A 72,089-nucleotide genomic window follows, 5' to 3' on the forward strand; every position below is an offset into this window, starting at 1 on the left:
CTTGACGTCCACAGAGGATGGTTGTAAACAAGGTGTCAACACATTTCCTCCTGATGCTAATATGAAGGCCTTGTTAACACAGTGTGATGACACTTGAATTGTCATGAAGCCGCATTACTCATTTTCAGCAGAGGACAGATACATCAAGATTGTAGACAGGATGAAAGTAGAGCTATATCTGCTTATAATCATGCATGACCAGCTGCTCTGAAGCAGTAACAACTTTATGTGCGGAATCAGTGCATAGAAGTGATGAAGGTGTATAGCAGTCCACAATTGGAGCACATTTAAATATTGAGCACAGGCTAAACAGCCCGAAGAATTGTAGGTCTTGATATTATAACAGGGAAATGGCTGATAGTGTTTTACTTATTCATATAGAACTGTTATTAAGTATTTACATGGTATTGTACAAAGACAATAGGACTGGAAGAGTACATTTAAATGAAATGAAATGTCCCAGATAACTTGTCCCACAAAATGTACCTCAAACTTTTGTTGCATATGCTTAGTCTGAAAAACACAGATGAGAGATAAAACAGTCTTCAAAAACTTTGGCAGAAACTTCATGCACAAAAACAGAAAGGTAAAGTTTTAACAAATGATCGCTGGTTTGTGAACACAGGGCTAATGAACAAACTGGCAGCTTTACTGAAGAAAATACTTCCAGCTAAATATATACTGTGATACCAAACTCCCAGGCTAGACTACTGAAAACCTCTCATTAGTTTAAAAAATGTACAGTTTTATCAAGACCGTATGCTAAGAACTGCTTTATCCTACAAAAAGGATTGCTAAATTTGTTCTAATCTTGGAGACTTAATTCTGTGAGGAACTGCTACCTTTTCAGCTGGAAGACATTTCATTATGTCATCCATATAGTGCTGGAAGCAGTGCCATTTTCTAGTGTCACAAGCAACCTCCAAGCCAACAGCAGAGCTATATTTGGAAATGTTTTTGATTTGCATACTCTATTTTATGTCACCCATGAAGCACAAGAAGGAAGGTACCCCTGTCCTAAACAAAAATAAATCAACCTTTTCCTTCAAACTGCTGTTTGAAATTTCCTGGTTCAGTATACTTGCAGAGCCAGACTGGACATAGTATGGTCTGTTCACTACAAGAGAAGTTACCTGGTTTTAGCCTATTGAATCTCTGGAGATATAACCGCAAAAAATCTACCTTAAATGAGAAAAAAAAAGGCACTGGTGAGGTGCCTATGATTCTTCCTTGATAAGGGAAGACAAATAAAAGATTACTTTATACTGGGAACCAAACTTTAAGATGGCTAACGTTGGCAGAGAGGCTACTGCTCCTGATAACTAAAACTCCAGCTCCCCCAGCTCTGTATTGGGAAGATACAGGATATATTCCATGCAAAATTTTGCATTATTGTTCAGCAATCCAGAAGCAATCAAATTAAAATTATTTCACATAGAAGAATCTGGAGAGAACCTGGTTCTCAGCAGATGGTGTCCACAATAGCCTGTAACTGTGACATTCCTAGAAAGTGGCTGCATAAAGTCACAAGGCTTAATTTTGCCTATACCCAACTTTTTATAGAGGCACCAAACATTTTTGCTTTATACAACTAATTATAATTATTATTCAAACAGGCTCTTTCCAATGACAAACACACTACTACCATGCTCCAGTCAGTCATGTTGGTTCTTGGAGTGGTGCCACTTTGTGCTGATTGACCTTGACAGACTTTCACACCAGAAGATCCAAGGAGAAAGAAATCCCAGAGTTTTTTGAGAAAAAACTCTGGCTTGAGATTTGAGAGCTGAGGCCTAAAGCTGGACCATCATTGCTGTATATGTATCTGTGATAGCTTAATCAGGCAGATTTTATTTTTGTATAGCTAGCTCTTAGTTATTGAACAAATTTACTAATACATAAAATGGAAGAGATTTCCCTGGTAGTCACTACTATCATTAGTGTGCCCTCATGATCCTCCTGATTTTGAAGTGCAATATTCTGATGTCTACCCTATGGTTCTCTAATTTTAGGGCCACACTGTATCTACCTCATCCATGGATGATATACAAGTGTGCTGGGTCAAAGCACTAGGACTATCCCAACACTAAGCAGAACTTCTTGTCTTCCTACCCAACCCAAACAGACAAAACGACAGAAGTGCAGAACAGATTTTTACCTGAATACCAACCATCAGAGCTCATCACCATGTGCATTGGAGGAGAACCTGCTATGTGCCTAGAAGGTAACAGCACCAGTCAAGCAACACCTATATACCTTTGGATAACAAGGATGGTTGCCTTGGTGTACCCCATTTTGAGGTTCCTATCCAGATACATCTTGTATCAGAAAGTCTGGTGTGTGTACTGTCATGAAACAAGGCCTTTCAAGCTGTGCACCTCAAGACTGAAACTCCCAGCTATATTTTGGTCTTTATCCAAGGAGTACATCCCCAGACACTTTCTATGCCCATCTGCCAGAATGCTGCTAGGACACCTTGAGGGCTGGACAGCCCTGCCCTACTCCCCTGCCAAGCCTGGTGAGGCCTGGCCAGGCTCACACAGAAACACTCAGACCCTCTAAGAACAAGCATGAGATTCCCTCAGGAGACCTCGGGATCTTTTTCTCATGAGACGAGTACCCCTCTTGGTGTGTTAGCATGCATTGTGCTCCGTTCCTGCTCTCAGCCTCACCCCAAGATGTGACAAGCTCTGGTGAGAAGCCAAACAGATGCTGCTGCCTGTCTGGATCTGCAGGTCTGCTGATGCCTGTCCCATCGATAGGAAGAGAAAAAGCCTGAGAAATCAGGATACTGTGTTGTTTTTCTTTATTTTCCAGTAAATGCCTGAATAGCCAATACCACATTATTAATTTGTAACTACCTGCTCTGAAATTAATTTGTAATTTTGGTAATATGCACATTTGTTTCTCTTCTTCACATATCTTATTTCAATTCACGTTTCCCCAGTACACCTGTGGATACTCGCAAGCCTAACTCCCACTGATGTTAACCTCTCTCCTGGATGTGAAAAGACATCTCAATAAGGTCATAAATAATAATTATAGCCTCTGTGAGGTTCTTTCTCACTGCCATGGTTGTGTGAAGTCATGTGAAGTGGCCTTAGTGTACCTTGTCTGGTTCCATTCATGTTCACGACTACTGGCAAGCAATGATGGTGTGTTAATCTATTTTTCACCTGTGAAGCGCTTGGGTTTGAATTTTACCCTTCTTTTATTCAGCATTAAAAAATGCTTCTGGAAGCATGGAGGGTAAATATTCACTATTTTTGTTGCTGCTGCCCCTTTTGATTGTTCTTAGTTTGTATAAGCCTACAGAAAATGTTTTTCACGTATCCTGGTATTTCTATTTACCTAAATCTCCCTCAATGTTATACAGAGATTTTTCCAAAAGCAATGGAAAAAATCCACAAAAACATAGTATCTACTTAAATGCATTCTGATTTATATCTGGTGGCCCCTGTGCTGTTTGGAAAGATTTGTTTTCTGCTCATTGGCTGGAATTTTTTCCACATACATCATCCAATTACATACTAATATCATGTACATCACATATTTTATGCCTTTACTCTCAACAGATTTGTAGTGTGACTGTAATATATTAAATATCATATAAAATAGATATTAAACAGACACTTTATTTTGTACAAACAAGGACTTTATTTCACTATTGAGGTAAATTGATTTAAAGAAAAATACATCTAAACTCTTAATTTGGACAATATAGAATTTATGTATTTTTCACTGTTCAGTCCTGAGCATCAAACAAGTGAGTTTAATCACTTTTTAATTTACCATTGCACTGTCAAAAGTATTTTGGAATCATTCAGAAATAAAAAAATATTTCCATACTGGTCACTTGTTACCTGAGCACAACTCGCTTAATCCAAAAGAATACAGAGGAATTTCAGAAGATCCAATTCTATTAACATAGTTACACTGGGCTTGGGTTTGCTTTGCCTTGTATTTTCTGTAGCTGTTTTGGTCTCTGAGAGAGGCTGCGAAGTGCTTCTCCTCTCACCTGAGAGTTTTTTAATGTAGTGTCTAAAACATCCAATGCTGCTGTCATTAGAAAGAGTAGTATAGTATCCTTGCCAGAGTAAAATGGAACAGGATCAAACCTGAAAAATGTGAGACACAGAATTGAATCAGTTAGTTCTAAGTTTCAGGGGAAACACCTTGTACACATGCAAAATATAATGAGCACTTTTGCTATAACTCTATCCAAATAAAATTATCTTTTCCAGCTACATGATGCTACATGTAAGGCCAAGGTAAGTTAGCGTTGATATCAGGGTGAAATTAGCTACAATATCATCCATTTCTTTTGAAATTGAAGTAAGAGTTACAAAAGTAAATGAGGTTATGCTCAGAAATAAATGGCTAATAGCTCTGGGAGGCAAGATTTGTGTCTCTATTGTTATTTTCTGAGTTACGTATTTATTTTTTGCTGTGGATGGTGAAATATAATCTAGCAGTCAGGCAAATTTAATGAGGTTTTTTGGGTTGGTGCTTTTTGCATTTTTTTGCATGTGTCATTTTTCTCAAGAATCAAAACAACCTGATTTTTGCAATTGAGGGGTAGAATGTCAGGTTGTTCTACACAGTACCAATCACAATACAAATTGCAGGCAGCAAGAAAAATCTGACCTGTGTGATCTAGGAGTGAGGACTGTTAATGTCCATTCTGAAAAAATACATATATTTTGCAACATTTTATTAATTTATCTTTAAATAATTATTATTTTTATTGAATGTACACATCACAAATCTTACTTTCTATCTACTGACCACACGCAAATGATATGTAACATGAATGCAGGGGAAGACTAAGCCTTTGATAATCTAGGCGGGGAGTTGAAATTTGGTAACAGAGGGCACTCAAATCAGACACAAAATGCTTCAGACAAGACCTAATTTCTGGAAGTTGAAGCTAGACAAATTCAGACCAGAAATAAAATCAAAGTGTAATAACGGGGATAGTCACTGAAGTTCAACACACAGGGCTTATGATGAATTCTCCACCATTGGAAATTGTTTTTTTTAAAATATATGCTCTATTTCAAGTACTGATGTAAGGTCTAAAGCAGAATTTTTCTTTAGTCAGTCCTAAGGCTTGTATTACAGAGGACTTCAGACCAGATGATCACCGTAGAGCCATCTGAACTTAAAATCTATGAATCTGCATGTTGAAACAGCTTTGAAATCACTGTTGCTGATGGGCACTTGTCCCAGGTAGATGCTGAGAGTTCTGGGGTAACTTACATTTTGACCCATTTCCTAGATTTAGAGCTTCTGCTATAGAACACTCTCATGACCCACTTTTGCAATTGTCTCCATTTCTGACAATAGCTGCATTTTCTCATATCGTTTTCTTTTGCTTGCAGTTGAGATGCTGTTGTGCAAGGTAAACTTTGAAGAGGCAGTCTAGATTCAGAAGCTGATCCTCAGCTGTCTAACAAGAAAAATGCCTGTGGGCTGAAAATAGAACGGTTGATCTAGATCTGGCTGATAGTTTGGTTACACTAAGGATGTCTCAGCCAATCTTCAAATACAGAACAAGGACAAGATTGATAAAAGAGCATTGATTAGGAAAGCTTGCAAGGTAAAAGAAATGGTAACAGAGAGGAGATCAGAGTCACCAGGTAGCACAGTCCTGACTAATTCTTGTCTACAGCTATAACTGCTCCCCTTCACCATCTTCTTAGATGTGTTGGGTTTGTATCTTTTGGACAGATGGGCTAGAGAGACAAAACCCACAGGAGAATCTGAATTACCAAATGGAGCTGTCAACTTTGTGTGTCACTTGTGTGTGACTGGAGATTCGTGGAGATCCAAATAATTCATTTCCTTCACGTCAAAAGTGAGAATGAGTCTCACTGACCTATTCTCACAGCTTGTAGTGTTTAGGATATCAACCCATTCTTCTGCAGTCAAGGTCATAATTTCTTTTTGAAGAAGTTGTTTGTGCCTGCCAGTTTCTTTCATATTGCATATGAAAAAGGTACCCCATATGTTGTGAAAAAGTCTGTGGGAACCAACAAAGATTCCTTGGTATTACTAAACGGAATAAGAAACCTTAACTGTAGTAAGCAGTCTATTTACCCATAAAGAGATCCGTCTTCCCAAAGCTCTACTCCACAAGCATGTCCATCTATCCCTTCAGTCCACACCTCCTCATCCACACTGTGCACTGACCTGATACTGACAGGCCATGGCAAATACTGAATTTCCTAGTTTCCCTCTCAATCTCAATACATCCTTCCCCTTACCACATCCTTTCCCTCCTCCTGGCTTCCAGCACTGTCTATAACAGCATCAAATCCTGCAAAGCCTCAGGGGGGCAATCACAGCCAGAGGGGGCAAAGTCACAGACAGCTGAGGGTGGGAGGAAAGGTTAAGGCTTGTCATGGATGTGCACTGCTGAGAAGGGAGCTCCATGGAGGCTTGCAGCACTCATGTCATTCTTGACCAGGGCCCTGCTGAAATTATCGTGGGTCTCAAAGGACTTTAAAGTGTTAAAGATACAAGCTAAGTTTTTTGCAAGCACATTGCTATTAACCAATGGTTAAGAAGTGGATATCAAATCACTGATTTGAGATTTTAAAGATGCAGATTTTAGAAAGGTAATTTTGTTGATCTTGTGAAATATCACTGGGAATGACAGCAAAGTCATGTTTCCTATTTAGAGCTGGATGAAGAACACATTTGTTTAAACATTTACCAGGACTGTGCTGGTCCTGAGCATTCCCATTTGGGGCACAGAGAATTCCATGTTTGCCATAATGTCTGGTACTTATGAGTCAGTCTCATACCAGGTCCTTCTTCTGCTATGAAAAAAACAATGTCAGGATGTTCCATCTACTTCCCTGGGATCTGTATCAAAATGGAAATTACCCTCAAAATCACTTCAGGAGAAGAAAATGGCAGTCTTGACATTTTATGAGCCATATGGGAAAGAAGTGCTTAAGCATAGTGCTTCTGTTTCTTTCTCTCAATTGAAGATGACAGTAGTCTGGTCGTTTTTCAAGTTTCTACATGAAGGTTTGCTTATATCTAGGTGAAAAATAAACCAAACACAAAACCCAACCAACCCTTCTATGACATGTCTGACCTAAGCTGACAAGCCTACTGCATGGGTGATTTATATTTAGAGCAAAGCCCAGAGGTGTCTAAAGCAATCTACTTTCAAAAGTAAAAGTTGTTATATTCTAAATCTGCTCTTAAAGAAAACTGGAGCTCAGTGTTATTTTCTGGTTAAAATATAACAATACTCAGAAGAAAGGACAATGTTTGAGAACAACCATGATGTCCAGAGCTGATTGAGGCACCTGATTTCAGGATGCTTTATGCTTATAGATGAATGGCCAAAGTAGTTCTGTTTTAATCAGTGAGTTGTAAGATTGGTGTTTATGCAACTGATAGACATTCTTACACAAGTTACTGGCAAGTGCATTGATTGTAGATGGCTGGCTTTTGGGGAATTATCTCTGCCTTCTTCCATGTGATGCTCATGGCAAAGGTGCAGCATTGGGTGCTGTTTTGTAAGTCGATATCTTCCTCACAGCTGCTGGAACCACAGCACGTCCCTAGGGCATGTTCTCTGCCTCAGTCCCTGTCTTTTGCAGCTACTGTCATTTCAAAGACTTCACATCACAGTGCTTGGGGAAGATGGGAGATGAAAAGGACTCCTTGTGGGAGATTTCATTGCTAGAGGTTAGCTTTTGGGTTTGTTTCCCAAGCAAATGTTTCTTCTCAACTGGAGGTGTGTTCAAAGATTGTCAGGTTTCATGGCTGAGATATTCTGTTGATCCTCCGGTTATCCTCTCATGTAGATTTTGGGGGATTTTGCTCCACAGTAGCAAAGAAATTGTTCATATTTTCATGAGGATAGGTCAGAATAAATTGAGGAAGTTTATTTCTCCATGCTAATCTGCATAGCTAACCTCTAAACATTTATGGCTTTCTCTGAAAAGAGCATGAAGCAGGCAGGTGTCATGCCTGATGTTGATGGTCACTGTGAATGGCCTTCGTGTCAAACAAGCTCCTCTCCACTGCTATTAGCTCCCTAGAAGTGAGCATGTGGGATCTGTTATATTCAACTGATATTGTTACAGCACACCTAATGCTATAGATAATGAAATACTTACTCAGAAGCCTTATCTTCTCAAGGGATCAACATGTTTTGGTAATTTATTTTTCCATTAAAAAAAAAAAAAGTACATATATGAAGCAATGATTTTCCTCTGTGAATACTTGTTTGCACTCTAGGTTTTAGTCTGAAAAGAGAAAGATCTTTTGAACGGAATGCCATGGGAAAACTAGGAAATGGACCAAAAGATTTTTTCTTACAGGATTTGGGAAAAGCTGCGGCGCAATGTGGAATTTCTACTTTAAGTCTTGTAAGAAGCAACTACAAATTTGGCTAAAAGCCAAAAGAGAAAAATTATTTTTTAAAAAAAGTTTTAAAAGCTCAACCCAGCTATCCTTAGAAGTGTGCTCCGTTCTTATCAACTCTTGTGCCTCCGGTCCTCTGGTTTGCTTCCTCTGGTTCTGGCATTTTGCCAACAGAGACTTTAATCTCTAAAATTTTTATTAAAAATAAAAAGTTAGTGGCACAGATTTATACTGAATTACTTCATTAAAAAGCCAGAGAGGAGCATTTGCTTTGAAAAAAATGTTTTAACTTTCTTTTTGGATATATATTACCTCTCTGTTCAGTGGCACTCCCCAGGTACTGAAGATGTCTTAGTTAGACCTGTGTTATAACCTCACATCACACACAGACTGTGTTACCTCTCAAAAATAGACCATTTAGTACTATTCTTGAAACTGCAGTTTAGGTGCAGTTGCCAGTCTGGCACCTCATTAAAACTTCCAGAAGGAGAAGACACACATTCCCTTCCATGACATCTTTTTGCTGCCTGAATGAATCTTTATGCATCCAGTGATTAAGGAATTCATCCCTTTGACCATGCCATTTCGAGGTGCCATTGGGTTCAGAAGCACTGAATTTTTGTCAACTTGCAATACAGCATTTCTCAGGAATGTGGAGACCATGACGCTATATAGGTTATCTCACAGTGACAAGAAGTTTGGTGTCCCTTACTGAGCAATTTAAGTGCAAGGTGAAAATCTTATCCAGAAAGCTGACTGTGAAGATGTCATTGCAACCACGGACACCTGGCTGTCAGTCCTTCATGACAATAAAAAGCATAACAGTGGAAGAGGAGGACCTCCCCATATGGGAAGAACTCATCTCTCCAACTGCAGATTGGATAAATCTATCAAGTTGGGAGGGAGAGAAGGAAGGACCTAGAAATAAATGGAAAATGGGATAGAATAAAATATGGATTTAGCAAAAATTGATTGACTTTAAACTAATGAGCTTTCAAGAAGTCAGTTCCTTAGAAAATTTCATTTTTTAAAATTTACCTGTCAGGGCCCCAGTTCCCTCATCAATAGGCTGCCACTAGCTGGATGCCCATTCCCCTGTGCTTCCTTGTGCTGCAGCTACTCTCGTGGATAAGTGCCCCAGACACAAATTATGCAGTCATAGGGGTAGGACTATCACATAGCCCTCAGGAAAGAAACTGAGGAAACAGTGAGTTGTTTCTATTCAGGGAAGTCCCCTGGAACTTTGCTCAGCACCCTTAAGTTCACTGATCCTGCCCAGTCCATCCTCTCACACTTGCAGCTCTCCTTTCTCCGAGCTGATGCCCTGCAGATAGCAGGACTTCAGTCTTCATGCACTCGATTCCTGGAAGGGAGCAGCCCTGTGATGGCACAGTTTGTCAGGAGATGGACAGCCCCAGCCAGAAAGTGTGGCAGTACAGGGCTGTGTCCATCTGCAGCCTCCCCACTGACTGAAAGACAATGTAGGAGGGCAAAGACAAGAAGAAGTAGGAAACAAAAAGTTGGTGTAAAACAGGAGAGCACAAGTGGAAGCAGCACTGAATAGAGAGACAGAAAAAGACAAAGGTCACACTACCAGGAACTTAATGCCAGAAAATAAAAGATGATTGCGTTTTACTTCTTTGCTTCATCCTCCCTACTCTTTCTATGTGGCTTTCCATAACGTTTTTCATGTTATCCTTCCTACTCTATATTGTCTTCCTTTCCTGCCTCTTTGGTATTTACTGCTGGTTTTTCAGTGTGTTTTTTGTTTACAGTAATAGATCATTAGCCTTTACATAGTGAAGTTAAACTCTGTTTGAAAATACTAATCTGATTCCAAATACTGACAAAATCTTTCTACACTGCATGACTGGGGAGACAGAATATGACTGTGCTGTATGCAACATTCACAAAACACTTTTAAAGTCTAACCTCCAAGCAATAGTCTTTTTCTTCTTTAATTTCTCTTCTGTAACTCACTGTCTCTTTGGCCCGGTGAGTCATAAATTCCTGTTTCCAGATTCAGCAGCTTGTAGTTTGTGGCATACCTTCAGAGGCTGAAGGTTGAATGTACTGAACTTTCCCAAAGGAGTGCTTTTGCCATTAGTTTATTGTACAGAAGGGGACTCTGCGATGACATTGACTCTTTTTCTTGAAAGAATATGCAGACGACATCTCCAGAAGATGTTCTTGAGCTGGCCAGCTTGTGCAGGGTGAAATGTCTGGGGTATTCCAGTCACCTGTGGTTTCTGTCTGTCTGCTTTGACACCACTTTGCAGCACACTTTTCCAAGCACTGGAATGAGCATTGGCACCTATCTTTCCTGCCACATGTGGTTTCATTTTATGAGCTAGGCATTTATTAGACCTAGCCCCAAATGTTTAACATTACCTATTTCACGCACAACCAAATCCGTTTCTAGGGAGTTACCTGTAGGTAGCAACCTCTGCCTTTCTGCAAATTAAAATTAAAATCACAGCTAAGCAAATAATTTGTTCTATAATTTAAAGCCTGGATCCTAATCACAGGTGGAACTGTGCATGAGTGGTCCTTTTGAAATCGCTGGCATTAATTTTACTAATAAAGTAGCACACACACTGAAGTGTTCCCTTGGGCCTCCTTTTTTTTTTTCTCTATTTGTAGAACATCTGCAGGAATTCTCCTTTGTTTACTTAATTTTCCAAATTATACAATGATTTTAAGTTGCAATTTTCTGAATTGATTGTGAACTGTTTGTGTGTTAATGTGCACATTTATTCCTTTGGAAGGAGATTACAACTGATGATAGTGTATTAAAGCATCTATTTCATTTTCACATCATGTATTTGCTATTTTTCTTCTCCTCCTCTTCACATCTGAATACACACATCCACCAAGCATTCACACAGCAATCTAAATGAGAGGCTGGGCAGCTTAGGGTACTTCCACACCAAAAGACCAGTAGTAAGGTACTGCCAAGGGGGCATTGGGGACATCACTCTTAACTTTCCCTGCCCAGTATAAATACATGCCTGCACATCCCTTCTTGTTACTCAAATATCAGTCTGACCATGCCCACTTAAAATACTTTTTACACTCCTGAGATAAATGGAGAAGGGTAAGGAGGCTCATTACTGAAGAAAAACTACTGTGTATGTTGTACATACTATCCTTAGGAAAGATGGCCAGGGGCTCCTCTTACATTTGCATTCAACAGATGTAGTCTGTTTCCCATGTAGGGCTCACACCCTGTGAAATGGGGAGCTGAAGAACTCTCCACAGCTGTCTGATACCTTCAGTTCCCACTAAGCTGAATTCAGCACATCAGGTTGGTTCTTTTCTTGTTGCCCTAACAAACCATGATTATATTTTAATGAGAAAGTTCTTTCCCAGCATGTAGCCTTAAATTTGCTTTTCAGCAGGTGGTTCATGGTTTAACTCAAAAGTCACCATGTAAATCCTGACAGTAGATTATACAAGTTAATAATATAACACTTGGGCCCTGGGACTTAATGATTCATTTTCCTTTTATTATTAATAAATTCTGCCCTGGGAAAGCCTGGCTGAGAAAAAGAACTTGGTTGGAGTTCTTTCTGGATTCTGAGTTCCTCTGACCCATTATCTTTTAATTATGTCTCAGTTTTATACTTTTGTAGAGCAGTGATTTTAATGATTTTAATGAGCTTTGTCACAAGTGAGTGAGATATGTAATTTCTCAATTTCAGTGCACCCTGAGAGATATTGGGCTCCCTGACTCAGGGTAGATGAAACCTCTCAACACCTCAAAATTAAATTCCAGCTTCTATGAAATGCTGCTGTGTAGAGTAACTGACTCCCATAAACTCTTTAAAGTTAAGTCTCTTTCGTTTCACATGTGGATTGGATGAGACAAAGTTACCAGGGTTTCAACAGCTGGGACTAACCCTGTGTGTGAACAGCTGGTTTTGAAACTGAGTAGCCCACACAATGAGTGCAAGAAAGATTACACTAAGTTTCTATATTGATTTTCAAGGTGGTTAGAAAAGGAAACTGAATTCAGAGAATGACACAAAGTTTAACAAGTTTGTGGTTGCTCTCTGAAATAGTTTGGGATAAATCCTAACTATCATCTGCATACTAAACTTGCAGTAACAGCTGTTTTATAGGACTTTTTTAGAAAAGACTAACATTCAAGCAACATGAGAGCCAGTAGTTTTAAATTACGTCTTTGCAATTATCACATCTCCCTTGTTTGTATAGCTGGGGGAATGGAGGAGCTTCACAGATGAGGTGGGAAGGGTCCACAGAAGAAGGGCCAATGACACATACATCATTTTCTTCTTTTCTTGTTCCAGAGGTTCACTTTTTCCTGAGTACATAAAGAAGGGTGTGCCAGCAGCTGAAAAGAATCAGCCACCATTAGGCCTTTTCCCTGAGATTAGTTTTATATTAATGCTACTCCACTGACTCCATCAGGATTGCTTCCACTGTATGAGACAGGAAAACAGGAACCTTTCTCCTGCCATTACACATGCTGGGAGCTTACACAAAGGAATGATGTCCTAATGAATATTAACGCTGTAAGAATCCAGAAATTATATAGAAAATATATAATACAGAAACTTAGAAACATTGGCATGGTCTGGTGAAAAGGGAAAGCATTTTATTAATATGCAATTTTCCAGCACTAAAATATAAATATATTGTGAGATAATCTCCCGTAAAATAGCTGTAATAGTGTAAGAATAAAAAAAATACTCCTAGGTTTGCAGGCTCATAGGATCGCAGAGTATCTCTTCAGGGTGTACTCACTGACCACTAAAAACATCCTTTGTTGTGTCTTAATATTGTAATAGAAGTGGTGGCTTGTGTGTTCTTAAACAGCAGAAAGAGCAAACCCTTGAACACAGCACAAAGTTGAGCTTCAACAGAACACACACTGGAATAAAGGCCAACAAACATCTGAACCTGGCAAGCCAGTTTAGTTTCATATACCCTCATGTCAATATGAATATATACTAGCAAACTGCTTTGTAGCAGTGATTCTCTGCACTCTTGTTCTGAATATATAACCTCATTTTTTATAATTGTATTGAAATACAATTTTATCCTAAGTTACAGGTGATGTTCTGCTAGATTATTTTTTTTTCTAGGGAGGGTAAAGAGAGGATGGAGTTGCAAACCTTACACATGTACCACACAGTGAAGTACATGTCTGAGAGCTAGTCAAGCCCTGATCTGTGTGCTTTCCATCTGCAATGCTAACATTTGTAGGTTGCTGTATTTTGAAGTGCCTACACTGTTCTCAGCATGATCTGCTGAAAAGACCACATTGTAGTGTACACAGCCCTGCTCAAGCCTAAATTATCCACAACACATTAATGAGAACCTGGTGCTGACTGTGTTCAGGCCCTCCTGAGGCAACCACTTACTAGGTTTAAGGGTTTACTTTTAAAATACAGATTACTGGATGAGACAGCAGGCTTGGACCTATGTTAAATTGATGGCGAGACATACCCTAAGTGTTTGAATGTCCCCAGCTCAGCATCTGAAGCCTGCTTCACAAAAACAATGGGAATATTGATATATTTTTAAATGGCTTAGGTCCTAGAACATTTTAAAAGGTGTTGAGAGTGAGTATAGATTCTCCTTCTTATGCAAATTCTGTTCAGCATGAGAGGATGAGAGGGTGGCAGAAAACCACATTTTAACTTCCTTTGTTCTAGATTTGTCTTGCCTCTCCTCTTCACAGAATCACAGAATTGTATAGATTGGAAAAGACCCTTAAGATCATAAAATCCAATCATAACACTACCAAGTCCACCACTAAACCATGTCCCTAAGCACCACGTCCTCCATCCCCATCACATCCTTGAGGATCCTTGTATTTGCTCTACGTAGTGGTCATTTATCTACAGCCAAAATAGTTTGCTGTGCCCTGTGAGAAGTCAGAGCATAGCAAGGTGCTGAGCAACCGCTGCACCCGTCACTGTGGGAGCCCCCAAAGTCATTGCCACAGCTTTGGACACGCATGGCTTCTGAGGAATTCCCTGGTGTCTGACCACATAAGCATTTGCTAATATCACAGTGGCAGAGATGCTGTGTGACTGACCGGCCAGCCTCTCTCACCCAACTACATACCAAAGCCCCATGTAATTAAAGCTTAACCAGCATCCACTTTGGAGAAGTAAGAGGACTGGCACGGGAGATTTCAGAGCGATGCTAAGGAGGTACAGTGTTCTAACAGGGCAACTAGATATGAACTGGGTCCCAAGGCAGCCTGGCAAAACAGACCTCAGCAACCCCTCACAGTTTGCTTGGAATTAATATCTGTCTTGGTCACAAGGGCCCTGACCGAATGCTCAAGAAACACAGCATGCTCTGTATCCCTCCTCACTGTGCTAGCACATTATCTTCAATAATGCATTTTAATGTACTATGTGGGCAGGAATACTTTTAGACAAGGTTTTACAGATAACATGTTTTATTCTAGACTATTCTGGTTCTGTTTTTTTTTTAAATGAATTTTCTTTTTCTCATTCAATGGTTGTGATTTAATCACTTTATTTTTACCAAATAGTTGCTAATTTTTTTTCTAGAACACTTTGTACAGTTTATCACAGGAGGATGATATCTGTAACAGCTCAACCTAAGCCTCTTCAAGACAGCTGCAGCAAGCAGCCTTCTGATCCCACCTGCACCTCCACTGCTGTGGTGCAGAACCAGTACTGCCTGTGTCCCACTGAGTTTGCACTTCCCAGTCTGCAGGTCTGTTTGGGTACCCATCTGGAAAGAAAGTCTTCAGATATTTCTCTTAAAAACAAGTGCTTTGATGACACTACCTTATAAGCAAGTACCTGTTGGACATGTTGGAGCAGGTCCAGAGGAGGTCCACAAAAACAATCAGGGGGCTGGAACACCTCTCCTATGGAGAAAGGCTGAGATAGTTGGGGTTGTTCAGCCCGGAGAAGACAAAGCTCCAGGAAGACCTTATTGCAGCCTTTCAGTACTTAAAGGGGGCTTATAAGAAAGATGGGGACAAACTGTTTAGTAGGGCCTGTTGCAATAATGTAATGTATGTAATGTAATAATGTAATGGTTTTAAACCAAAAGAGGGTAGGTTTAGACTAGATATAAGGAAGAAATCGTTTACAATGAGGGTGGTGAAACACTGGAACAGGTTGCCCAGAGAGGTGATAGATACCCCATCCCTGGAAGCATTCAAGGTCAGGCTGGACGGGGCTCTGAGCAACCTGATCTAGTTGAAGATGTCCCTGCTCATTGCAGGGGGGTTGGACTTGATGACCTTTAAAGGCCCCTTCCAACCCAAACTATTCTATGAATCTAAGTAGCCTGACACTCCTGAACACTCAGTAGATTTGTTTGCAAGAAAGGGAAGACTAATCTTTTGTCATTACAGGTTAGTTCACACATGTGGGTAATAAAAGCTGAGGGAGCAAGAAAAAGGGCCAAGAAAACCCCGATTCATTGTGCTCTCTGATTTCGGAGCACTATACATTTTCTCCTGTCAGGTGCCTAATACTTATTTCTGTCCTGGGAACTGAAGTCTGTTGATCTCATCTTGTGTAGTACTCTAGGTCTGGAAAGTGCTGATATGTTCAGTTGGCCGGTATCAAAAAGACGAAAGTTTTGTGGCCACTCAGCTGTACATAGTTCAGATTCCTCAGTGTAACACTTGGCATGAAAGAATTCATCTTTTTTTGTCTTTGAGTATTTAGGCTTTGCTTTCTTCTCTTCTTTGTAGATCTGCAACTATGATTTTGAAGAAGGCTGGTAAAGGCATGCTATTTGCAGCCAAGGTATTTTACGATTACATTAGCATGTTCCTCCTCTTTATCAACCTAAATCCTGCATGAAAGAGGCTTTTGAATTGACGTTTATTGTGTTGCATGCAGAAGGAATCAAGATGGGCTTGCCCTCATCTTGACTTCCACTTCATACTCCATCAGGTACTATGCTTGACAGCAGATGCCAGGATGGACTGCAGACAGAGAAAGAGACGGAGCAATAAAGAGGCATCTTGGCAGGCCCCAGCCCACTGTCACGGTTTAACTAAGCCCCACACAGCTGCTTGCTCACTCCCTCCCAGTGGGATGGGGGACAGAATGAGAAAAGTGAGAAAACTCGTAGGCTGAGACAAAGACAGTTTAATAGCTAAAGCAAAAGCCACGTGCACAAGCAAAGCAAAAGAAGATATTCACTACTTCCCATCGGCAGGCAGGTGTTCAGCCATCTCCAGGAAAGCAGAGCTCCATCACGGATAACGGTTACTTGGGAAGACAAACACCATCACCCTGAATGTCCTCCCCTTCCTCCTTCTTCCCCCACCTTTATATGCTGAGCATGATGCCATATGGTCTGGGATATCCCTCTGGTCAGTTGGGGTCAGCTGTCCTGGCTGTGTCCCCTCCCAACTCCTTGCGCACCCCCAGCCTGCTCACTGGTGGGGTGGGGTGAGAGGCAGAAAAGGCCTTGACTCTGTGTAAGCACTGCTCAGCAATACTGAAAACATCTCTGTATTACCAACACTGTTTTCAGCACAAATCCGGAACATAGCCCCATACTAGCTACTATGAAGAAAACTAACTCTAGGGCACCCAAAACCAGCACAACCACTCAGAGGCTTAAAGACTAATGCAGAAAGCTTACAAGGCACACAGTTTTAGAAACGGAATAGCTGGACAGGTACCAATATAATGTGTTCCCACTGACTTAATTAAAAGATTGTTTACTATGTGATAGACTGTTTTTCACATAGTATTCATATTGGTCCAAGATTGTGTGAACAAGTTGTGGAAGGCATACTGTGAATGGGTATACCTGACCATAAAGGGGTTGAAACAGGGGCTTTCTCCTACCTAAGTGTTTAGGTGTAACTAACTCCAGAACATGCGTAAAGCCATCTGTGATTTTGACAGTCAAAGAAGACACATCATTTAAGATGAAGAACTCCTGCAAGCCCTACAAAAAGATAATTGATATCAACTTTTTCTTATCTAGCTTGAATGTGAAAAGCTTCTTCCCCCTTCCCCTCCTTAGACTAACTAGAAAAGTATCTTTTTCTTGCCATTCCTGAAACATTTAAGGTATCTCACAAAGAACACTAATATTATCACAGCATTTGATATTTGATATTTGGATTCTTTTGATGTGCACACACTGCTTGGAAAAGTGACGGGAAAATACTGTGAGTAATCCAAACCCAGCATTTATACACCTGGCAGCCAAGGGGAAGGGACACTGGGAGTGTGGGTGGATGTCTGGGGGGATATTGAGGAAGACAAAGCTTTCTTTCTGCTACAGTGAAGGGAAGAGATTAGGTGCATGTGGGTGGGAGAAGGTATGATTATTTTCTGTGTGTGACAGGCGGGGTTAGGGAAATTGTTTATTTCTTTGTAACAGTACAGGAAATGTCTTAGTTTATGCATATATCTGTGGTACTGGAAGAGGCAAAGTCTTCCTCTCTGGCAGCAGGGAATAGATTTTTTTTTTAAACATGGGAAAAGGGGAGATTTATTTATCTGTCTTTTTCTGTGAAAGGGGATGAGATGGTCTGTCTACATCTCTACTAGCTGTTTCCAAAAGGAAAATATGCATGGTCTGTACAGACTTCAAAAAGATTTGAGCGTAGGTAGGAGAGTTCATTTCAACGCTGTCCCAAGCTGAGCAAATGTTCAGATATCTATTTTTGGCTCTTAATGACGTTCAAACTGACAAACCAGGAATTCAAAGGATTGTACTCCACAAAGCACGTTGTACAGTTTGGAAAACAAGGCAAATAACGCCCCCCCCCGCACTCTCATTTCCCTCATTCCAGTTTGAGGCAGTTATGATTCCAGGGCAATCCCCAAAGCTGTTCTCCTTCACTGCCATTTTTAAAGTTTTGATCCCATTACGCGTTTCAAGTTATTTATCCTTCCTCCCACGGTGTCACCTCTGTCCTTCCAGTCTGTCACAAGTGACCCCCGCTGCCTGGCCCCCGACTTCTCTCCCCATACCCCCCACCGGCCCCCTCCCCGCCGCACACACCGGCGCTGTTGGGGCGGGCGGCCTGCCCCTGCCCCTGCCCCGCACAGGCCGGAGGGGTGACGGGGAGAGGCGCAGGCTGCCTCCGGCGGCCAAAATGGCTGGTGGCCCCGGGGTGTGTGTGTGTGGCGCGGGGTGACCAACGGCCGGGCGGACACGCGCGCCCCCCTCCCCGCGGCCCGGGCCCGACGCGGGGCGGCCGTTGCGCGGGCGGCGGCCGTTGGTCAGGCCAGGGCGGGCCCGGGGCGCGCTGCCCACCGGCGCTGAGGGACCGTGCGAGCGGCCGGCGGGAGCGGCGGGCCGCGCCGCCGCCGCTCAGGGGAGCGGTAGGGCAGGGGGGGAAGGCGGTAGGGGGGGCGGGGGAGGTGGCAGGGCGGGACGGAGGGAGGGGAGGCGGCCGACGGGGCGGGGACTGCCCCTCCAATGCGCTGTTTGTCCCGGTTCCGCCGCGAAGGGAGGAGGGCCCTGTCCGGCCGCCTTCTGCTGCCCCCTCCTCCGTGTGAGGGGACCGGGGCGACCGGGGCGGGGACGGGGGAGGTGATGAGCTTGGGCCGGGGGCTGCGGCGGCGGCGCGGCTGCTGCTGCTGCTGCTGCGGCGGCGGGAGGCGACGGCGGGCCGTTGGAGAGTCTGTCCGGCCGGCCCGGGGCCGGGGGGATGCAGCGGAGGACGTGTCTGGGTCTGGGTGTAGCTGATCGGAGAAGAGAGGCAGGCGCCGACCGGAGAGGCCGAGGAGCAGCGGAGGAGAGCCGCCCTGACATGCCTTTTCCTCTCCCTCCTCTCCAGCGGCCATGTTAACCAGAAAACCCTCAGCTAGCGCCGCCGCTGGTGCTGCCTACCCGGCCGGTAAGAACAGGGCCGCCGCGATCGCCACCGCGACGGGCTGCGGGCTCCCCCCCGCGCCGCCCCTGCCGCGCTGGGCCGGGCCGGGCCTGCGGGACGGGACGGGGGGGGCGGGGGGAGGGGGGAAGGCTCGGCCGCCCCGCGGCTGCCCCCGCAGCTGCCGCCGCAACGGGGCCGTGCGTGACGGAACAATGATCCACCCTCCCCCCGGCAACCGAGCCCGGGGGGCTGCGGGTTCGGCCCCGGGCTGCTGTCGTGCGGGGTGGTCAGTTCGTCTTGGCGAAGAGGTGGGGGAGAACGACCCGGGAAAAATTGGGGAGCGGTGCGTTTGCCGGAGCGGCCGCTTTTGACAGGGGGCAGCGGTGCTCGTCTCCTCTCCCGCTGCAGACTTGTGAACTCCAGGCGGGTCCCCGGCGGCGCCGGGCCTTCGGCGGGCCAGACGGCTCGCGGGGGGGTCGGGCGGCCGTCCAGCCCCGAGGCGTGTGCGGGGCAGAGCCGGCTTGTTCTCCCGGTTAGGCGCCTGCCGGTGGCGGGTTAATCTCGGATGAAGGGTTTAGCTGGGCGAGCATGGCCCGCCCGCGCTATTAGCTGGATCGGTGTGTGTGTGCGTCGCGGCGGTGATTAGCTTTTAATGGCTTCTGCCTGAAGCGAGGCGGGCGGCGGTGCCGACGAAGAGCCGGGGCCGCGGGCCGCCGCCGCCCCGACGGCCTCGCTGCCTGAGGGGCCGCCGCTGCCCTCCGCGCTCACCCCCTCTGCTCTCCGCAGGCAGGGCAGGGGACAGCGGGCGCCCGCTGCAGTCTTCCCCGGGCACCGGAGCCGGGCTCTCCCGGGCAGGAGCTGGGACCGGCCCGCCGTCACCCCTCGCATTGCCGCCGCTCAGGGCCAGCAACGCCTCCCACACGGTGAGCTGGGGCGGGGGGCCGGGGCGGGAGGGGCCGGGGCGGGGAAGGGAAGGGGCGTCCGGCCCCGGGGCCTGCCGCGCCGCCGCCTCTCTGCTTTCGCCGGGTGTTCCCCGCGGTGGGACCGAGCCCTCACGGGCACACCGGGCGGGAGAGGGCAGGGGCCCCGCCACCTCGGGCGCCCCGCCCGTCCCGCCTAACGAGGCGCTTGGTGCTTAAGAAAGTGTATTTAATTTCTGCAGACTCCGATCAAATGTGCCCGTTTGTTGTGAGGCTGGAACCCTGTGACTGCACTGAGAAGCAGCTTTCTCCCTTCCCTCTCCCCAGCCCCCCTTCAGTCTGGTTTTGTGTCTCATTTTCAGTGACAAATTCGATCTTCCACACTCACACAGAGGAGCTGTTCTGGTAAATGCATTTTTTGAGATGACATTATTTTGGCGATGAGGTTAGTCACTGTGCTTAAAGGGTCGCATGAACTGTGGTGAAAAATGAAGGCTGCTCTTCCCTTGTATGTCTGATTAGCTCAGGCCGATAGCTGCCTTCCCTAGAAATAGCTATCGCTGTACTCGGGGACAATGATTGGATGAATCCGATTTTATTGCTGCAGTAGTTTACCTAAAGAAGTAAGCGCTGATGGCATGAAAGGGATGTTATTTTCCGGTTCTGTGATATCTCACATTATCTCCCACTCCTAGTTAATCTACTAGGAATGAAACTTCCCAAGTATGCCACTATATATGGATGAGAGAGGGTATCTCTGTCCCGAAGGCATGAGAGAATAGAGAGGGGTCTATATGCTGTCATGTTAACACTAAATATCTGAAATTTTTATTACATACATTTCCTTTTAAATTATGAAAGGTTTCATACTGACCGTGAAAGGCATTGATGGCATACTTTTCTTAGAATTAATGAGTTCTTCATGGATACTCACATACTATCTTCGTAAACATATGGCAGAGCTTTAAATGGTAATGTGATTATGGGCTAGTGGAAGGTGAAACTATGCATTTGGATATTAGTGTTTCAGTGACTTTCTATGTAGCTTCAGGGGTAAAAGCATCTCATTCAAATCCATTTATAGAAAGAATTGTCTTAAATTAAAAAAAATCAGCGTATGTATGATATTCTCAATAAGAATGGTGAATATTGTGCAAATTCAAGGCGGAGCTGCATACTTCAGATCAGCATCATTGTATATTTATGTAGCTAGGGTATATATCTGAATTGTTCATTAGCATCAAAGGCCAATTTTTTCACATTCATATACCAGTTAAGTGCTGGTTGATTTTAGAGTTTTGGCAGCAGCTTAATTTTTTTTTATAAAAAACAGAAAAGAAGGAACATAGTACTAACAGCCTGGTCACTGATCATGAAATCGCACATGCAGATGGGCCTACAAATTACAGGTCCACATGTAACAGAGTCCAGACTTAATTTAGGGTTTGTGAAAGCGTGGTGGTCCAGCTATATATCTGGGACTACTTACTAATTTTGGAAGTACAGAACTTTGGTATTTTTAAACATAGATTTATATCTCTGTATGTGTGTATTATGTATAGTGTCTGTGCATGCATATATAAAGATGAAGCCTTTATCAAAGCATGCAAGGGGTGTTCAGGTTTATATATAGCATGGATACATGTGTGTATATATATACATAGAGATGAAATACTTATGGAAGCACACGGGAATGATCAAGGATTATATTGCTGTGTTTCATGTCCCTTTAGATTCTGACTGCTGCAAACTCTGCCTTTCCTTTGTGATACAGAGTCTACTCTACAGTATTTATTTAGCCTTGGGTATGATTGCAGAAATACCTCAGGCTGCCTTGCTGAATGTTGTAGGTGGTTATTTTGTGGTTGGCTAACATAACTTTTTGCGGTAAGGATCAGATGTGACGTCAGAATGCTGGATTTTAACCTTAAAAAAAAAAGGGCTATATCTGTTATGCGATCTTTCTGTAAACTTCAGGCCTACTGACCTCAGCTGACACTGAGTGATTGAAACCATTGATTTTGCATCCTCCAATCAGACCTATTTAAAATGGAACATTTCAGTTTTTTTAAACCATTTTCTCCTTTGTGTTCATTTGCTTATTCTGTTTTCACCCCTGTTGTATCTGTCTGACTTCTGTAATAGCAAAACATTGAAAGTATTTATCTTTGTGTCTCAAACTTCCAGAAGGTATAGTTTGCTTAAATGGTTGAACTTGCCGGTGGCTGGATGTAAGCATGTGCATTGTATATACATCAGTTGTGAAGGGAGACTAGGATTGAAGATGGGTTTTTGCTTAAGTTAAAAAGTTTTTCTTCTATTTCAGACGGAGAAGAAATCCACTACCTGTCATATTTCTTGTGGTAGTGAGTTGTGTGATCTAGCCTCTAGTGAAACTGTGGTCTCCCACATTCATGTGAAGTTTCATTGTTTGGTAGATACAGTAGCATGAGGAGAAGGGGAGAAGATGCTGTTTTACACAGGCTTCATATAACAGGGCAGAGGTTTTGGCTGCAGTCTCTGCAATCACAGCAGCCTTTGTTGCTAAGCAGGCTGTTGTGTATTGTACCAGGGAAAGGTTTTGTTTACTTTTTAAAAAATGGTGGCTTCATCCTAGACTTATTCATGTCTGCTTCCATCCCTGACTATCTTTTTGGCTCATGGTGGAAAACATAAAGTCATTTCCAACTCCTTGTCCTCTTTGTTTTCCTCTCCAAAGTCATTGCTTTCTCTTTTGAAGCTTTAAGTTCTTGCCTTGATGATTGGAACCTTTTTCCATTTGCTCTCTCCTGTTCATTATGGTGTTCTTACATCCACTTGACATACTGCAGTAGAGATTATCTTGCTTGCCTGCTGCTCTGCTCGTGTAAATCCCCACCTGTCTGTGAGTCCCTCTCCCAGACACTTGTCTCTGTCTTCTGCCTACCTCCATCTTTGTTCTTAGTTGGCACGTATCCCTGCATTCTGCACTCTTCCTGTTTCTCTTGCAGTAAAGCAGTCTTAATCTTTTTCTCCTCCTGTCTAGTACTGTAACAACAACTCATTTACAGTGTGTGATTCAGTGCCTCCCTCTTCAAGCCCTTTCTAAGATTTCCCTACAGTAAGCCTGTTTTCTTTTGCCACCAGAGATGAATGTCTATCCATATACTTTTGCATCAGTCCTTCAGTCTTAATCCTAAAAATTTTAAATTTAAATTTTTTAAAAAAATTAATTTACATTATAATGGAACAGAGATTCCTGGACTGTTAACATGAAGAGCTGGTGGTGGGTCACATGCTGCAAATTTTTACTGTAGGGAGCTGCTTTTAAGTAGGTAAAAACAATGAAAATACCTTCCTATTGCGGTGTTTTCATGTAATAAATTGCCACAGAAATGCCGTCACGTTTGAGTGGAAGTAACTATACAATCATGACCTGAACTTTGCTATGTCTAGATTTTTTTGGATGTTTCTTCTTCTACATAAAACTTGTGTCTATGGGGAATATGAAGCTATCTTAACTTTTAATGGGGGGGCTCTGAAATTTGGGCTCCAACAGTAGGTGACTGTGCTGTGGGGACTGCAGTACCTCTGGGCACATCTCTCATTTGTGTACACTTTAGTTTAATTTAGTACGCATTGACTTTTTGGTTTCAACATGCGTAATACATGCAGGGTGTGCCAGAAGTATTCAGGCTCACTGCACCTGTGTAGTCCTAACAGGAGGAAAAAAAATTATGAATTGGTATCACTCTTGAGGCATAGTTCTATCTGTGAAAATATTTGCTGTATAAAGTCAAAGTTAACTTTTAAAAAAACAAGGTTATATAGACCAGATACGGCAGCAGCCAAAAATCCATGTGGTGTGTTTTTTCTACAGTTCTTGTTGAGCCACAAGCTCTTTAGGACAAGGGCTTATTCTTTTTTTGGTGTATAAAACCCATACTCATAATAAAACCATTATGATAATCCTGCATTATTGTTATCGTGCTAATTAGCAACTATTTTTAGTTCTGAACAGAGGAATGCTGTTGAATTCATTTATCAAGGAAAAAAAAGGCCTTTTGTACATATGCTCAGGCTGTAGTCAACAAAACAGGCAGTGAAGCATTCTACACCTGATACCATATGCCTCTAGCATGTTAGACACAGTAGGGCTGAAACTGGCATGCCCAGAAGTGCTGTAAAGAAAGGGGTATGTAGTGTAACATTTATTCTTTAAGTTACTACTTCGGAACACTGTTTCTCCCTTGTCCTCATCTATGCAAAGTAATAGCAGATAAAGACATCTTATTCCTGTGCAGTATTTCAGCAGGCCATTGTGATTGCTTTATTATTAAGAGTAATTTTATAAACGCTTTTAGATTCTGATTGACAGCAAAATCCTTTTTTCTGCGGTTTTGCTCAAAATAAAATCATAATACATAGCTGAAGCACATGTCTTGGGTAGTTTTATAGGGTGCTAATATCACACCAAGTGACTTTGTTACAAAGATGGAATATGATACAACTACATAATGTCTTGATGCTTTTGGAAGATAAGGTTGAGAAGAGGTGTATGCTCCTGTGGTGTTCAGTCCTATAGTCTTGTAGAAGGTCTTGAAATAGACCACTGCATTGGCTGAGTGTTACCACAAAGGAATTGTCAGTTGATTTTCCTTCTTATTAGCAGGGTGGACTCAGTTTTGTGCTACTTCTATGTTGTTACAGGTCTGTAGACGAAGTATAGTAATTTACTGTTCTACTTTTGTCCCTAAACCCGTTTGTGAAAACAAAACAAAAAACCAAAACCCAAACATTCCCCATGCCAAAAAAAAAAAGTGGGTTTTCTGTTGTTTTGCCTACTGCTCTACTTCAAAGGTTAGGTGAATGTTTTTGGCATAGCCATCAACTTCCATAAACTCAGCAAACCAAAGTTAAAGCAGAATTGTAGTGGCGATTTTGAAGTTATGAAAAACTACAGAGAGAGGAAAAAAAACCCATTGTAACATTTGCTGTTTTGTAATTGATGTTGCCAGAAGATTGAGGAAGATTAGTTCTTTGAGTTCAAGCTTACCTGTTACTTCAATATGTTTTATGGAGAAATGTGTGTATCAACAAGTTTTCGAAGATGTGCGTTATAAAAATACATAAATCTTAGAAGGTGTAGATGGGTTTGAGCACAGGCAATAAAATACATAATAAGTAAACCGCATAACTCCATGCAGGTTGTCAGCTGTGTAGGTTGTTGGTTCTGGAATTTACAGGCCCATCTGCAGAAGCAAAAGGGAGATACAATTATAAACCTCTCAGACTTTTGGTTTCAGATGAAAGGCTGATGGAGATTCTGTGTACCATGAACAGTTTGGTACTGGACTAAGAAGGCTGCAGTCCTTTGTAGCTTCCCAAGCCCATTAGTTGTGGTTCAGGGAACGTAGAGCGTCACTGGTGAAGCCTGTGGAGCTTGTAAGCAGTGCAAGCCTGGACTTGACAGCCATCTCAGACACTTGGTAGCCAGAAGTAGATAGGCAGAGCAAAGGGCTGGTGAGAATCCAACCCTCATCCAGGTTGGAAATAGAGTAAGAGGTGGTGATTCTTGTGCAGGCAGTACCCTGAGATGGGGAAAGTCCATTTTTCATATTGACTTTGTAGTTGTGATGTGTCTGATAGCTCTGAAACTCCTGTTGGAGTTTTTGAAAGAAAAGCGAGCTCTCTTATCCTCCACAGCTTTTGGAATAGAGCCTGTGCTAATTTGGTGCCTTTTCTTCCACAAAGAAAACCAGTGCTACTGTCTGCATCTGCATTTGCATTCCCAAGCAGCAGCTGACTGAAACTGGCAAAACCGGTCGCTTTGGATTTGGGGTGAAGCTGGGATAATGCTGGTGATCTCATTCTGCTGCTTGGAAAAAAAAGCCAACCTGTGAGCAGCAAGAGAAAGATGAGGCTGCCTGAAGGTGCAGGAAACAAAGCTACATGGTTTACACTTTAGAATGTGTTTGCAAACATGCTTTTAGGAAAAAGAACTCTTTAGTCCCTGTTGAGAGTGGATAAATGTTTGGGTCTTTTCCAAGCCCTGATACAAATCAAATAACTGAAGTTTGAAGAATTCCCCAGTACATCTATTGAAACAACCAGTGCTTAGGAAGGGCAGAAAATAGTTAACTCTGAAAACAGGTGACTGAAGTGAGAGAAAAAAAAAAAAAAAAAAAAAGAGAAGATGTGAAATGTGGCAATGAGTACTTGGGTTAAGAAATTCTTAAAAGATGTTTTTCTGCCTCTTTCTCTAGGCTCTGCCTTCCTTGTCTGTACATTAGTATTGTCTACTCTGGGTTTGTCCAGATATGTTCTGCTTCATTGTTCAACTGGTGCCACAGAAGAAACGTTTGTAACTGGAATTTCCTAGCTTGAGTACTTGTAGTAATCTGTACAGTTACTCTGCTGCTTTATTCTTACACAGTTCTGCAATACTGCATGTGCTGAATCTCCGACACATTTTACTAACTAGGTCTGGTTCTTCTGCGATGCATCATTTAGCAGCTCTTGACTCTGAAATTTTTTTTTATTTTTTCCACCAACTGCTGTTTATATAGAGGATCAGGGCAACCTTCAGGAAACTGCTGCTGCAGTGTGTTTCAAACTTGACCTGAAGGAATTCCCTGTAGGCATGATAGGCTCATTAAGTCCCCTTGATGATTTAATTCCTGGTGCATTTGAGGCATCAAACTAGAAAGGGAATTAACGTCAATATCCCATGTATCTTCACTGTGCTTAAATGTTACAAATGTCTTTGCTCTGAATTGCAATTGTGTGGTAATGCTTTTCTATGAGATTGATCAAATTTGATAGTGTGAGCCCAAATTGCACTGCAAATAAACATACACAGTCAAACTGCAATGATGAAATAAAATGGACCAGTTATTCAACATGAGTCAAAATGGAATCGGAAGAGCAGTGAACTCAGTGGAAGCAATCCCTGAGAGCTCTTGTTCATATGTTATGTGAGTTTCAGAGCTGCAAATTTCAAAATACTGTCCAAAGGTGAAGCTGGTATCCAGCTGACTACCCCTTGGGAACAAGTTACTGAATTTACGAAAACATGCTTCTGCTGTATCAGGCCGATACCTTAACAGAAGCACAAAGTATGCTAGAGTCTGTGTTGCATGTCCTGGTTTTCTCATTAAGAAGCACTTCTGCGGTTGCAGCACAGATTTCATTGCCTCATATCACAGCACACAACTGTCATTTTCTGATTTCATTTCAGCAACCTTAAGTGAACAGGGAATGTGTTTTCCTTAGCTGCCCTAAAAAAATAAGGTTCAGATTAAAAGTGCTCTCAACCCTGGCTTGATCATCTGTCTGACAGTATTGGTGAACTTTCGGTTAGCAATTTGGCATAAATATTAAGACTGGTGAATCAGCTGGAGAGACAGCAGGGGAATTCATCCCACGTTTGTATAAGACCAGGCAGAAGACAAACTAATTATCCTCTACTTTAGAGCAAATGAGGAATTCTAAGGACAGCTATTTTAGTGGCAAATATATGCTTGTAAATTTCTTGTTTCTCCTTAAAAATAACAGGATTTGAGTAATAGTTGTTTTCACACGCCAGTACTTCTGGTGTTTCTTTGCTTGAAAATGCTGAATGCTGCTGTTTATTCCCTCATGAAAACTGTCAGGAACAAATGTAATTTCTAAAATCAACTAATCCTTTCTTTCATTCCTTTAAAATAAAGTTACTTGTATGTTCTTCAAGTCAAATATTTTCTTTCCACTCAAGTCTGCATCAGGCCCCAAATCTCATCTTGGCTCAAAGTTACTATGAGACTGGTTTGGGAAAGTGCTAGAGGACATGCTTATGCTTTGCTGAATAGTGCCTCTCTCAGTTGCAAGCAGTAAATGGCATCTCTTGGACTTCAGAAATGTACAGGTTCTTCTCCTCTTTGCACATCACAGCACATTCCTTATTGCTTAAAATTGTATCTGGAGCTTTTGATATACAGCAAATTTAGGAACAAGTTAAAACCTAGATTTGCAATCACAGGTGACTAGGAGAGCCTTAGCCATGTAAGTTCTAGCAGGCATTATACATTGATCTCCAACAGCAATAAAACTACTACTATGTTCTGTAAAGTCTAATGTCCCTCAAGCACACTTCTTGATGTTACAAGGCTGTTGCCTTGAAGATAGCTTGGAGGAATTGTTAGCCTATCATGGTAGCACATCTGTGATTGTCTTGTTGCAAACATTTAGAGAGTCATGAAAGTGGCATTTGAGAAACAAGGATCTGGAAAATTTAATAACGTCTAGCAGTATCACAGTATATGTGCTGTATTTTTTAGATTATCTGTAGACAACTGAATTCTAAGCAAATACTTAGCTTTGAGGTGATTTAGGCAGAATGGTGGGTTGCAGAATGAATGGTGAAGCATAGAGTTCATGCCTTTCTTGTTAACTGGGTATGTATTTATTTTCAATTTTAGGTTGGAGGCAGTAAGCACACAATGAATGAGCACCTCCATGTTGGTAGCCATGGACAAATCCAGGTTCAGCAGCTGTTCGAAGATAATAGTAACAAGAGGACAGTTCTGACGACACAGCCAAATGGACTTACAACACTAGGCAAATCTGGATTGCCAGTGGTTCAGGACAGACAGTCAGAGAGTGCTCACAGACGACAAGGGAGCTCCAGCTCTTTAAAATCTACAGATGGAACAGGGAAGGTGAAAGCCTCAGTTATGACACCAGAGCAGGCAATGAAGCAATACATGCAAAAATTAACAGCTTTTGAGCATCATGAGATTTTTAGCTACCCTGAAATATACTTTTTGGGTCCAAATGCAAAGAAGCGGCAAGGTGTGATTGGTGGTTCAAACAATTGCGGGTATGATGATGACCAAGGGTCTTACATACAAGTACCCCATGATCATATTGCATACAGGTATGAAGTCCTGAAAGTTATAGGGAAAGGAAGCTTTGGGCAGGTGGTGAAGGCCTACGATCACAAGATGCATCAGCATGTGGCACTAAAAATGGTGAGAAATGAAAAACGTTTCCACCGCCAAGCTGCGGAAGAAATTAAGATCTTGGAGCACCTCCGGAAACAAGATAAGGATAACAACATGAACGTTATTCACATGTTGGAAAACTTCACATTCCGCAGCCATATCTGCATGACGTTTGAATTGCTGAGCATGAACCTGTATGAATTAATAAAGAAAAACAAGTTTCAGGGCTTTAGCCTGCCTTTGGTCCGCAAGTTTGCCCACTCAATTTTACAGTGCTTGGATGCTTTGCACAAAAACAGAATCATCCACTGTGACCTTAAGCCTGAGAACATTCTGTTGAAGCAACAGGGTAGAAGTGGTATTAAAGTGATTGATTTTGGCTCAAGTTGTTATGAGCATCAGCGTGTCTACACTTACATTCAGTCACGTTTTTACCGTGCACCTGAAGTCATCCTTGGTGCTCGTTATGGGATGCCCATAGATATGTGGAGCTTGGGCTGTATTCTAGCAGAGCTTCTCACCGGTTATCCACTTTTACCTGGAGAAGATGAAGGAGACCAGCTGGCTTGTATGATTGAGCTATTGGGCATGCCTTCTCCAAAACTCTTAGATTCATCCAAGCGAGCCAAAAACTTCGTGAGCTCTAAGGGTTATCCCCGCTACTGCAGCATCACAACCTTGTCTGATGGCTCTGTAATACTTAATGGTGGACGCTCTCGGAGGGGAAAACTACGTGGCCCACCAGAGAGCAGAGAATGGGGTAATGCATTAAAGGGATGTGATGATCCCCTGTTCCTTGACTTCTTAAAACAGTGTTTAGAATGGGATCCTGCTATCCGTATGACACCCAGCCAGGCTTTGCGGCATCCCTGGCTAAGGAGACGGTTGCCAAAGCCTCCGACTGGGGAAAAAGCCTCGGCAAAGAGAATTACAGAGAGCACTGGTGCTATAACGTCGATTTCCAAGTTACCTCCGACTTCAAGCTCAGCTTCAAAACTGAGGACTAACTTGGCACAGATGACAGATGCCAATGGGAATATTCAACAAAGAACAGTGTTGCCAAAACTCGTTAGCTGAGTTTGAAAAACCCAATGCTGTTAAAATGAGAAATACAATGTGGCTGAGCCTTATTTGTATGAAAAAGTAGCTCAGATAATACATTTTTATTTGCTTAATAACTTTGTTCATTTGTATCTTTCAGCACTCATTTTAAATGTAAGAAATGTTGATTTTGTTTTTATAAAAACATGGGGACAATGCTTTAAGTTTTTATACTTATTTTTTAAAATGTTTGTCTTCTACAGTACACTTAGCCTTACTGTAACTAGTGTGACACAGTAATAAACATCAGTGGCAGGCCACTGGTTACAACATAACTGTCATGCATTGCAGCGTGGTGTCAAACGTATTAACCTTTCTCTTCCATGGTTCATATTGGGTTTCACCTGGGGTAAATTTGTAAAACTCTGTCTTTTGGATTTTGTGGGCATGGGTCTTGATTCTGCAAACGCTCACACCTATGCCTAACTGGACTCCAGGGAGAAATCTCAAAGAAATACTGTTAAGTTAAGCACTTGTAAACTTGTAGTTTGAGGTGGAGCCATAGCATGTTACATTGTCATTTTCTGTATGGTAGCCCAGAGAAAGTAGTGGTATCACTAGTGATACAGTCACTTCCTGTGGAATGCTTTCTCTATTCAAAAGTAACGGTTTTTGATTAAAATGAGCATTTAAATATAACGCAAAAAATAAGATGTTCCACAGCTAAAATGACTCTCCTACCTTGCATGCCGTGTGGTAGAGTGAGAGAAACAGGCAGTCTCAGAAAGAATGAAGATGGAAGTATGTCTGTTCCTCTAAATCTGAAAGTGACTGATGAGTTGGTAAAACAAAATGTTCTGGGCTTCATTTCAGGTGTATAACATTGAGCATTCACACTGGGCTTCTCTCTTTTTTTTTTTTTTTTTTTTTTTTTTTTCCCTCTCCTGCATTCTTTCCTAATGTACAGCTTGGTTTCCCTAAATCACATAGGCAGAAGTGCTCATTCTGTCAGTTTTATACTGTAACTTCCAGACTGTTAATGCTACATGGATCTCACAGATTGCTTTTATTTCTTCTGACAATTTTTGTCTGAGTGACTGTGACCTCTCTGGTACATTTACACTTCAGATCAAATCTGCATGTAGGGGCAAACACTGTTACTACGTTGCTTTCTGTAGAAAAGTACTTCACCTTAGACAGTGTAACTGTAGATGGAAAGATCCTCAGTGGAAAGCTTTACAGTTGGCAGACGTCATCCTAGAGACTTTCTAATAAGGGAGAGTTATCAAAAGAAAGCTAAATGGTTGGAATTTGATTTAATCTTTGGTATTTGTAGCTGAAAATTAACTTTGAAGGAACAGTTAGAGATATGTGTAGATTTGTTCATGTGTGTGTGTGCTAATGCTTGGTTTTTCTTTTTTACTTTTAACCGTTCATGGAAGAAAGATGGTCTTTACTGAGGAATAATATCTAGACCTATGAGAAATATTCACGCGTTGTAGCATGTTTTCAACAGGAACAGTTTGAAATCTAAGATCAGTATTTCACCACATATAATGGCTGTGGTCTACATTGGATGTATAAAACATGAAAAGGGAATTTTATCAAAGCAGAACATAATCTAGTAGGGTTTATGGATGTTAGAACAAGATGTACTAGAACGGATTGCATTAAACCTCGGTAACTTTACTATAAGCAACACCTATATGCACAGATTTTACTAGAGTTACTTGTACAAATTATGAAAAATACTTAAAGCATGGTCCCCTGAGAGGCCAAGAAAGTTTCCGGTTAAGTTCTTCATATTCATTACTTTACCACTTACAGCTTAATTTTGTTTGTTTGTTTGTGTGGTCGGTTGTTTTTTTTTTTTAATTTAATGTAAGACTGGGAGAGGGTTATAAATGCAAAATGACAGAATTCTCAGGAAACATATCGCTTAACTTCTTGCCAAAAAGTCAACACCTAAAGAGGCTCCAAAAATAATTTCTGAGTAGAGGATGGTATTTGTTGATTGATAACTGTAAAAATTAGAGCATCAATCAACCATTTTTCTTACTTTTTTTTTTTAAAAGATCGTTTCCTGCCTCTAGTCAAATTAAATTATTTAGTATTAAATGTTCACAACTTTATACAATATGTGTAAGTGCAATATGTAAACATGTATGAAATCATGTTAAAAATGAAATAGAGTAATACAGCTAAGAAAAGTGGCTTTTGGAATATGAATATCCAGTAAGTTATGGTCAGTAAATTCTAAGTCTGGAAAAGAGATATATTGATTTTCATATAAAATTAACTGACTCTCATAACTGTGGGAATACAATACTGTGTATTTTTCTACAGTAACTGGGAATCTTTACTTCCTCCACCACCTACTTGGCTTTGCCACTCCTTTCTACCCTAACTCTTCCTGCAAAAGTTAAGAAATAGAGATGCTTACGTTAGGGGCGGAAGAAGAATCACCTCCCTAAATATATTTTAAATGGAACATTTATTCATGTTCCTTCCTTTCATGGTGATTTAAGGTAAAAACATTCATAATGTTCATGAGTCATTAATGGGCTAAAACCACTAAATTTTCTTTTTCATGTAACCAGTTCTTAATGCCAATAATGCATTTATGATCCACCTTCATAAATGCTACCGGAAACTTTAAGGCCAAAATACAGTGTGCAGAGCTATTTTTTTAACCCAGATACAGTGCAACTTCCTCTATACTAAAGGAGCAGCTACATCAAGGTTTTTAAGTGATGTAGTTGCTTTTTATTGTAGCTTATTTATACCTGTAAAAAAGGAGGGAGGGGGGGAAAGGACGTTGCCTCTTGCTTTGATGTGATTTTATTCTAAGGGCTCTGATAATTAGGCTGATAGAAGTTGGCTTGGAAACAGTGCTTAGTCTCACATGTTACCATTGTCTGGGGGTGTCTGAGCTATTTTCAGATTTGGTAATAGCACAGTGTTGTCTTGTCTTAGGTTGCAGTCTCACTTGGCTCAGTTTCTTGCACCACTGGAGTGTTCATTACCACTTAAGTGTATTGGAACAACAGAGTGATGCAAGATGTGTAGATTAACAATAAAGGATGGATTGTGCCCTTGGTGTTAACAATGTGCCTTTTGTTACCAATGCCATAGGGCATGCATCTTGGCCTCTTTAACCCTTTGAATACTGGATAGTAGGGATGAAATCTATTTTTAAATGCTATACCTGTCTTAAAACATCGTGTAGATGATCGAGGCCTTAACAGAAACAATAAGGCAATCACACTGCTGGGGTGGAGAGGACACACTGTTCTTAGTACGTCTCATTAAGGGGTTAAAGATGGCCCTTCCTCATTGGTTATACTTTAGCATCAAATCGATTTTTTTTTTTTTTTAATAAATTTTTGTTATGGTGACACTAGACAGAAATCAACTGTATTTGTGAAAATTTACCTCAAACTCTTTAGTTTTATAGTGTGATTTAATCCCAGGGCATTTGGTCTGAACCAAAGTGCATTCCTTTTATATGTGCCTGGCTCTTATAAAGGTGGCCAGGGATTTTTACAATTTGGGTGCAAGGCACTTAAGCCACTTTTAACTTGGTGGGTGGTTTGGAGTTATAAATGACTTCATGGGAATGTTGAAAACACTTTAGACATAAGTAGCATTGGGCAATATTAGAATCTTTAGGAAAGGGTGTGCATTATTTAATGCTCTCCATTTTTTAGTATTTTTTTTCCATCAACAATATTTGTGATAAATACAAAAATAACTCTTTTTCCAGTCAGCAAAGATTAGAATATTGCCCAGTTTAATGCTATGGTAGCATTTCAATAAAACATTTGTGAATTACTGTTTCTAGGGGCTTGTACATCTCTGCTACAAATTGTAATTACTTGGTTCAACTGCTACAATTACGTCTAAGCAGTAGCTTGGGTTTTTATTGGGCAACGACTTAGACACGTGACTGTAATATGCTGCAACTGTGTGTACTGAAAACATGTGAAAAACGATTGAATGTGGACTGTGTATATATGTATGTATAATTTTCTGTGAGATGCTGCTGTTGCCACTTAACATTAAAGATGTTGTAGTGGGTTTTAATCCTAGTGGCCAGTTTTATGATACTGTATGTATTGTACAGCTGATGACAGGAGTTAAGACTGTTCTAGTGAATATTTGTTACATTTTATTGTTGTGGCCAGAGATCATTTCAGAATAAAATTTTATGTCCTACTTTACTTCTCTCCACTGTAGTTTGGGTTTTTTTCTGGTCGTAAACAGAGCCCTTGGAGTGCTGGCATTTCTTAATCCTGGAAAGGCCTTCTCCTAGCCTGCTGAAGTCAATGCCAGCAGTGCCTTTGTCCCCTAGCATGGTTACCCATTGCTGGAGGATGACTTTTCTGCTGCCCTATTTGTCTTGACAGCCTTGAATATTGCCAAAAGGCCAGTTTTGCCCTGAGGTTTCTAAAGTTCTTCTCCAGACTTAGAAAGTAATGTATTTTCTATGATTATTTGCCCCATACTCAAGAGAAAACATATTTGTCAGGAATTTTGTCTGCATGGGCATTTTAAATTTTTTTCAGGTGCTTTTTAAAGTTTTTAAAATAACAATAGATCTGATTTTATAAGAAATGCTTGATTAAGAAGTGTATATTCTTAAAACTGCTTGTAAAAAAAGTCCAGATTTCTGCACTGATTTTTGAGTCAGACTGACTTCAGAACTTGTCTGACTTCATAAAGTTCCAGGATAATGAGAACACACTACACAAAGCTGGTAGGTTAGATTGAGCTAAATTCTGTTAACATATAAACCCAGAGTAATTTCACTGTTTAGCGCAGAACTGACTTGTGAGTAATTGGCCACATTCTCTTCTTGGCAATGTCAATGTACACCCACAGCAGTGTCACTAGAAAGCTTTCTGATTCAAGAGAGCACAGGCTGAAATCAAGGGATTTTAACTACACTTTACTGTCTCCTTTTCAGCATAGTTGGAAGATTCCAGAGCACAAAACCCAACAAGATTAAATGTAGATAAACTCAGCTTACAGCCCCAAAGAGCAGCAAGCCAAAAATTACATCTTTGTGGATTAAAACCTATCTGTGATTTACTATGTTGTTCTGAGGACAAAAGCCTTGTTTAAAGAGTTATTTTAGCTTTTTTAATGGATTTGTTTTCCTTCTATCTCGCACCCTCTCCTCCAGCCATCTATCTCTCTTGCCAACCCTTGTACACTTCTGTCACATCTGTTTTTTTCGTTTGAAGAAGGGCAGGGGCCATCTCACCTGATTTCAGTTGTCTGGAAGTTGAAGTTTGGCCTGTGCCGTTTGCTGAGACTCTGAGTAGCTGGTGGGGAAACAGTTTCGTGTTCTGCCAGCACTGCGCCCTGGTCTCTGACAGAGAGCTCAGATCCTTGCCTAAAATGGGACCCTCAGAATCCCACCCTGAATGTCGGTCTGTAGTTGCTCTTATCTCCACAGGACTTCTTTTTGCAAAGAGATTGTGTCTTCCTTTGGATGTCAGCTGTGCATCTCTTGGGTTTTTTTACAGCAAACCAAGTAAAGAATGTGACAAGTGTATTTATGATCATGTACCGTGTTCTTCACTTGCAGTTGCTGCTGCTTTTCTTAAAAATCCCATTTTTTTTAAGATCTCCTTATTGAAAGATCTAGCATGAATTTTACTCTTCATCAGAACATGAGAAATTAAAAAGGAGGCAAATATTAAGGGAAGTATCTGTATAGGGCTGTTGAGGGTCAGGAGCTGGTATTTAGGGGGAAAAAAGATACCTGTAAGATTAATAGGGCCAAATTTGAGGTAAGCATGATCTTTCCTGTGTTCAGTGAAAGTTACAGTGAGAGTGGGTTGAGATTGGGAAAGTCTTAAATGCATCTCAGTGTCTGGAAACCATTGATAGCCTACTATTTAAGTGGAAAAATATCTTTCTTTGAGACCTTGTAAATTTTAACTCTATGCTAATAATTAAAGGATAACATGAAAGGGTCTTTTCTGTAGCTAGAACTTTAAAAATATTATTATACATACTTTTAAAAAATGTGATTTATAATGCTATTACACTGCTAGCATAGTCTTGTGTTTTATATTTTAATGTTCCTGAGAGGAAGAACATTCCTTGTATTTGCCTTGAGTATGTTATACCGGATGTCTCCCAGCCATCAGATATGCTATAGCAGAGTAGAAGTGGCATTGATAGAACTGGTTTCTGTTCCTTCACAGAAATCCTCTGCAACTCTTGGAACTGGGGTTTCTCTGTGTTGTTTTCCCTATTTGGTTTTGTCTGTTGTTTGTTTGCTTGTTCATTTGTTTGTTTTAAAGAAGAGCTTTCCAGCCTCTGGCTGTGGTGAGTCTTGGATTTCTGCTGACTATGGAGCACTTTGGGATAGGGAGTGCTGCAAAAATAATGTTTCTTTAGCTTTTCACTAACAGTAAACAGAAAGTCTAGCTTAGTACCAAACTCCAAAGATAGGGAATGCACATTCACATTCAGGTGCTGGGTTCCATTCTCCACACCAGCTGTTAACCTTGTCCTTTAACTTCTGCATGAAGTTCAGCAGAATGCCAAGTGCTGCAGAATGAAGTGGTGCGTGTCCATCACTCTGAGGGGGAAAAAGAGACTGCAGAAACAAGGTCATGACATCTTTTTGGAGAAAGTTTGGGATATAGCTGGAGCTAGAGAGAGGTCCTGCTGAGATGTTCTTGGGCTGGGAGCTCTGCGTGGCACCCTGGGAGGTGGCAAACGCAGTGTTCCTGCTAACAGAGTGCAAAGTGTTTTCCCTTTTTTGTAGACTGTGTTTTCATTTCTTTGCTTTGGTTTGGCTATCTGCAAGCTGGACATGACTATGCATACCTTACCTACCTAAAGGTACTGTCTGGAGCAGCTGCAAACAGTGAAATATTACTTTATAACTAACACTGGCACTGGGAAAACCGGAGTTTCTCAGTCAGAGACTGTCTGACCTGACAGTGCCCTGTGCATAGCACCCACAGAGTCCATACAAGACTAAATGCAAAGCATTGCAGTGAAGTATTAAACATTGATTAAACATAATGTATGAAAACAGTGTCCACCAAGCAGAAAAGCAATTGACAATTGTATTATAAAGACTTTTGGGCAAACTCAGTTTTCAAGTATAGTATTGATTTATTTAGTAAGATCTCTTTAATAAAAGATATCTGAATAAAGAGATAATATTAAGATTTTTATTACAGCTTCAGTGTGTCAGTTAAAATTCCACATTTAATTTTATTTTTTTATTCTCCCCAAGTGTGTGGGGTGCTTGTAGACACTACAAATATACTTTGCTCAAGCCATCTAGATATAGAGATCTACTCGAATATCATCTCCTGACAGATAAGCAGGACCTAAAATTAAAGAATGTCTGTGTGTGTACAACATATATGTATAGTATGTATGTACCGACATAGATATATGATTCTTCGAAAAACAAAATCAAAAACTCTGCAGGCATTTTTCGTAGTGCTTTACAAAGAAAAGAGATGTGGCTTCGTTTTCCCTTTGCGTTTTTGAAGGTTCAGTATCAACCCGACATCTTTGCATTACTCACACGTCAAAGCCAGCTGTCCCCGCTGGAGTCCCTGTTTCACGGGATTCGTGGAGCCAACCTCAGATTTCCTGCTGGAGGCAGAGGGTGCTCAGAGGGCAGGAGGCAGGTGTCACCCCAAGGACAGGTGGTCCTTGTCACGTTTTCCAAAGTGGACCTTCACCAATGGGAGGGCTGGTTTACAGCTTACTCTGCTTGGCAACTGGAATTTCTCTTCTGGGATTAAAGCTTGAGTCCATGCACTCAGACTGGGTTGATAAACTTCAGCTGAGAAAAATCCTGAGGCCAAGGCAGTGTTTGTAAAGCCCACAGCTAGAATAAAAATGGATTTCTAAACATCCCAGTACTTGTCACGTCCAACTATGGCACTTCCAAAATGGCCTCTAAGATTTGAAAGACCTTTCCAAAGGTTTGTGCAGACAGCTTTGCCCAGGACAACCCTGGGCTGGTGGCTCTGCCTACCCTGCACACCGGTGGCAGTGCCTCTGTCTGCCTGCAAGGCTGGCCTCCTCACGAGCTTCCAGCACTTCTGGCTTCTTCAGGGTACAAAGAACACCTCGTGGACAAAAAAAGAAGAAAAAAAAAAAAAAGTGTTGCTAAGGAGAAACTAAACTTTTGTGTATCAAGGGTACTGCACACTAGCAACGGGACACTGTGCTGCTGTTTGCCTGGGTGTCAGTCCTGTGAGCTATTTTGCCCCACAGGACCTGCTCCTCCACGGACACCGCCCAGGCCTGCCAGCACCCATCTGTCTGCCACGTTGGGATGGACTGGCAGGCCTCATTCCTCCCGAGCTAGCCTCTCACTGCCCACAGCTCTGCTTGCAAATGGCTTGCCAAAGACAGTGAACTGCTAGTACCGTGCTTCGAAGATGAAGTTGCTGCCGTAGGGTAGCCGGCAAGGTGTCCCAGCCCACTGGTGGGAGCTGGCCTGAGAGTGGGCTGTGCCCGTGTGCAAGGGTGGCAGTGCGGGCTGCTCCTGTCCCTAACCATGCGCGGGGCAGGGACACTTCCCCTGTCCTTTCCTGTGGGTCAGAACCGAAGGGTGATGCTCGAGCAAAGCTCGCTCAGCTGCAGGATAAGGAAAATGCTCCCTACCCCAGGACGGGTAGCATCAGGCAAAGCAGCTTAGTGCTTGTCAGGGTGGGATGTGAGGAGGCTGTAACACACTGTACTGTTGGCACGGGGCGGGGAATGTTTCCAATCATAAGCGTTTGCAGATGGCCTGTCTTAATTAGCTTTGACAAGTACCTAAGTTGCTGTAAGTTACACCACAAATGGGATCCTGAAGCTTTCATTTTTTGTCACTTTATTTAAAAGTTTTTCCCTCCTCCTGGTATAGCATTTCCATTTTTCTTTCCATGTAAGGCTCTTGAGAAGAAATGAGATCTTTACGTAGCTGAGGAGCTATATTTTGATTGACTAAATGATTTATAATTAGGAGGTAGCTCCTGCCAGTGCTCTTCATATGTTGATTGAGAATTGCCTGCAGCAAATCAATGCAGACAGAGCTGCCAGAAAGGTAGCTGATGTCTTCTCATAGCAGATACCTTTCAACCCCAGATTTCCTCCTTCCTCTGGTACTGACTCAGACAAATTATCTTTATGGCCAGTGACTCTACAGGAGTTACAGGGTTGCACTCCAAAAGGGCTGTCCGTGAAATACTTACCTATGCAGTTATTTATGGTCTATTGTGTGGGAGTAGCAATGCTGGTAGTCTTTTCAGAGCCTGTGAATGAAACATGCATGAAATCAAGCTGAAGGCAAGCATGTCCCTGCCTTTGAAGGATGTGAAGCAGAAACTTTACCCACCTGGTAGAAGCCACTTGGGCTCCTTGCCAAAAAGGTGGCTCTGGAGTGGGCTCACTTGGGCAAGATTAGAAACAGGAGAGAGGCGGCTGCTGTGGGGTTTGAGGAGATAAAAATGGGGGGTTTTTTTCCTCCTCTGATGAAACTATGGCATAACAGGCATCTGGGATGTTCCGACGGGGAAGAAGCTGGGCACATAATCCATCCCTGGCTATACCAGAGGACCAAGATAGGAGTCTGTTCCCACTTTCTTGGTTTTCCCTTGGCTGAGGTGGGTCTGGCAGTGCTGGGTAGACAAACTACCTTTTTGGCCAAAACTGAGGAAATCCTTGTGAGCCAGGCCTCTGTAGATGGTCAGGTTGCAGAGACAAGGAGCATGGTCGTTGCAAAGGAAGGACAATAAGAAATATATGAAGGATCACTTTTTTCCTCTCAATGGTTTCATCCAGCTATCTACTGCATTGGACATGGGTATCAGCAAACAGCCACCTGCTTGAGCCATGAGTACCCTATGTATTAAAAAAACCAGACTTAAGCCACATAAACTCAGGAGATTAAAAATAAAAGTTACATGTGGATTACTGTTTAATAAAAATAAAAGTTACCTGTGGACAACTAATTGCCTTAATGGATCTCATCTTTCAGAGTTTTACATTTATATATTTTTCTACCTTCCAACCATGACAAGCAGAACCTTTCTAGGAGCATAGAGCCTAAGGGACACCCACTATTACAGCAGATACCATGTTATAAAATCCCTTACCTGAATTTACTATTTTTCTGCTATAAAAGTAGATAGCTTACTAGCACCTATTGCTTTTGTTGGAAGATTGTTATAAAACACCATTTCTCTGATGGTTAGAAATGTGCTTTTAGCTTAAAATAGTTGATGACTTTTTTCATGCTATTTGTTCTTGTGCCAACATTGTATTATAGCCTGAATGATTCTTCAGTCCTGCTGGTATTTGGGCATGTATTTATAAAATGTAATTGTATCCCACTCAGCCTTTCTTTTGCTAGGCTAACCCTATTAAGCTATATTTGTCTCACCAGTAAAACTGACTGCCCATTCCCGTCCTCCTAGGTCTCTGCACCTGTTCTAGCTTGAGTTCAGCTTTGTTAGAGCTGTGGACAGCATTCTGGTTGTGGTCCCGCTGGGGATATGTACAGTATGAAAAATACCTCTCCCTGCCCACCGAGGTACTTCACCCAGTACATCCCAGGATTTTTCTCCTCTGTGTCACACTCACAGCCATTCCTCAGTCCTTTGGCTGCCCCCTGCCTCTCCTCCCTTCTGCCATGTACAGCTGATGAGATGCAAGTTACAGCAAAATTTCTCTTGGCTGGTATCTAACTGCTCAACTTTGTTCTATTAGATTTCTATCACCTTATCGTGAGAAATTAAGCCCCGTGATTCTCATGAGTATATGTAATTAGAGAAGCTGGAGCTTTTAGGAAAACATTAGAAATGATGTGACTGTAAGAAAAAATGATATTCAGCATTCATTTTTCAAAGATATTTTTCAGGATGTGATGCAGTTGGCTCTAATCAACATTGACCTATCAAGGTGTTGCTGTTACACCAAAAAAAATAGCAAAGATGTTTTGACTATATGCTGCCAGCTCTCATGACTTCAACTGGTGTTTTTCCTCAAATCCTCACTCCTAGAATTATTATTACATAGTTACATTTTCTGACCTTTTACTGAAATAAAAGTTTCTAGTCTCAGACCCATATTGGGAAAGAAGTATGTTGTAAACCCCAAATCCAGCAAACAATTCCTATGAACTTAAAAAGAACAGATTAGAAAAAGAAAGCAGATTTAAATTCTAATGAATTTTCAGGACATGTATCAATATTGATAGGGTTTTCTGAGTCTTCAGAGTCCTCAGTGTTACCAAAACTATGTGACATATTATGATTTGAAGCAAAAATCCTGTTTTTCTACACACTTAATTGAGAGTTACTTCATAGAGAGACATCAAGCCAGATGTGGTGGTACTGTTGCGCCATACCTGGCCATCTTGCTTTGAAATGTCTTACACTGAGCACACTCAGGCACACTCTTCTTACTCTTTTAAAAAGGCATGAAGAAGGAAGATGATGATACTAAAGCAGCTGTCGAAAACGGGGAATACTTAAAATTTCTGGGGTGAATTTAGTCCCTATGAAGAACTAATAATGAGACTGAACTTCATAGGGCACGCTCTCATCATGGGTCATGTGAAAGCAAGATACAGGCTGGCCCCTGCCTCTGCCAATTCCCACTTCTATGTCACTCAAAAGGGTTGCAACTTGTGAGAGGGGTTGGATATGCCAACTTGCAGGCTTCAGAAGGATTCGCTGATGAGTTTAAGCCAGGGTTTGAAGGCATGTCTTTAAAGGTGGTATGTTTAGACTGTATTGACCCCTAGTGCTAGCTGTTCTGTATGATGTGCATCCCAAATGTAGGGATTTCTCTAAAAAAATCAAAGCCCACACTGTTGACCAGGGAGGAAGCCTCGCTGTAAGTCTTCACTGCCCATTCTTCTAATTCTGTTTAACAGTGAACTCCCTCGTGTATAGAAGAATGGAGTTTTCTTGGAAAGAAAGACTCCTGCTTGGGATTGTTTCTGTGCTTTCCTTCAATACAAAGTTTCCTGGACAAGCTATGAGAATACAGGGAATGGAAGGGCAAGAAAGTATTGTGGATGGCTGCTTTAAAGCTGGAAAAAACATTTTTCAACCACATTTTGAATATTTATTTTGAAATATTGTCAAAAGCATAGATTTTTAAGTGTTAGGGTTTGCTTTTATTTTTCTTCCCATGCTTCTCATTTTTTTCTTTCTTTCCTTTTTGGCACTTGCTTATTTTGCCACAGGATCCTGGAGAGAGGGAGAAAACAGATTAAAAATGAAAGAAGCCAGAGGAAGTAAATTTAAATGTGAAACCGAAAACACTGCAAATATTTTGCATAGAGCTTTCATTTTCAGACACAGAAAAATCACTGAAAAAAATTCAGTTAAATGAAACATGTCTACATGTGGATTTTCTGTACACAGAGGTTTTATCTGACTAAAACTCCCATCCTATGAAGATTTTATTGCCTGTTTAGCTTAATACACATAAACATTTATTATTGCCAGTGTGGATTAGAAGTCATGTTCAAAGGGCTTCTGTGAAGCTTTTAATTGCTCTAAGATCTAACAATAAGGACCTTAAGCTCAGAAGAACCCACTTCTCATGGTGGCTGCAAAATATGACAATAGTAAGGTCTGGCTTTGGATGAATGACTGAGGAGATTGACAATTAAGGCCCATTGCTGGATAAGTAAATATTCACACCCAAGGGTTTGCTTTATTTTTCAAGGAGGGCTTAGGGAGCTTGTGGGTATGTTTGCTTCCTAAATGTTTGAATTAAGTCCGTTTAGGAGAATACAGTTGTTTCTACTTGACAATGAGCATAGCCAGGTACAAATATATTCTAGTCCGAGGCAGGGATAGATTTTGCTTTTGGCATAATTTTCCCACCTAAACAGAAGTAGCAGCGTGTTGCTGCCTTTCATACCATGGTTATTAGGAAATAAAATCAACCCAACTTTAACCTTCAAAATGGACAAGGGAACAAGCTTGTAAAATAACCTACTCCTGGAGCTGGTTGGTTTGTGTCCATTGGGTGATGCAAAAAGCCAAGGCGGAGGAGGAACCTGGTTTGATTACTGGCAGCTGCTGTCCAGCTGATGTAATTCGGTAATAGCTGGTGACAGGCAGAAACTATAGAAGACACAAATGATAATTCCTTGGGGAGATCCAGACATAAATAATTCATCAAAATGAATTTTATAGTAGGGGTCAAAAGAAATTGAAGAAAGCCTGAGTGTTAACTCTCTGAGGGAGGAATTGACAGACTGTTTTTATACAAACTATGTGGGGGGGAAACACAGGCAAATTAAATGTAAATGAAGAGTATGACATTGTTCCTATACCTGGAACCAAAGCAAGAAAAACACGAGAAATAAAAAAAGAAGGATGGTTAAGGAAATATCGTAACTGAAACTGCTGGTGCGTAACAGTGCCAGAGAGATGCTGGGTAATGGCAACAGCGGAGTGAGTTGTCACAGGTCCATACTGTCACACAATGTGTATATCATATAGTCACACAGAAGAGTGTCTTCCTAGTAATCAGCTTGGTAACTTACCTGTAGTTAGGAGCTGATTAGTATCCCCTAAATATTTCATGTGTCTGAGTGAGGAAATGCTGTCTGTCTGTGGGAAGGACAGACAAGCCAGTGTGGGACATCGTTGTGGCTCCTGCAGGTGATATCTTCAAGGGACTAACCCACAGAGTGGCCAAAGCTATTCCCCTCTGACTGTGCCATGGGCTAAGTCACCCTGCATCACCCGATGTCATTCTGGGGCTGCATCCTGATGTGAGGGGCTTTGGGTTTCCCTACAGTGCAGCTTCTAGCTCCAAAAATGCCCTTGGAGGCTGGTTTTCTAGGAAAAGTAAAGCCGTCGTGCCCCATGCAGCACAGAGTTCCCCAAGGAAAGCCAACAATGCTTCAACTGAGCAATTTAAGGTCTGTTTCTCTGGGACTGCTTTTAAAAACATTTCTTGGTGAAGCTCTTTTTGAGCTCGCCTAGCACAAGGTGACTATTTTTCCATATACCAGGCTATAATTCTGCAACTGTTTGTGTTTGGGTTTTATGTTTGCCTTAGTTTGTGAACTCTGACTAGTCAAATAACTTCATCTGGACCAAAGAGGGCTGTTTTTGTCGTATTTGAAGAAATGCAGGCTTAGGAATAGGTTGTTATAAGCCTGTGAAAATGGCATGTTGCTTATGTGCAGCGCAAAACTTTCCAGCCAGGCTCTCATTTTGAAAAACAGCCTCTAATTTTGGGTATCCAAATTTAGTCTCCTAGAGGCTGACTTTCAGAGATATTGCCTGCCCCCAAGTCTGAGCATGTATACTTTATGGTCCCCAGAATAGCTTCTCCAGGCTGGTCTGCTTTGTTGCAGAGGGCAGCCTTGTTTTGTGCTATTCTGGATTCATATTTTCATTGTCTGAGAACTGCTGGCTCTCACTTATAAAATGTTTTCCACACTGCAAGTTTTGTGCTCCCTAAATCTGGGAAATTTTCTTTTCTGGGAACTTTGATATTGCCTTAGATCAAAGGTGTCCTTCTTATCCAGACCCAAGAAAAAGACCACAACAACTTTATTTTCCTGTGTAATCACTTGCAGACTGCAACTATGAGAATAAAAGAAGAGACACTTTAACTACCTCAACTATTTTAAAGCAAAAAGGTGTGGGAGAAGGATGATTCCTGTTACAAAAATCCATGAGGCTGGCTGATATCTCACTGTACATGATGCCACCTGAAAAAAGTTCAGTTTGGTGTGCCTTATTCCTATTTAGCTGAGTAACCCAGAGAAAATCTCCTTCGAACACAATGGGATGAGGGAAAACAGAAAATAAAACATTTAAAATGTTAACATTTTTTTTGTGCTAACCTTTTGGCAGGGAGTTTGGTGCTTTCTCGCTGCATTTTCCCCTTGCCTGCTTGCAGCTTTTCACAGGGAGGTATTTCTTGTTTTCTGATCTGATAAGTTAAAACACAATGTTCTCTCTTATGTGTAGAGGTTTTGCTGTGATTTTGGGAAAAAGCATGCACATGCGGTAATGTACCAGTTTCCAAAAATAAATGGAAGGATACCCTGGTGAATTGTGCTGATCGCAGGATTAATGCTTTCTTTATTACTGAATTCATGCCGGGTGCAGGTAGCATTAAAAGAGGCTGAAAAACCATGAGGGACTCTCTAGGGGTTTTTTGTTCTTTAAGACAAAAAAGTCTGCCTCTCCTGTCAGTTATACTGCAATTGCCAGTGCCAGATAAGAAGCAATGACATGATAAATAAATGTCCTGTGACCCATGATAGGACCAGCCAGAGGCTGGATGCTGGTGTCTGTCCAGACTGTTTCTACGATGGGAACATCCAAACAACCCCTTTTACTCTGGATGCTTCAGAATCACCTTTTTAATCTACTAGGTAAAGCACATGCTTGTAGTGGTGAGCACCACTTTCATGGTGGTATAGCCTAGCAAATAAGGAAGGAGAAAAAGCTGCTGCACCACTTTTCAGAAAGCAAGAAAAGGCTGAGCCCTGTGCAAGGGATCTCAGCTGTTGCCAAAGAGAAGCATGTTTTCTTGACTGAGCAAGCAACAGAGTGTGAGAAGCAGAGTGCTTACACAAGGCCACTTGCTGGGAACATACCAACGAGCTCTTCTCACGTTTTCTTGTGCAACAAACCCGGCATTGATTGACAATTTTGCAGATGCACATGAGGATCAAGAATGGAAACTTTCAGCTCTTATACCACAAGGCAGCGCAGTGCCAGCTTTTGCCCATCTCCTGCGATGCCCAGCGGTGTCTGTTGCTGCCTGCCCCCATTAATTCACTCTCCCTTTGAAGAACAGGAACGAGGTTAGAGATCACAGTGCAGCCCTGCTGGGGCACGGGATGGTGGCAGGACCCTGCAGTGTATGGGGCAGGTTGCAGGGGCCAACACCCTCCCCAGTTGCTCCCATTGCTGTAAAACTGAGCACAGCCTATGCCACTCTCCTGCTCCTCGTCTTGGCGGGCGAGCCCTCAGGCTAGTAGACACTGCACCATGGCTTGTAAATGTGCTGAACCAAAACAAGCAGAAACAAGCCAGGAGTATGAGTCAGAGGAGGAAAAGAGGTTTCCTCTTCTGAAGGCCTTGATTGAGCAATGGCAGGGGAGAGATGCTCCTGCAGTCGGTGTGAGGCAGAGGAAAAGCCAGCACGGCACTTGGCATGGTCCCCCTGGGATGGCTGTCCTCTAACCATGACCCCCACCGCATGTACAGGGGGTCCTGGAGAACATGGGCTATGTCTAGTCCACAGTAAAAAAATCCAGATACTTGTAACGCATGCGTAGGATTCCCAGCAGTGATGGGTTACTGCTGGACTACAGCTCTTGCTAATATGGACAGTTTCACCCACAAAATTATAATAGAGAAAATGAGGATTTAATTCATCTTACCTCTCCATCCCTGGACACTCTCTCCTTTCCTGCCCTCATAGTGGGAAATACAGTGCTGTTCTTCCTTTTCAGGGCCAAACACATGGATATGTGCTGGCCCTCCCTAGCTGTAGCATATGATTCATCCTATACTTCTGCATAGGTCTCCCTTGCTGTCAGCTGCCTGACTTTTGGTGTGGTGCAGAGATGGCAGCAGGTTTCACTGGCCCCACCAGAGCTACTATAGCATTACCCATGTGAAATGCCTTTGAAGTGAGGCACTTTGGTCCAGAGTCCCAATACAAGAGTGCCTATCAAAAACCTGACGCTCCTGCCAAAAAAATCCCTTGCAGTGCTTGGCTCTGTTGCTGCCAGGGTAGTTAAATAAAGGGATGCAACAAACCCTTTCCCTCTATGGGGTTTAAACAAGCTGTCCACTTGCTGATGATATCTGGACTTTACTGGAGGACAATTTTGCTAATCTAGTTCTCCAGAGAGAGATATTTGTTCAATGAGTTGGTGCTAAAAAGGAATGTTCATTTTGATTTTTGTGTACTGAGACCACAACAGCCCTCTACAAAGTGTTAAGTGCTTCAATTATTTTTATGGGTGTTGCTTTTCCCCATGCATTTGTCAAGTCTGGTTAACATTAATTTCCATTATCTCCTCTGAAACAGAGGATTAACCTAGTAAATTTTTATATCTAGACTTTCCTCCAAGAACGGGGTGTCTGCTTGTTTAGATATGAATATATTAGTGACGTGACATGCTGAAACATCGTATAATGACGCAGTGGCATGAATTGCTCTCCATAAAGCTCATCTAACCCTGTACTCTCCGTATTGATCCTGGGAATGACAAATTCCATCTGAGGAAGGCAGCACTTTGAGATATTAAAGTGTAATTTATGGATTCATTTACTGGGGTTCCAGAATTGATTTCCTTAAATGTTATGGAGCATATCTGATGCAAATCCCCTGGGATTTGGAACAATATTGTAAAATACCATCAATTCCTAGTTCCCTTTGTAATCATTTAATGAAGCCAGAATGTCCTTTGTTAAATGGGCCCTTTCATCCTCTGGGTGAATTAGGTGCAATTATAATTAAACTTTTGTTTAGAATTGGAACTAAATTAAAATCATATAAATAACTGAATCTTCAGGATTGCTATTCCTAATTAATAAGGTAACCGCTTTTGCTGGAATAGACTTTTTATGATGCATTAATAACTCCCAATTCCTATTGCATATTTATCTAAGGCAATACATTATATTTCAAATGTTTAACACAAGACTCCCATAAGGAAGGATCTAATAAAGTATTAGATATTGAGTAGTTTTAACTGTACTGTAGATTCTCTCAGTGCCTCCTGCTGCTTCTGAAAGATGAGACAATAAAATCCGCATTGCAACGTGGTGCAACATTTTATCTGAAACTCGCTTGGGTGACCTGAATACACACACATGCACCCATCAAACAGAATCATTTCATCACTTTGTTCCTCCCCTCCCCCCCCCTCCCCGCCCCCGGCTAGTTTGTTATGTACTTCAGAAGCTTTGCAAGTCATTCTGCAAAGTAGTCAATGCCTAGGGTTTAGGTTTTGGATTGCATTTCAGAGCAAGCATTACTGTAATGTCTTATACTGAACCTTATCTGTTAAATCAGAGTTCTCCACAGATATCTTGCACAGCATGTGCTTATTTTCAATGTGGAAAGTACTTCATGTGAAGCTGTAACTGTGTAACATCCAACTACCCTTACCTTCTTCTTCATTTCTGTAGTACTGGCACCAGCTTTGGAGCCCATGGTGTTCACTGCCCCAGGGTGACAGACAGCGTGAGAGCTTGGACAGGCTCCACTTGCTCCACTTGCAACCCTCCAAGCCCAGGCATTTACCTTCAGCTTCCCTGAGTCCTGCCAAACCCAACTGGGTGACCTGATTGCAGGTCACCTCAAGTGACTTTGGCTTCTCTAATTTAAGTACATACCAGCCTATGTTGAAAAAGAGGGGAAGATGTAAAATGATAGCAGAAGTCATGAAAACAATCATCATCAAGACATAACAGTAGAAAGTGAATATAATCCTCTTAGGAGAGGATAAGAAAAGGGAAAGCAAAATCATGGAAGGTGTTAACCGCTTTTTAAAGAAGTTTTGACGATAAGGCTAGTACAAAAAAACCTCATTTAGAATATAATTCTCTGCTGGCAAGCAGCAATTTTGGACACCTTTCAATCATTTTGATATCTAGCTGCTCATTACTATCATATGTAAAATGCAACACAATTATTCCATTGAATGTTGTACAGTTTATGTAACTACACTTTTGCAATCTGCATTGATATTTTTGCATCAGAAGTGTTTTAAAATATTAGACAGTCAACACGAATAGAACAATAGCCCTCTCTGATTTACTGAAATGTACAGAACTATAGAATTTTCATGCCGGAATACATCTGACAAAGTTGTTCTTCACCAAGCTCAGGCCTTCGTATATGTAGATATACTGTTGACCAGTACAACAAGAATCCAATGTGAATGACAGCAAACCCAAGAAAAGCAAAATTTGATGACCTTTTGTTGCTGTGAATTCCTACTTGTGCTCAGGATATCTTGGTTTCTGAAGATATTAAATAGAAACAAGCTTCTAGGAATGACACAAAATGAAGTTAATTTTCTTAAGTTAATTTATCAAACCAATTTTGAATAAGTGAACTGCAAATCTGCTTCATGGGTTGATACAATTTAAGATTGATATAGTTTAATGAATATATTAATATTGAATAATGAGTGGAATTGGAGCAGTATATGAGACAGTGGAACAGAGCAACTTTTGTTTTTAAGACTCCTTAATTGCAGAAGAAAAAAATTTCTCAGCCTTTGAGCAGTGCACTTTGAGCACTTGCAGAGTGCCCGGGTGGCCAAGAAAGCCAACGGCATCCTGGCTTGTATTAGAAATAGTGTGACCAGCAGAAGTAGGGAGGTGATAGTCCCCCTGTACTCTGCACTGGTGAGGCCACACCTTGAGTGTTGTGTCCAGTTTTGGGCACCTCAATACGAGAGGGATATCGAGGTGCTGGAGCGAGTGCAGAGGAGGGCAACAAAGCTGGTGAAGGGCCTGGGGAACAAATCCTATGAGGAGCGATTGAAGGAGCTGGGACTGTTTAGCTTGAGGAAGAGAAGGCTGAGGGGAGACCTCATCACTCTCTATAACTACCTGAAAAGACATTGTAGAGAGGTTGGTGCTGGTCTCTTCTCACACGTAATTAGTGACAGAACAAGGGGGAATGGCTTCAAACTCCAACAGGGGAGGTTTAGACTGGACATTAGGAAAAAATTTTTCACAGAAAGAGTGGTCAGGCAGTGGAATAGGCTGCCCAGGGAGGTGGTGGAGTCACCATCCCTGGATGTGTTTAAGGGTCGTTTAGATGAGATGCTGGGGAATATGGTGTAGGGGAGAACTTTGTAGAGTAGGGCTGATGGTTGGACTCAATGATCCCAAGGGTCTTTTCCAACCTAAATGATTCTGTGATTCTGTGATTCTGTAATCATTTTAGCAACGGAGATGAATCTTTCAAGGATGGTAAGTGCAGTAAACCAATGTTGTGGTTCGCTTTAACTGCTCAGATCAAGGTCTTAGTTAGCTGTCTGGCACAGATCTGCTGGAATGGATTTCATCATCTAGGGGCTGTTCATGTCGTGTTTTGTAATCAAGGCATTTAGTAACTGTAACTCTGTGAGTCCTGTATATAATTTCGTGTGTGTGGTTATAACACTTGCATTGCTGATCCTTAACTTTGGAGGTGACAAGTACTGGCCAGGAGGAGGGGAGAAAAATGGGCAGTGGGCATAAAAAAATCCCCTTGGTCAAAATCAAGTAGCATTTTGCAGTGCTTTCTGCACAGATGTTCCTCCATGACTATAAGTTGTCATGTTTGTGTGCAGCGGTTTGAGCCAATTACACTTTTTTTTAGACTAAAATGAGGTCTTTAAAAAGAAATCCTAACCCTCCCTTCAGTCTCACTAGCTGCATACAACACAGGCTTTGTACTGAAAGTGCAAGATGTGTCTCTGCTGCTTGCCCTTTGCAAAAAGCAAGAGAAGTCATTTCAAGATGTACATGGGCTTTTAGAAAATCTTACTATGTTTCCCTCTCATATGGAGCATTCCCACACCCTCACACTCCTATCTCCCTTTATTGTGGAAAATGGCAAAAAATCAGTGCCTGTTTCATACTCCCTTAGCTCTCCTCCAAACTAAACAGTCATGATGCTGATTTCCCAGAGGTGCTGGGTAACCACATTTTGGCAGAATTTGTAGTTGGTCAAATTTTGTGACAAGCAGGCACCTCAGAGCAGGAGTGGGAGGTGTACTTCTTGGTTTGGTGGGTGGCTTGTTAAATCTCCTTTCACATGGAGTCTCATCTCAGCATCCCAAACATGATAACTGAAGCAATTTCCTTCTTTTGGGACCCTGTCCTTTCTATCCTCTTTTTTAATGAGAGACAGTGACTTACATGATAAATACAACATGGAAGGCACGGTCCCATCAGCATCCACACTCCATAATAGCATAATTTAAAAAGTGATAATTCTTGATTCTCCCACCTAGCATAACTTGTATTTGTTTTACTGCAGTTGCATGGAGCTGATGATTTTTGTTCAGTCATTCTCAGTGTACTCAGATCTTGTCTCTGAGATATTAAAAGCAATACAAAACTGAACTTGGTTTGGAAAGAACAATACAAAAGCTTCAGTGCAGCTGTGAACTCTGCATTTCTGCTGCTGTTATGGTGTCCTGCAACTACTTATTCATGGCATAGTACCTTTCCCCTATCTTTAAGAAATTATAGAAGAATTACAGAATCACAGAATAATTTAGGTTGGATGGGACTTTGGGAGATCATCTGAGCCAATCCCCTACTCAGAGCTGGGCTAACTCAGATCATATTGCTCAGGGCTGTCTTTGGTTGGGTTTTTAATATCTTCAGGGATGGAGACTCCACAGCCTCTCTGGACACCTGGTCCAGTGTTTGTTCATCTTAGTGATGATTTTTTTTTCCTAGTGTCTAATTGGAATTTCTGGATAAATTTGATGGTTGAAAGAGCTTCATGCAGTGTGACATTAGGCTCCATTTGCTGTGTCTGTACTGGTGAAATTGGAAGTTCTTTAACTGTAGGGCTACTTGGACTATTTGAAATCAGTTGTTGGTCTCAGTCCAGTGATGGCACCTGTGTTACAGAGCTGCCAAGGTCACTTGAACAGCTTGTCGACCTTTCTAGCAGACTGAATGAAGAAGATATGGGCTGAAAGGACAGACAAAACCTTCCCCTTTGTGCCCAATAGAGCTCCCTCCAGACAGGCTTAAAGGATACTTGCAAGCAACCACCAGGGCTTTGCTGGTGTCTGCTCTGAGTTTCATCTCTTGCTAAGGAGAGTGGTGCCTTTTGCCAGTGCAGTCACTGCACCTTCTGTGAACACCAGAGGCTGGCTCTCGGCACTCACCGAGCTCCAGTGACTGCTGCCAAACTGGTGCTCTGTGACACGGCTCGTTCTCCCAGCCCATCTGTCTCCTCCATCAGGCCCAACGCTAGCCCTAAGCTAGCACGACATTGGCAATACGCTCCCCATCCCATCACACACACCTCTGTGCAGTGAAGGGAACAGAACAGTTGCAGTCCCGGTGTGAAACCCATCTACCCACCAGCCCACCTTCTGCAAAGCACAGGTATTCTCATTTGCTCTTCTGAGGAGTGCCAGGAATAACACACCATTGGATCCTGGCCTATTTTAACTATTGCACACACTTCATCTTGAAGATTTTTGTAGGGTGGACCTGCCTTCTTAGCCCAAACTATCTCAATATTTTCACCTTAACCATCTGGACACATGGGATCCCTACAGACTCCCATGTGACAGATTTCAGTGCATAGTCTGCAGTGCAACTGTGTTCAACTCTAGTCATAATTTATTTTTCATTTGTCATGAAAGAGTTGGTTCTCATTTCTTTGGCTTTTAACTTCCTTGTTCTTTTTCTTGCTGACAAGAGATCCTGCAGTGATGAAAAACAGGAAATGTGAGGGATGAGACACCCTCATCATGGTAGCATAGTATTATAAAATATAGGAAATATAAAATATAGGTAGGAAATATTCAAGAGGTATGAGAAGGGACATCATTGCTGAGTAAATGTTCGGGGCCTCTACAGAAAAGGGTAGATCCAGCAGAGATAACCTTCCTACCCAGAATAAATTGAGACTGTCCAGAGAGATTTTCATCTGTTCATCTATAAAGCTCTCACCTATAAGGCCCTGATCCTGGATGGTTGCTTAGGGCAAGCTCTGACAGCACAGACTTTTTGTACTGAAGGTGCAGTATGTCTCTCTGCTGCTTGGCCTTCACAGCAGGGTGTCCCATCCTTCCCAAACCTGCTGATTCCAGCATGAAACGTGATCTTTGTAGGTTGCCTGGAGACACTTTGCCATCTCTGGATCCTTTTAAAAACCTCTCTGGGTAGACATCCTTGGGGGTCTAATACCATTTGATTTGTGTTCATCGCTGAGGACTGAGAAATTGTCTTTGATTTCTGGCATTCCTGTTGTCATAGACCTGTCTTTAAAGCCCAGAGAGAGACTCTGCTGCTGCCTTGTCAACATTCAATCTGCAAAAATGATCAGAGCAATTTTTTTCTCAGTAAGAAATACCCTCTTGGGGTAGGGGAATTTTCTCCCCTTACTCAGTATAATGTTTTCTGACAACAGGGAGGACATGTAATTGGAGGTAGGCTTTCTCAAGTCTGGTTTTGTTTTGGGTTTTTTTTGAAAAAACCCTTCTCTGACAGATAAAAATACGGCTAATCTTGCTTGATAGCTGCCAGAGCTGTCTTCTAGTTCTTTACTTCAGCTAATGCTTTTCTATCTCTTCCCTTTCCCACCCTCTGTACTTTAAGTCCCAGGGTCAAGTCTAAAACTTAGCTAGAACAGAGACCAAACCCTATATGCTAATAACCAGCAGAGATGGACACTCCTCAGGGCAACAAGGGCATGAGAAAGTCAGAGCACTGTTTTCACTGAAATGCTTCTTGTATTAGGGAAGGGATGAAAAACATGATGGTTGCCCAGGTCTTGGATGGTGTTTTTAGCTAAGGCCTCCCGTATGCCTCTGAAACACTGAAGAGCATTCTGGACATCTTGGCCATGCTGCCAGACCTTGGCTTCTACATAACTGGTCTGACTTCCAGCATACTTGGAACATACACTGACTTCAAGGGTGTTGGTACCTTGAAAATCCAGCTGCACTTCTGAAGCTTAAACACAGACTCAGGAATCCAACTTAAGCTTTGATTTTTTTGGAAAAGTATGCCTTCAGTCAGCAAAGCAATACAGGACTTGGCCTGGATTCCCTTCAAAAGCCAGGAGCACATTATACAACTCATGCAGTCTCTACTCTTCTGTTAGCCTGCCTTCAGAAGACTGTGGCTTTCTCAGATAAGTGGAGCCTTATCTAATTAGTTATTTATATATCAACAGTCCACATAGAGTGCTGAGCACTGCAAAATTATATCATAGGTGTAAGGAGGAAATTAATCTTCATGCTTTGAAATGGAAGAAGGCATTAACAATTCTGGCAATAACTTTATTGCTATATCCCTTCACATAAGGCTCTCTTTGTGATCTTGTTTGACATCTAGTCAGAGCTCTGGAAAGTAAGTTCAAAAGCCCCAGCTCTGCATTTTTCAGAGGCTGATACCTTCCAGCTACCCACTGGACCTCATCAGCCCCCTCATAATAGATGTGCAGCCCCGCTAAGCCAAACAGCCTCAGCTCAGCTTGGAGCAGTCCCTCCCCAGGAAGGAGGCAGTGAGAGATGAATTACAGCCCTCTCACAGCTACTGCAATCTGCCTGATGCAGTCCAGACAACTGTCTGCTGCAGATTTGATTGAGTTCACCAAAGACCTCCGCAAGCTACTCATTTTAGATGGAGGTCCAAAGGGCGAAGGCTCTCTGTCCTGTTCGCAATCCAGTCTGCCACTTAACCATTTTCCCCCTTTCTTTAAAGGTCAGAATTAAATGGATATCTCTTTACCACTTTACAGACAAATGCTTTGATAAGTGAGTGCTCAGCAGCCATGGGAATGAATACAAAATGTGGTAAATACCCTAATAGAAGAGATTTTTAAAATATTGTCTTGTAATATGGAAGAGGAGGTGAATTTCTGATTGTTAGATTTGGCGGGGGTGGCTCTCTTCAAGTATTATCTTCTGTGCTGAATGAGTACTGACATTAGATAGTCAAGCTGCATAACACATGGAGATTATTAGTATTCAGTAAACAGATATGCTTGCCGTTCTCCAGTCCTGGAAATCTGCAGTAAAACTGTTCCCTCTGGCTGAAGGAGGCTCCAGCTGCTGTGCTGACAGCAAGAGCCAGAGGTGAGGTCAAGGTATCACTTAGGGCCAGCCTGCTCTCCGCAATGACGAACGCTTCTATAGGAACACAAGGCCAGTAGACAGAAAGAATCATGGTCCCTGCTCTCAAAGGAGTGTATGTTCTCTCTGTATTTCCATAGGGATCTGGGTATCCATGGACAATAGCGAGGAAAGCAAGAAGCTGGCTGCTTGCTAGAGCCACCCAGCAATGCTGCAGGAAAACTAAAAGGTTTTGCAGAAATGTGTCAGAAAACCTCTGCAAAAACACAGCTAGAAACCTGACTGCCTTTCTGCCAGGCTGCTTCAGATCTCTTAGGATCCTGTGTTTTGAAAGAAAGAGGAAATCAAACTGAATTTAGAAAAAAATAATTGACACACATTTTTGTAATTCTAATGAAACACCTCAGTATGTACATTGATTGGGTAATGCCGACACAAGCACACCTGGGGCATGCTGACACCAGGATGTCCATAAAGCTTGCTCATACTGGTGGCATGTGCATCCTGCTGTACTGCTTCCACAGCAGACCCTGAGATAAAAGCCCTTGCCCTTTCTCTCCCTTATTAGCTTTCTGGAGGGTGATAAAGAGAGAAGTTCAACACTCAGAGCACACCTTTCCTGGTTCTTTCACTTACTGAAAGATTTCTGCTAGTTGTTATTCTTTCTATTTGAAAATGCTTGCTTTCATTCTCTGCTATCGATGGGTCACTTCAGTCAGCCTCTGCACTAAACCATATTTATTGCATTCTGCCATATTACAATTGACTCTATCCTGCCATTCCTCATCTTTATAACAACAATAAACCCTTAAAATTAAAGTAATTTCATTTTGGATAGAAAAATGTAATAAGCCCTTGAATGAGCCTCTAAAAGGTCACAGTTGTTTTAAATAAATATTAAAATCAATGCATGGTCTTGGTGAATTCTAGTGAGAGATCTTTATTAAAAATTGGTCTTATTTTTTAATAAGAGAATCTGTGAGTTTAAACATTGAGGGTCTTTATTTATATATACATGAGCATACACACATACGCCATTGGCACATGGCAGTGTTGGTTGTGATTCTAAATTCTGAAGTCTTTCGCAAACTCTAGTTAAAGGAAATATGAATTCTTAATATTGATTAGATCAAGGTAGCAAGATGATGTAAGAGGGAAGGGAATTTTTTTCATAAGTCTCATTACTAGAAATGTACTACTACTAATATTTTCACTTAATGGTACTTACCTGAAGTCAGTCATGGCAGGGGTCTTGTTGTGCAGTGTGTTATGTGTAGAAAATCATAGTCTCGGTCTTCAAGTACTTATGATGTGCAAAACAAAAGGAAGCAGGATGGGGGGCAGCGTGAACCCTCTTTTCCTCTTGTGGGAGTGGAAGAGCCAACTCACTGCATGACCATCCTTCTTCAGATTGTTTCTTCTGGACAGTTTGTGGGGAAAGTAAGCTCTGAGGTGGGTGTGTAAAAGTTTCTTCTGTGAATGCTGAAAGAGATTTTGCTGATGGTAGGGGTAGAAGTGGGAGAGGGCAAGCATGGGCTTGTGGGAGAAATGGAGATTCAAGTGACTGAGGATGCTCCTGGTGATGGAGTGACAGTAACCTTCTCTAAATGAGATGATGTGACAGGAATTGTATTCCAAGGGGGTTTGAGAGAAAGGACAGAAAGCTGGTATTTGATGTGGTGGAAGGTGAAATCGGTGGGATGACTTGAAGGGGTCAGGAAGGAAATATAGTAAAATGGTCCTAGCAGCAATATTTCTCATATTTATTACTTTTTATGCTTGTGCTGGTCATGATGTCAAAGGAAAGGATGGCAATGTTTCCAGAACAGATGCCAAAGAGGAGAAGGCAGTAGCAGTCAAGAGCATGGAAGAGGTAAAAATCTGGTAGGATGAGGGGAAATAGTTTTGGAGTTACACAGAAAGAAGCAATAACTGTAAGAGATGGCCTGAATATCAGGTTTTGGTGGGAGGGACAAGCAGGAGATGAAACCAGAACACAGTCCAGAGACATAGATCACATGCTGCTCCTGCCATGATGGGGGAAAAGCAGAGATGCTAAAGGTCATACCACCTTGCTAAAATGCATTGCAACTGACAAGCGAAGAATGAAGCTAAAGCTTGGTGGAATGGGTCCTAAACTACTGAAGCGCTATGTGTTTAAAAGCATAACAAAACCCCAAAGCTTTTCTTTCAAAGTAGCTTTTATTTATCTTTGCATACTTCCCAGCTTGCACAGTGAGATTACCACCACTCAGCCTCTTTGCCTGGTTGCAAGCAATGAATTTCTGCTTCTTACAGCAGCTCCCATGCATTTCATGCAGGTCCCTCTGCCAGGCTGCACTGGGCACACTGGTGGTACTCCAGGGATAAGCTGGCTGTTTAGTGTAGTTTGACAAGCTTCAAAAATATTGTGCCTCTTTGCCCCTGCTTGATTTGTAGTCCAGGGTTGTGTTCTGCTCAGGTTATATTTTGTTTATTATTTCATTGTCCATTTCTATTTAGCAACCTCATATACTTCACATTGAAACTGCTCCTTTTCTTTTGCATTTCTTTGCTCAGAATGGTGTTTAAAGTATAGTTTTGGTTATCTTCCTTTTCTGATACCCTTTCTGTTCCTGCCTTAGTGTAACTTGTGACACAGTTTACACAGTATAATGAGGGTTATCATTTGGGTGATTAAATCGGTATGTTTAAACACCCTGTTTGAGCTTATTACCATTGGAACGAACTGTGCGGTTGCTGACATTTTCACAATGGATCCTACAAAATTGCCTAGTCCTCTTGGGTTTCTGATCTTCTCAGCCTGTGGACTATGGATTATGTGTTCAGAACACTCATTTTGTTGCAGGCAGAATAAGGACATTATTCCATCTCTCACAGCCTTAAGAGAACTTGCCCAGAAATGAGAAATGCTGTTGAAAAAGCCTTGCCTTGCAGGAGCTGAGGTTATGGTGTGGAATGATCAGCACGCAAGCTATGGCACATGGTGTGCAGTACACGCCATTACCTGCTCCGCGTCTTAAATTACAGAGTGGAAATCAGTCTCGTAATCAGCCCCTGATTATGCTATTTGCTGTTGTTACATGCTGAAGGAGGAGAGCATCTGCTTCTTCTTTTTAAACACTTGTTTATGAAGCAAGTATTCCTGCCAAGAATGTAAGTGAAGGACTGCTTGTATCCCAGCAAGAGAAAACCGGACTGGGAGATATATCTAAGGTTCGTGTAAAATGTGGGATCCTCCTGCAGATGGGATGGGGGAATATAGCTCCATGTCCAGCCCCCTGGGGAAGGGGCTGTCCTCCACCCTCCCACAAGTTCAGAGAAGCCTTCATCTGCTTTGCAGCCCTTCTTTGGCAGGAGATTGTTGCTGTGGAGCAGTGAACGCTGGACCCATCAGCACCAGTCTTCTGCAGCTTTTGGCTGTCTTGCTGTTTGTCCTTACTAAGGAACCTTTTCACTGTGGTTTTCTTGTTCTTGTTTTCTTGTCCCCTGGGATGGCCCTTTGACTTGTACTAGTAATTTGCTGGGTCTCTTGGGTCTTTGGGTTGAAATACCAAAGCTGATGCTTCCTTCTTTGTACTTTCCACATCCCCTCTCCAACAGTAGCGGAGAGTCCAGGAACCTGGCAAGGAAGAATGAACTGTCCACTTTAATAGCTTCATTCTGCACTTTTTTTTTTTTTTTTCTGGGAAATAAGCCTGGGCAAGGGCATCGTGAGCTCAGAGTGCAACAGACTCACTGTTTTTTGTATTATTTGCTTGGATTTTTAAAGCGATTGAGCCTCTCACTGAAGCATTCATGATTGTTTGGGATTTCACTTTAAAAAAATAATGGAATAATGGCAAGCTAGAGCATCCAAATAACTTCTAAATTTGTGTGATTGGTGCCAAGCATATCAGCACTAAGCCAGAAATCCAGAGCCTTGGACAACAGATTGTTCAGCTAGTTGATGTATATTCATTAATTAGTATGGGAGTAGGGAGGGAACAATGCACAAATGGAAGTGAATTCTTGTTTTCAGTTTATGTACACAAATATTAAAATGGGACTGATTTTGTTTCATTGTTAAATTCCAGAGTTTTCTTCAAAAGCTCAGTCTTAGTCCCAGCAAACAGTTGGAGAAACAATAGCTAATTTAATTTGTCAACTTTTGCATGCACAGCTGTGGATGGAAAGGAAAGTTGTTTTGGCATCAAAGACCTTCTCGATTGAGCTTTGCTATCTTCAAGCCATTTTAAGAAGAATGCTTGGTTACTAATCTTTGTGTGAGGAAATTCAGAGCTCCTTGAAAGCTGGAAAGGTTGAGTTCACAGCTCAAAGTCTGTTCCAACCTGGGCACTGGCTCCGTGTGTGTTGTCCTCTTGGTTGCTTAGTGCTGCCTGTCTTTCACAACATTTAATCGCAGGCTTGCAAGACCACATGGAGACTGGGCTACAAACAGCAACTTGCAGGGAAAAGTCAGCCTCAAGAGGGTTTCCCCTACTTTCTGAAAGCCATCAATGAACCTTTCATTTAGCAGTTGCCCATCTCCTGTGATCTTTAAGATAAAGCTACCCAATTAAATGCCTATCTGAGTGTCATTTTAGTACTAATCTTGGGTTAAGGAATAAAGGGATAAAAAAGGAACAGTGTGTGATTTGTCACTCATTAAAAGGGTGACTGGTGGCTCATCCTGCATTTATGCTTTTAACTTGAAGTTCACCATAAGTCATTGAACCCATGTGAACTCAGCGAAGTGCAGGTACTAGCGTATAAGCCAGCTGCCAGCCCATGCCAGTGCATGCACAGAAGTGCTAGTGGCTTGTTCTCTGCTCTTTCATGATTTTTCTATTCAGGAAAGTGTGAGAGGAAGAAGTAGGAGTGATTCCTATTTCTGCAGCCCTTCTTCTGAGGATGTTGCAGCAGGAAACCCCTCCATCAGTTTCCATGGCAGGGGGGCTGGAAATGGATGATCTTTAAGGACCCTTTGAACCCAAACCATTCTATGAGTCTGTGATTCTATGAAAAATCCTGTTTCCAAACCTCTCTCAGTCCTGTCAGTTGTGAGTACAACGCTTTTCAGAGCGGGGAAATTGGTCTGTGAAAGGGACATCACCATTTCTGGTACAGAGCACCAGGATGCTCAGTGCACAGCAGAGACAGGAGAAGGAAAAGAGGGAATAAGGAGGAAGGTGACACACTTCAGTGTGATCACGCAGCTAGTTTGCAGTCCTGATAGGTATGCTCTGTTTTCTGTCAGGCTGTCATGCATTATATATTTACAACAGCCCCTTCAGAGAATGGGGAGTTGAACATCAATCTGTCACATTTCCTTGCTGTGTGGTTTTAGGGCTAGGTGATTATTTCCACAGCAGTGCAGCTCAGGGCACAGTGCTGGCACCCAGCCCACAGGACCCATTTGGGGACCCCTGGACAGCACATGTCCCCACAGGAGCACTGAGCACCAGCCTCTGCCCTACTGGAAACCAGGGCCACAGGCAGGTAATGTAATTTGAAAATGTGTTTAAAGCCCTTTGACAGGACATGTGTTACTGCTGCATTTGAACTGCTCATTGATCCATGTGTGCAGGCTCCTTCCTGCTCCCTCGCAGCCTGGTCCCAGCTGAGTGTCACAGGGATGCCATCGGTGGGGATGTCATCCACAGGGATGCAGCGCCTTGGCCAGCACCAGCTGTCCCAGCAACCTGGAAAACTTCTGACAGTGGTGTGAGAGGGAAACACAGCAGCTAAATAAGGATGGATGCAGGACATGATCAGTGGTCCTAGAATGCAGTAGCCCCCAACAGAGTTGAAATAGTGGTACAAAAAATTAACAGGGACAGGTCTGGATGCTGAGGGTTGGTGATGAGAGAAACACAAGCATGAATTTCCTGCTGATTTTTTGCTACTTTGAATATTACTGAAGCATCTTGTGTGTTGCCAGAAAAGGAGCTGTTCAGTTTCTAGGGAGCACAAACTACCAGCTCAATCATGCTCAGGCTTTTACAACTGCATACTTTGGAAAGTAAGCACTACACCCAGCTAAAACCTGCACCTGGCTAAAGGCTCAGTGAAATAAATGCTGAAGTGACTATTTAAGCCTGAAAATCTATGTCAGTGTTGAGATCACTGAAGATGTGATTGTGCTGTCTGCAGGTAGCTTCATCTGAGCTTGCTTCACTTTAGATCCTACAACTGTTAGCCAAAATTACTGTTGTATGAACAGCAAGAAGTAATTGTGTTGTATAGGACAAAGAATTGAAAAGCTGAGTAGGGGAGTTGCAAATTTTCTTTTAAAGCACTTTTATCATAAGTGGAGCCCTTTGGAAAACAAAACAAAACAACAAACACTTGATATTTTGGGCTATTCTTTTTTAACATCCTAGAAAGTATTTCTGCTAAAAAGATTGCCAGAGCTTTGTCGAGATCTCCTTTCAGTGATATTAACTCAGGCTTTAAAGAACAGACAAGTTCTTTCTTAATTGTTTTTTAATTGCAATCTCTTTTTAAATTGTTTTAAAAGCTGCTTTGTTTGTGGTAAAGAGGACTACTTTTTCTGTTCCCACCCAGGGAATGGCAGCATGATGCCAAGAAGCAAGAAAACAGTGTATTGTGTTCCAGTACAATGTATCCATTAGCAAGGGATGGGAATCACTAGTTTTCCTCTGAGATTTAAAAAAGAAAAAAAAAATGGGGAGGAGAAACCAAGCCCTGAGCACTGTGGGTACCCCAAACATTTGCCATACAGGCTCTCCACAGTGCAGTCTGTGCCACAGGCACACTGGTAGTAGCACTGTGCCCAGGAGCATCCCTTTGCCTCCTGGCTCAGTGGGCCTCCCTCTCTGCACCAAATTTGTCTGTCCTGTGGCAGGGGGTTGTGGGGAGGTGCTGGGAGATGATTGCTATGGGCATAACCACTCTGCAAAGCAAGCAGGCTTCCAGCCCATGTGAAAGAAGAGCTCATTTTAATTGCCGGATACAAGTGTGCAGGTAAAATAAGTTAGCACTTCTGGCAATGCTTGGCTCATGGAGGGAACCAGGTAGGAGGAACTTGTCTCCAAGTGACTGTATGTCCTTAAGATTTCTGCAGGTGTTCAGAAGCTTTTCCTCAAGGTTTTCCCTTTACCCTATTGCAAAAGTATCCAGAGAGCTAAAAAATTTCAAGGACTCTCTGCACAAGACTCTACATCTTAGAGTTCATTCTCACAAAAAGAAAATCCTGCTTCAAAATTTCTGGGAGCTCAAATTGTCCTATAACAATATTCAAAAACGGGATTGTTGTTTCCCTTGCAAAAGGGGAGAGGAAATGAAGTTGCTTTATTTTAGGGAAACCAAGTTTCCAAGAACTTAAGGACTGGTCCAACACAACACTAAATTACATTTATAATGCAAACAAAGAAGCTGTGATTTCAAAGCACAGTGTTCATGTGCTTATTTTACTGGGACCTCAGCAACTTTTAGCAGCAGCTGAAATACTATCTGTGAAATCTGAAAGAGAATTTTACCCACAGAGGAATCTCTTCTGTACATATGAGTCTGTATCCTCCTGCACAAGGCCCTGTGTGATTCAGTGTCTTGAGAAGCCTCAAGTCTGCATGAGGTCTGGGGCCGAGTGGTTGGTGGGGACCTGTCAGAAGTCCTGTCCTAAGGACTGACATGTGAGTTGCAGCTGGGCTGTGTGACACTCTCTAAAGGATATTTGAATAGTTATCCTTCATTGTCTATATCTGGTTTTGTACTGATCTCATATTCACAGTTACCCATCTCCTCAATCAGTCATTGCATTTTCACCTTCAGAGCATCTTGGCCTGACTAAAATATAAGATGAACCTGCTAGACCACTACTCTCCTTTTTCTGCTCCCATTTGATCCTGGACTCTAGTTTATGCTTAGCTAGTTTTTAATTTAAGTTTTAGCCCACTGCCATCTAGAAAATGCCTCCTTGTCTGCAATACAGTTTTTCTAATCTGCCTGTCACTTCCTGAGACAATCTTCAACAAATTACTCAATTCTTTTGTTCTTATAGCTAGTGGATATAGTGCCAATTTAAGTTGCTTTTGCCCATTTTTTTGTGTGAAATGGACAGCTTGCATAGTCTGTGGAAAACAATTTTAATAGGTTTGTGCCACACTGTGAAAAACACATGAGAATATACTTTTAAAACTGAAACAAATAAAGCTAAAAGTTCTGGTTAAAGTAATAATTTACCTTTACTGCCATGCAGTTACACTGATTCATCTGCTAAAACACAGATTAAAGATAGTGTTCTGGTCTTTAGAGCCTCAGTTGTGGTGGGATTTTTGCATATGGTAAGAGGAAAAGATTATTACATCTGATAAATGTCATATCTGTAGCTTGGTATAGAAGAGCGCTGTATTCATACAAGTTCTCTTCAGGGAGAAGAACAAAATAAGCAAAAATCCCATATTGCTTTATTTTTCATTCAGTTGCATCATTGGTATTTATACCAATGCCTTAAGCCTATCTCAAAATCACTTTTATTAAAGCCACTTTCAAGCTCACCCTAATAAATGTCAGTTGTTTTGTTTACTCTCCTTCTGAAGCAAAAGTTAGTTGTGATGGTTATAAAAGCTGTATAAATCTGTCAGCATAAGCAAAAAGTGTGGGGTTTTTTTTATATCAACAGCTATGAAAAGGTTTACTTTTGAAAGAGGTTTAAAAAAAAAAATTGAAAATTAAATTCACACAAAAAAGCTGGCTACAGGTAAGAAACAAACATTTGCCCTTGGGAATTTCTTTGTTGGAAAGATCCTTTCAGGCATCCCTGCTGCACTATTGCCAATGCAATACAGCAATACTCTACAGATGACAGGAGGTTTCTTTAAAAGCAGAGTTGTTGTCTGGTATGAGTCCCCAGGGTTCACATTTCCAGGTTTTCCCAGCTCTCCCAAGGATGGTGGTTTCCTTGTTTTTCCAACAGCCCCAGCAGGAGCAGCGTGCTGGCTTCCCAGGGCGTTTGCCTGTGCCAAGAGGGAGTGGAGCCACCTTGGTTTACAGCCCCAGGTGGCAGCTGAGACCAGGCTCGCCTGTCCTCACACCCTCTCTGAGCCCTTAGTTATGTACGTAATTCCCTTCGAGGGCTGTTTGCATAACGCTTTGCATGCATTCGATATTGAGGAACAGCACTTAGTTTTTCAGATTAAATTGGAGAGCCCTTTGCACAGCTTCCAGTGCTGAGCTGCCAAGGGCTCAGGCTCTGTCCCACTGCCCAGTATCTCAGCTGGGAAGAGCATCCCTGCTCCCCTGCCAGGGCCGTCCCAGGTGGACTCCGCTGGAGGAGTCCTTTGATATCTTGGTTATAAAGAGCATATTAAACCTGCTGAGAGGGAGACATTGTTTGCTTATGGGTCTGAGGCAAGCTTGTTAAGGCTTTAAGTTCATGTGTAATGTAGCAAGATGATAGTTTGTCACTGGGATTAGATTTAAGTCACATATGTATGCAAATCCAAACCTCTGCAGCAAGCTCTTGTTATCATTTTTGAAGTCAAAGGTGATCGGCTGGATTACAATAGGGGAGCAATTTTAAATAATCTTTCCTATCTACAAACAAACAGTACATATAATTCCCTGAGCTCTGGCTCCTTGTACTAATAACAGTGCATCATATCAACCATACATACAGCTGCTACTTGTATTCCCTCTGAACATAAGAATGCCAAATGGGTTCTTATAGCAAAAAGCATATAGTTCTGCACTCCTTTTAATAAAAAGAAGGGTCCATGTGTAGACAGTCTACTTCAAGGTCTGTAAGAGAGACAAACCTGATCTGCTGCTTTTTGCCCCAAAACAGCATTACAGAGTCACCCCAGTGGGGAGGGTGCCTCGTCCAGCCATCTGCTGTGATAGGCTTCATTACCAGGCAGACTTTGAACGGATGGTACTATGGGTGTGGGGAAGGGGACCTGAGTAACTAATGTCTTACAGTATGGGCTGGAGCCCAGAGGGTGAAAGACCAAGCAAGTCGGGTTGTTGCTTCCTGGTCTCCACAGCTGTTTTTTCTGTGATGAAAATGAAGCTTATTGGCAGGCATGGGAAGGAAAAAGTGCACTGCTTGGTGCCATGCTTTCCCTACCCTGTATCAGGGAGTAGGGGTCCCTGAGGTGTGCCCAAGGCCTCTCCCACAAACATCACACAGCTGTAAAATGAGCACAAGCATAGAAAAAAAAGCCTGATGATTGTATAATTTTACTAGGGATAGGATACAAAAGAGAGAACAGCTTAATTTTGTCACTATAGCTTGAGATGAGAAAGGAATAAAGACAGACCAGAATGGACCTGCTTAGGCTGCCATTTCTGTTGAGCTAAGTGTAAATTGACAGACTTCAATCTCTGAAAGATTTTAAAGTGGTTGTAACAGAGTGGTGATACAGCACTGAACACACACATGTGCTCGCACCCCATACCGTGTACTTTAAATTCAACTCCCCAGGCTACTCCATTCATGGTCCTGAAGCCTGAAATTGGAATGATTGGATATAAGGTTATATGTCTGTCAGCCTGGCCTCCCCCAGCTGAGCCTTGTCAGTAAACACATTGGATTTCTCTACATTTGTGAATTCCAGAAGCGAGACTGCTGGCCGACGGCTGTAAGTGTAGGAAACTACTTATTCCAAAGATGGTAACAAAGCAAACTGGCACCTTTTTTTTCTATCAGGATTATCTACCCTCATCAATCATATCTCATACTTACGAACCAAATTAACAGTTTTCCATGTCAGCTGAGTTTTTGTTGCCCAAGCTCAGCTGTGATCGCAAAGAAACAATGGAAATGTTTGCACACATAAACACCAGGCACCTAGGCAACAAAATAGAGGAACCTGACCTGCTTGTGCAGGATGTGAAAGCAGCTACTACAGGGAGGGCAGAGACATGGTGGAGCAGCTAAAGTCACTAGAACATGCATATTCAAGGGTAGACATTGCTCAGAAATGGAGCAATGGCTGTCAATGAATGTCAGGGATATGAGAGTGGAAGAAGCAAGGGATATTGTAGCTAATAGAAAGCTGGTTTTGGTCCAAATTGTTGAGGGAAGGAAGTAAAACCTCTTTTGGGATAGTGCTGAGAACTTGCTAAAGCACTTCCTTTCCTCGCTCAGCCATGACACAACTAAACCTTCAGCTTTAAAGCTTCCTTAGCCACCATTCCTTCTACTTTCTCCTCTCTTGTTGCCTCATGAATCTCCACCTGAATTCATCTGTCCAGGTGTCTTCCTGGATTTCTCCATGTCTTTCACTCTCCAGACTAAGCAGCCTCTCATTACAGCCTGCAGGTTATAAATAATGCATTGGAAAGCTTCACTCTTTGTTTGCAAAATGTTTGAGCTAGCTGGCAGCGTCTGCGTTTCCTGTAGTCAGTGTAATTGACCAGTTTGTTAAAAAATATTCCCAACCTTGATATTTCAGGAAGACAAATCTGGGGAGGCATCTCTAGAGAGAAGAGGATGTCATCTCTGCTGAATCAAAATTATGTTTTCCTTGTAAGAACAGCAAAGCTTGGCTCTTACTGGAATGCCTTAGTGCCAGCATTGCTGTAGCCCTCCACACACCCATCCTTCTCCCTGGCATTACCAGCAGAAGTGTGGTTAAGCAGCACCATTTAGGCTTCTGCTTAATATGTCTTGATCAGCCTCTAATTACTGCTTCAGTGCAAGGCTTCCTGCTTGAGAGTCTGTGGAGCCACAGCAGCACGACTCAGGGTTCAGCTGCTGCTTCTGTCCTCCTGTGATCATGTTTAGGACTTAGAGGTGTTACTGCTCTCTGAGCAAGCTTTCTTCCTACAAATGATGGATTAAGTCAAAATGGCATAGCTAACTTTGCCTCCTCTGCCAACAACTTTGAATGAAGCTGATCAGAGAGTCCCAGTGCCTCTACTGACAGGATCTGGCAACATTTGATCATTAGCTCAGATTTTCCCTTGTCAGTAAACTCAGAGATGTGTCCCACCAGACCTGCTCTGTCACAGCTCCTGCTGAGTATTTGTGTGGCAGCTGTGGTTTGGCTGCTGTGCCATCAGTATTCTGGTGACATTCTGCTCTGTGTCTTTCTTTCAGCAGATCCAGATGGTGTAATCTTCCTTTTTCCCTGAACCTGGCCGAGACAGAGTGCTGGATGAGAATCAGCTGGCAGAGAACCTGGCAAGAGGGGGTGAGATGTGCAAGGAGATGGGCAAGAGGACCAACTCAAGATGGGGTTGCATATCATGACTGCACTGTCACAGCCCTACTGTGCCCACCTTTGCCAATGAATTTGGCTATTTTTTAGCATTTTTAGAATCCCACGGCTTTCAGGCTCCCACCTGATGAACTTTCCAGGCACCTAATAAACTTTCCAACACAACATCTCAAGCAACAGGAGGAACCCTGATTATTCTTGGTCTCACCTTCAGGTTAGAATATTGCAAGATGCTGCCCTGGCAGCTGTCTGTGACAAGCCTAGTGAGGCTTCCTGTAGGAGAAAATCTGGGGGCTGCCTGGCCACGCAAAGGGCATCAGCAATATCTCACTTATTTCTAGCTGCTTCTGGAATCCATTCTACCTAATCTACCTCATCAACTTCATTATGGGATTTGGGTAGCTCCCACTAACAATTTTAAGCACTCACCAATCTAAATCTGGGATGTGGAAACAAAGGTAGCAGGCTGATATTTAAATCAGACTTTTCTGAAGAAAGCCTGGATTTGGCACCACCATCTCTTTTCATCATTTTTGTTTGTTTGTTTGGGTTTGGGGCTTCTCCCCACCCTTTTTTTTCAATTACCTAACTTTTGTTTTGTGGAACCAAGAATGAAAAGAATTGCTTGGAAACTCAGAGTTTCTCCTTAAATATTCTGAAAGCCGATTGAACGGATTTTCATAGTTGTGGACATCTTGTCTAAAGAAGATAAACATACAAACCCCAACAAAATATTGCCTTTGATATGAAATTATATACCTATATATGCAGTTCATATAGATATATGAAGTCAGGCTTTTCTGACCTACTAGTAATCCCGAGTAAACAGGCATTTGAATGAAAAGATGAATGATGTACAGCACAATAAATGAAGTTGTCTGAGATGGTGATCAACAAAAATCTCCCATCTGAGGGGATGTTCATGCTGTCTAGCTTAGATTCTCTGAATTGCCTAAATGCATACCTAAACTATGCATAAGGAGATTAGGTGATTATCTTCCCTCAGTGAGCATTTCCAAGAGCCACTAGTAGAGTATTTTGTTTCAGAGTGATACCTCCAATCTCTGCATTTTTTCTGGTGGCCCACTTCAGTTTACCTTTCGAAGACAGGTATTTTAGATCACACTTTTGATTTACTGTTGATGAACACTAGCTGGTAGGTTGGATCAATGTATAAAGAGGAGTTTGCTGCAGTGGAGCTTAATAAGGTGGTGTAGGGCAATCTATTTATTCAATTTATAGTGCTAGAAACACACACCGTAGCTACTGGCTTATTCTGACTATAAATAATGTGTATTTGTCACTTTCAGTACTGAGGGAACCTGAACAACAGGAACCTCTATTTATCTGCAGTTTTATCTTCCTTCATGCATCACTGATAGTGGAAATGAAACAGAAAAAAAAAGATGAAAACTCCACCTTAAGCTTCAGTGAAGCTTTAACATACTGCAAAATATTCCTGCAGGGGTTTCCCATCTGCCTTTACCTACCAGAGTTACAGGAGCTTATTCACCCACAGCAGCCACAAAGATAGAAATGTTTTCAAGATGTAAATTCTTCCCTGAGCATTATACCCTGCTGGAGATGTCCTTTATCCAAAGATTTTAGAATTTGGGGTGTTTGGTGTCCTACCTTGCAATCTGAATAAATTGTTTCCATTTTCTGTGCATTGTTTCCTCTCCCTCCCATCAATAAAAAGGAATGAGTGGTATTCATGACTGTTTAAGGATGGATGCAATGTGTTATAAATTATACATTTCTAAACAGTAAATTTTATGCCAAAGTCCGTTCTTCCTCTCCTCCCCACTTTTGTACTGGTAACTGGCTACACTTGGCTGCTGCTTTAAAGTTTCCTTCCCCATGCTTTTTCCATCATGAATTCTGTTTCAGCTGGCCTTTGTGCAGTACAGACGTATAAAGTATATTTCCCTGTAAAACTCCAAAGATCTGGGAGTGTGTAAATGAGTGCTTCTGTGGCATGCCCAGGGGGTGCTTTTATGGTTTGGGAAACCACCGCCTGCAGCTGGAAGTCCCAAATGGTGTATTCTTGGAGCTCCCTGGTGTCTGCAGATTGATGGTGAAGGGAGCAGAGATGTTTAATGAACTAGAGATGCTTGGGACTTTGGAGAATGGGCTATGGAGTAAAAATGCTCATTGTGAGCATGAGGAGCAGCAAAAGTCCCATGCCTCTTTTGTAGCTTTTTTCAAGCAAACCTGCTGACCCTCTGCACAGATGCAAATTTATTCCTTGTAGCTCTGTTGATTGAGTTCCAGGATCTGTGGCTTCAGGGACTCCCTGCTAAACTCATGCAGTCATGCAGGAAAGATTTTAAAATTAGTAATAAAAACATTGGCAAATAGTTGTAGATTAAATCAACTATTGCTTTCTGAAATAATCTTTCAGGCTCTATCTCCATGGCCTCCACAGCTCAATGCCCTGCAGAGACGTGCAAGCCAGCACTGCATACAAGCTTTGTCTTGCTCATAAAACTACGATGGGGAGGGTGACTAAAATGACTCGCACGTTGCTTTGCATGTCCATTTATGAGCCTAAAACACATTCACAACAAACACTGTCAGCATTTTGTCCCTTCTTGCCCTAACCAGATGTTTTTGTATCCTGGTTTGCTGCTGTGAGAGATAAGGGGACAAGAACAAATACTTGATGCTGTTGTCAACCGGAGGTTGGCGTCATTCGGTATTGCACAGTCGTGACAAGCCAGTCAGCTTCACTGACAGCTGATCTGGAGCCAAGACACCAAAAGGTTAAGACACAGCTTCTCTGTGGCTGTTGCTGCTCAGTTTCCCATGGCATGGTTAAGCAGGGAGAGACGATCCTGCGGACCCAGTTTACCCTCTCGAGTCCTCCCCGAGCGCTGACTTGGCTGCAGTGTTCTACCATATTAGGAGCATATGGAGCAAAGCCCAGGAGCCAGGATCAGGAACTCTCCTGTCAATCTGAAGAGCTGCTGCTATATTTAGCAATGGGCACACGGGAATAGCAGCTTAAATGTGGGAGGGGGCTGCTGGAATGCCAAAATGTGTCTGAATCTGCTTGACTCTTGATGGAAACTCTTAGATTGTGCTATCTTTAGAGGGTCTTGTACAGAAATAAATTACATTTTCCTGGTTTTGCAATAAAAAGACAAGCAATTCAGTTGACATATACCTCCACCACAATAGTTCTGATGAACAGCAATTACTGCATGGCAAAATAAAGCCCTTGTTAAGTGTTTATTTCTTTTGGTCGCATTCAAATTAATCAACAAAACTGTATTGCATTTAAATGCAATTATGGCAGCCATTATAATATGAACAAGTTAGTTGTCTTTTTTTTTCTTTTTTCTTATTTTCATGGTGTGTTACTTGAAGATGAGAGAAAGAGACACCTTGTGTTTTAAATGCCTAAATAAGAAAGTGAGAAAGTACTGTTAGGAGCAGGAGGACTTTCATTTGCAATTAGCACACTTATATTCCTCTCTATAAACAAACAAGCCCTCTTGTATCTAGTGACTGTAAACCAAGAGAGAGCCTCCTAAATGATTAAATTCATAAAGGCTTTAGTGTGATAGCAGTCAGATGCATCTCATGAACCTCACTTTGTTTTAATGGAAATATACAGCTGTTCTCCATCCAGAAAAGTAGGTTTTCTGGTTTTCAGCAAGAACAGTGTTCTGCAGTTTTCTCTCCCCATTTTCCACCCAGATTGAGTCCTCTCCATGAAGGTCAAGTGACTCCTCCAAGGTCTGGTATTGAGTCAAGAGCTAAATACGGAACCAGGATTCCCCTAGTTCACACTCATCTGAGAGTCACTCAACTGCATAATCTCTAGGACAAGCATGTGGGGCCGAATCACCATCAGGAAGGCTGAGGAGGGAAATTCAGGTGAAATCCCCTGGTGGAGACTGATTTCCTCAATGCATCCAGAAGAGGCAGAAGTTTGCCACTAATGAGCCATGGAGGTGTTGATGTTTATTTTTTTGCTGAACTAGGAAAAAAAGGATGGTCTAGAGAGTCCCATGGTCCTTGTTTTGGGTCTTAAATGCCTGAACACCCTGCCCTGCCTCTTGGCATCACTGCAATGTTATACCCATTCTGCCACAGCTTCACTCTCCAGACCTGTAGGCAACATACATGGCAGAGGCTGGAAAACCTGATGCAGCTCAAGGCAAATACTATTCCTTGCTTTTCTTCTGGGGCTGGTCAACTTCTCTCTACATGTGAATGTGACTGGAGATTTTTTTCCAGAAAAGACTGTCTGCCTTTGTTTAGCATTTGTCCCCTCTAATTCCTCCAGGTATACAAGATATACATAGTGCATATATAGTTATGTATGGCTTGAAGGTATACACACACATCCATGTATGTACTTGCTTTAGAGCAACTAGTGCTCTTTGGTGAGATTGGCCTATTTTTGCATTTTGTTCATTCTTCAGAAAAAACCTCTTAATGAGCATACACTTTGATAACCATATTGTCCGATCAGTATTTCCATGATGATGTTGTGACCCAAGCCTGGGATGCCAAAAAGCACTCCTGCTCAACCTGCTATGGACGGAAACGTACACCCCAGGTTAGGTAATGCATGAAAACCTGCCTCCTCCTGAGGCATACACAATTATAGTAATTTGGAAATGACTAGAAATGATGCTAATTCTCATCCACGCTTGGAAGTGTAATAATTAACTCCTGCATCCAGAACCACCATAAGAGAAGCTTTTTTATTGGACTCTCGCTCCCTAGTTATGACAGATGCTCCAGCATTATGAAGGAAAGATGGTTTTCTAGTGCAAATACCTTTCTGTGGCTTCCTCCACTATTTACCCAGCATTTCATGCATATACTACTATATTGACATGGAGTTTTTCTGAAAACCTGGAGGTAAATACAGCAAAACAATGAGGAGACACGACAGCTTCAAAAGGAGCGATCTGAATTGCC

At 42.1% G+C, this 72,089-nt stretch overlaps 1 protein-coding gene across 2 annotated transcripts; it reads left to right on the forward strand.

Moving 5' to 3' along the window:
* The first annotated feature begins 18,934 nt into the window (after nucleotides 1-18,934).
* Nucleotides 18,935-34,366, forward strand: DYRK2 (dual specificity tyrosine phosphorylation regulated kinase 2). 2 transcript variants are annotated; one of them, XM_074870529.1, is made up of 3 exons: nucleotides 18,935-19,243; nucleotides 20,006-20,142; nucleotides 28,578-34,366. In XM_074870529.1, the coding sequence occupies exons 1-3, from the start codon at nucleotides 19,189-19,191 to the stop codon at nucleotides 30,177-30,179; spliced, it is 1,794 nt and encodes a 597-aa protein (XP_074726630.1). In that variant the 5' UTR covers nucleotides 18,935-19,188; the 3' UTR covers nucleotides 30,180-34,366. The 2 variants fall into 2 exon arrangements, with proteins under 2 accessions (XP_074726630.1, XP_074726631.1); XM_074870530.1 differs by lacking the exon at nucleotides 20,006-20,142.
* The last annotated feature ends 37,723 nt before the right edge of the window (nucleotides 34,367-72,089 follow it).

Source organism: Strix uralensis, chromosome 5 (genome assembly GCF_047716275.1).
Source record: "Strix uralensis isolate ZFMK-TIS-50842 chromosome 5, bStrUra1, whole genome shotgun sequence".
In the NCBI taxonomy this organism is placed as follows: domain Eukaryota; kingdom Metazoa; phylum Chordata; class Aves; order Strigiformes; family Strigidae; genus Strix; species Strix uralensis.

Bases quoted from the DNA above. Each gene is read 5' to 3' on its own strand.
- DYRK2 (XM_074870529.1), top strand. From the start codon at position 19,189: ATGTTAACCAGAAAACCCTCAGCTAGCGCCGCCGCTGGTGCTGCCTAC. The intron at 19,244-20,005 runs GTAAGAACAGGG...TGCTCTCCGCAG, and splicing joins TGGTGCTGCCTACCCGGCCG to GCAGGGCAGGGGACAGCGGG. The intron at 20,143-28,577 runs GTGAGCTGGGGC...TTTCAATTTTAG, and splicing joins CCAGCAACGCCTCCCACACG to GTTGGAGGCAGTAAGCACAC.